Consider the following 72,089-nt stretch of genomic DNA (forward strand, 5'->3'; position numbering starts at 1 on the left):
AAGGGATGAAACGTTCAATGAGGTCCAGGGAACTCGACCAGCCTTAAGTGTCTGTAGGGTCCAGGCAAACTGCATTACAGAACGCAATTGATTTTGACCATGGTATAACGTGGACACTTCATCATGTACAATATCAACAATAGAAGAAACAATATTATCTAATGTGTAAATTCTGGAAGAAAGCATGTTAATACTGTTATCGACCACTGCAAGCACTTTTTCCAAATTTGCTTGATCAATAGCCCTCAGGCGTTTAGCTGCCTCAACTTGTGAAAATTTCCAAATTTCATTGTAAACAGCATAAATAAAGCGTTTAGATCTACCCCTAGCCGGGCCTTTTATAAAATCATTCAGGTCTATATTCTCATTCAAACGTGACAGATGCAGTTTTACTGCAGCCAATGTGGAATGTTGCAACCAGGTCTGACACAATTTGCCTACTGAATAAGTAGTAACTGTGTGATCTGTTTCAAAACGGGGATCCGGCCTGATGTGTTTAAAACCTTCAGACAAACCCAAAAAACGACGTTGGCAAGAATCAGAGCTTCTTTGCCACAAAAGCCACCCATCTGGATCAAAACTGGAAATATTAAAGGAGGAATTGTGCAACAGGTCTCGCATCTCACTTATGGACAATGTAGTGAAATTATTCCAGCCTGAATATTCTTCCAAATCAGGGATGGTTGGTGCATTTAATTTTTTAGATGTAGCCAATCCAAAACATGTTGTCTGGGAAATAGTAGAATTTAAAAACAACATGTGATTCGGGATGAGACATGTACGATGCAAAGCCTCAGTGCCTTGTACCTGCCAATCTTTGGTACCCCAAACCGATTTAAGGTCAATAGCTTCCTTCCATAACTCATAGCCATCTACAGCTAACCTGTCTAGAAAGGACTTTGAATACAGCAATTTTGTATCGGTAAGTCTGACTTTGGACATGAACTTCTGTTTTACTTTAAAATAAAACGACTCAGGATTTGATTGATTAAAATCTGTAAAATATGAGTATTTTCCCAGAAATGTACTCGAGCTCCCTTGCAAAGGCGCAGGACAATGTTCCCACTGTGTGTAGTTCACCGGAACCCTCCCGGAACTTGTTTTGTGTAAGAAATGATTCCCATAATGTTGATAACAAAACAAATCACCATAATTAACAGAATCCAAGTACAAATCCTCAGCATCAAAGGCCGCATAATATTTCAAATCAGAGAATAAAGCTTCTACTGCCTGAAGATCCCAATCATCAGAACGAATATTTTGCTGAATTACATCTCCCATGTTTACTCTAAGCACATTAGGAACATTAATAACTTCTGTGGGGCCATGTATCTGAAACCTAACCGCATCCCACACAATCCCATCAAGGACAGGCCAAGCAGTAATCTCTACTGAATGTAAGTCTCTCTTTAGTCTGTGTGCTGAATGTGAGGAGGAAAGAGGGGCCAATGTTCCATTAAGGTACCGAATTCCTGTTCTTTCTTTCACATAATGGCCATCGATCAGGCGGAAAAAATAAAACACAAAACCAATTGACATAAAAAGATAAAATGAAAATAGTATCAGCCAAATGTATGTCCAAGGTGGAATTAAAAAATGTTTTTTAAACAACGTGGCATATTTTGCAATAGTCGATGGTTTCTTTGAGAGTTCCGAATCAGAGTCAAAAGAGAATCTGGATTGGTTAGCCAAACGAGCTTGTAAATCGGACATAGATAAATCAGCAGGATCTGCATAGGTCACCTCATCAATGTTAGTAACAGGAATAGTATTTAATAAAGGACTGGATATGGCAGGCATCTCGAGGGACACCTCCTGATCTGCACCAGATGTAATAGCCAGCACAGAGTGCCTCACCATGGAAGGACAGGATACAGCCGGTGTCATGCTATGAAGAATCGGCCACCCTGTGTGTCTTGACATTGTCAATAGAAATAAATCTGTTTTCTTTACGACCTGGAAGTGGTGGTAAAATGACTGTTCTTGTGCCCTTCACTCCAAGGACTCGAACCGGCGCTCGATATGAGGGACCAAACTCTTTCTTGTTATCGATCTTCTCTCGAACCAGTTCTCCAACTTGGGGTAGCCAGCCAACTACCGGGATCTGCAACGCATCATACGACGTGGAGGGCAAGTGTTCCTTTGCAAGACTGTCTCTGGTCTTTTGTAGATCCTGTAAAACATTGCAATGTTCATCTACGTCAAAGGCCGCGGCCTGGGCCTGGCAGTCTGCACCATCAAGGTCAGGGACGTACATCTTGATACCAAAGAGCATTTCGTATGGGGTCCGCCCACCCAGAGACCTTCTAGGGAGATTATTAAGCGCACGCTGCACGCCATAGAGGTGGGTCAGCCAGTTTCTACCAGTGCCTATAACACGGGCTGTCAAAGATTGCTTTAAGTCGCGGTTCATTCGTTCTACTACAGAATTGCCCTCAGGCCTGTAGGGACTTGAAAACTTCACCTGTACTCCCAACGAAACCATAGCATCCTTATACGCCTTAGAGGCGAAAGCCGGACCCTGGTCCGAATGGAAAGCACCACAAGCAAAGATTCCCACAAAGACACGCAAATCCTTAATGACAGTTCGCGAATCAGCGCTTCGATGCGGCCATACCCATACAAAGCGTGTGCATGAGTCAACTGCTACTAAGATGTATTTATACGCAGTATCAGAAGAAAAAGGACCGCAGTGATCCAAATAAACACAACCAAGTGGTTTATTAGAGATGTACAACTGTGTCTGAGGCGGACGCGCAGCAGTAGAAGGCTTGATCTGCTGACAAATGTCACACATAAGGACATAATCGTGCGTCTGTTTGTACAGTCCCCGCCACCAGAACCTCTGTTGTAGCTGAGATACAGTGGCTGAGACGCCCGCATGCGCAGACGCCACACCTTCATGAGCCGCTGTAATCAGAGAAGCTCTGCGATCCGAGTTGGGAACTAGACGCTCTCCAACTTCAGGAATTTTCACATAAGGAACCTTATCGGGACTTAAGTGGTATGTGTACTTCGAAGGGAACCCCGCAGGATATTTACCTCCCTTCTCCGTGGCAGCAACAGCCGCCAAGATGTCATCATCTATTTTGCTTTTGGACCTCGTGACTGCTGCAACTAAGTATTTTGATACCGCTGACTTCGCTGCTTCATCAGCAAGCGAGTTGCCAACAGCGTGGACCCCCACGCGCTGGTGGCCAAGAGTATGAATCACAAACACGAGCGGCAGTTTCTCTTTAAGTTCCGCCACTCGGACCCAGATCATTTTATGTTTTATTGTGCTACCCTTGGAATCACGAAAATCATTCTGAATCCAAAAGAACAAGTTCTCATTGTAAGACTGGACACAGTAGTAAGAATCACTTACGATTAAAGTCGTCACACAAGGATCAGCGTACTCCAATGCGAGCATAAGAGCACGAAGCTCAGCTAATTGTGCGGTGCAGTCCCCTAGTGTTTGCGTGTGCACAACACTGGACTTGAACTCATCGTTCACCATGGCACCGACTACAATGGCGCAAGCGGAAACCTAGGCATGTTTAGAGCCATGCGCAACCTGCGCCGAACCATCCGTGTAAATGATACAATGGAAATCCTCCAACGGCCGCATTGCTAAAGGAGCAGGATGAACAAATTCATACTGTAAATACTCCTGCGACCGTAAAGCGGCGTCAAAAATAAACGTGACATCCTGAGATGTCAAGGATGTAGCCCACTGAATCCACCGAGGGTGCAAAGCTTTAGAATTCGGTACACTGGCTTTCGAGACCGCCTCCAAGGCAGGACACGGGGTAACCACCAACATGCGCTTTCCCTGCGACAGGGCACGTTCCTTAAGAATTGCCATCTGCACAGCCGTTAAAACTTTCTCCACAGTGGAAAAACGCAGTTCAGCCGAAGTGTACAAGTGTGACTTGTAAGCAATAGGTACAGTATCCCCTTCATTAAAAGTCAGGTACGTGAAACCCACCGTCCCAGGGATAATTCTTATCACCAGGTTGGTCTGGTTATCACGAGTCTGTAAGTAGTCAGAAGCGAGCATATCAGCAGAAGCGAGCATATCAGCCTGCAAGGACTGCAGAATGGCTGAATGCTCAGGCAGCCAGCATGATTTGGAAAAAGATGGTTGTACCAAGGCATATAAAGGCTTGATACGCTGGGCATATTCCGGAATGTATGTCCTCCCGAAATTTAAAAAACCCAGTAAAGACTGTAATTTTTTCAGCGTTGTCGGAGAGCGCAACTGCGCGCATTTCTCCAGGAATTGAGGAGCCAACCCCTTTCCTTCGTGGTTAAGTTCATAACCCAGAAACAACACTGTGTACTCCGCAATGTGTGATTTTGCAAAGTTAAACTTGTAACCCATGTCTGCAAAGTTACAAATTATGCTGTTTACTCGACACAGATGCACCCAAAGTTCGTCGTCTGTGAGATAAATGTCATCCACATACGAACATGCAACTGGATCGAAACTCTCCAAAAGAGAGACTATGCGGGCGGAAAACACTCCAGGACTATTTTTATATCCCATTGGGAGTCGTTTAAACATTTTTTGTACGCCGCCGCACGTAAAACTGGTCCATTGGGAACTTAGACCATCTAATCTATGTGCATATAAACCATTGGAAATGTCAAGCGTGGTTTTGAACCGTTTACGCTCAAGACTATTTACTAGGGCAGAGCCGTGAGTATTCTGTACTGCACAGTTACAGCAATGCGAGTTCAAATGCCGGTAATCCAAAACCAGACGATATGAGCCGTCCGGCTTGTTAACAGTAAAAAGGGGATTATTCATTGGTGACACACACGTTTCAATTACACCTTGATATTCCAATTGTTCAAGGATAGCCGCGACCGAAGCTTTAGCTTCACGCCGTATGGGATACTGGGGTTGTGGCTGCGGCTGTGACCGTAAAGGAATCTCATGGCTAGGGGACAATTTATCCCAGCCACACTGATTTCGGTACACAGCCGGCGCAAGCGCCAGAGCCCACTCTTCTGCAAAATGCAGCGCTTCCACTCTCGATACAGTGTGCGCGAAACTGGGGAGGATCACCTCCTCCCCTCGCGGAGCTGCGAGAACAAAAGGTGGGGGCCAGTCAGCCTCCGAAAGCAAAATGTCATACGTATCCAAAAGATTTTCCCAAAATACCCCTTTTACAGTTCGCTGCATGTCACCTTCAATTAACAGGACAATTTCAAAAAGTCTTTCAGGGGGAGCAACATGTGTATCAGCTGTTTCAATCACAATAAAAGTCTCAGTCGCTGTCACCTTCAACAGTGGACGGAGGGCCTCTCTCACTATGGTAATCTCCGCCGCGCTGTCCAGCAAGGTCAGAGCCCACGTCAGATTCCGAAGCCGCGTTCTCACTATCTGGGGCATATCGATGCGCCGTTAAGGCTGCGACTTTCTTCTTGGCAAACTGCGGTCTCTTTGGCGTAGAGTCGTACCGCTGATCCCCTTCACTTCGCGTGCGGGGCTGGCCACGTCCTTGCTGGCCACCCCTGCCCCTGCCGCCCCCTCCACCACCGGTTGACGGAGCCGATGAGTCCTGAAAGGAACGAGGAGAGCGTTGGTCAGAAGCCTGAAATCTCTCAGGCGATTTAATCGTCGCGCGATCGCGCAAATCATAAACTCGATCTGACTGCGCAGGCTGCGAAGGCGTAGGACTAGAAACCTGTGTCTGCTGTTGTTGTTGCTTACCCTGCTTCTGCTTTTTAGGCCAATTTTGTTTTTTGGACTTGGGTTGTCCACCCGTTTCCGAAGACTGTCCCTGGGGCTGCTTCTTCTCTTTTTCAGAAAAAGCTTTTAAACCCTTAGAAGTGCGGCCAACCATTTTATAAGCCGCCACAATAATTCTTGCCAGCTGACGGGGTTTCTCGGCATCGGGAATTAACGCCAGAGCATTGGCCACCTGAAAGTTCACTGCATCCCCCTTGACATTTGCAAGGATAAGACCGCAAACCGTCTCAAACGAGCCGCTCAGGCGCATACCCAATTCAACCGCCGACTCTGGTCCGTGATCATCCTGAACACGTTTAAGGACCGCAGAAAGGTTTGACACAGACGGGGTGCCATAGCACCTCGAGTAAACCGCTGCAAAAGTCTTACCCCATGTTTCACAGTCAGCAAGTTCAGGGGCTAAATCTTTCGGTAAACTAAGCGTAAGAATCCGGTGTTTTTCACCCGGAGTCGTATTAGGAAACACAGCCTCCAGCTGGTCGAATTTCTCGGCAAGCCAGTAAGGAAAATCATCCTTATTCTCTGGCTTTCTGCCCATAACGGAATTCACCAAGACAGGACTGATTTTCAAACCAGCCTGTTCTGCCCGAAGCTGCGCCCCTGCGGGGACTGCGCCATGAATATTACGACCAATGTAATGAACAAGCGCTCTAATCACTCCAACCGCGACATCATGAAGACGCCGCAGGTCACCCACATTACAAGTGGCGCGATTAGGATGAGGAGTAAATCCACCCAAAGCGGGCCAATTTGTGCCTGGAATGGACAAAGGACCTAACCTCGGAGCCGTTAAAGAATGGGGTAGGGCGCCACCAAACCAAACTCCGTGCTGCCAAGCGTCGATAGGTACTTCCAGTGCCCTGTACGGAGCATAAGCCGCCGGTACATCCGAGGCAGTGTATGAATGGAAGACACCCGAATTAGCGTCCACTGCCGGAAATGTCACCCAGGAATAAAACAATTCGTACGGGTACGCATGTTCCGCACTCACCACTAGAACCACAGCCAAGCCTTCCGCAGGTACATTAAATGCCCGCAAGTGGTCGCGAACCGCGACGCGGCTATGCTGCGCTATGTCCACGGCCATGTTAGCACAGGAAGTGAAAAGAGACAAAGAGCAGTTTGTAGCACAACTGGGTAGTAATTCAAAGAAACCGTTTTTAGAAGAATTCAAGCTTGAAAAGACCTATTTAAAAAATAGGTAGGTTTTTCCGACACCACCGTTTACCGGAAACGGGAATGAAGGTGTCAAGGTATGAATGATATACTACTCGAGTGTCATGTTTTAAGGCCAACCAAAACGTTGGGCGCCATGTAGCAGGGTTTCCGTTCTCCCACAGAACTGTGCATAGAGATCTAGAACCTCAGTGAGTTAGGATGATCCAAAACTCATCTCAGTGTCAGAAATCCCCTTACCTAGCTAGCTACAGTGTCTCATGGATCATTATGGAATGATTCATGTCTTAGACAAACCAGAACATGATCTTTAGAATACCTCAGGAATCGTGGAACACATGAACACTCTTTCGTTATATAATCATTTCAAACCAAAACTGAGAGTCAAAGAACACAAGTGCAAGTTTGAAATATTTATTATTCAATGCAAAGTTCTCAAACGCAGTATCTTGTATAATACCAAAATGCAGATTATAAAAATCAGAGTCAGCAGCATAGTCACTAATCCATAGTAAGCAAAAGGTGCTAGCATGTTATAATGCAAAATCTATAGAAATCTATATCACCTATATTTCGCGCACCCTATCTAGCATATTATTTTATATCTAAGAAGGTCTCATTCGGGCTTTAGCAGGGCGGCCCCATACCTCTCAATGTCAGTAGGAGCAGATCACATCAACAGCTACCAGCTCTCTTCATGCGCAGCACCAAGTGTCTACGTTCATTCCGTGTAACTCTATCTTAAACCCGCGTAGAGCCCAAAATGTTGGCATCAACATTATTTGTGTTATGTCTAATGTGGTGCGAGGATCAGGCCTCCCAGCAACCTTGTGTTAGGTTAATCTTAGAGTGTGCAGCTCTCAGTGTGCAGACAGTTATACCAAGCAAAGCTGATAGCATAGAAATAACATATTATTCTCAAATAAACCACCTCACCGCTTCTAGGGTGAAAGCGACAACAACAAGTATGTGTTGTGTGCAAAACTGAAGCCGAAGGAAAAAAGGCTGTTTAAACATGTAATGCACTCATGCTAACTTAACGCAATATATGTAACGAAGTATCCATATGACACCGGGACCATGTACCATTGCGTAAGAGTTTTGAAATGCACCTCCCTCAGGAGTATGGAATGATTAAATTGCGTCATGTCCTTCCAAAGCGCCGACCATTCTCCGTCAGTGATATCTCTCCCCACCATCTCCTCCCATTGCTCCATGTAGCGCGGTCTGGGGGAAAGGGCCGAGCGGAGCAGCAGCTGGTAAAGAAAAGAGATGGCCCCCTTCATGGCAGAGGTCTTCAGGAGAAAGGCTTCAAAGTCGGACAGAGGTCTCGTTGCCGCCTCTCGCACCCCCGGCGATGTGGCCCAGTGAAGCAACTGCAGATGCCGGTACCGCTCCCCTGGCTGCACATGGTAGTCCCGCATGCAGTTCTCAAACGTCAGGGGATCGGGGCCATGGAACAAGTGAAGTAACGCCCGGCATCCCCCCTCCCTCCAGCCGTCAAAGGGGCCCTCGGCGAGCGCCGGTGGGAACTCCGGATTAAAATGCAATGGAGTGAATGGGGATGGAAAGGTCGTCCACCTCTCATCACCCGCCAGTGTGTCCCAGACCTTCAGCGTAGTCCCCGTGGGGGTACTAATATACGCGTTTACTGGGCGGTCCCGCTTCGGCTTCCATGCCAGGTCCCAGATGGACCGGCCTGCCACACTCCGGTCCATATGCAGCCAGTGTTTGTCAGAAAACTGCTGCGACCACTCCACCATGACTCTAAGTTGGGCTGCCTTGTAATAGAGGTTGAAGTCCGGAAGGCCCACCCCTCCTTCATTCCGCAAGCGCCGCAGGAGTGTAAATGAAAGCCGCGCTCGACCACCTTGCCAGACAAATTTCAACATCATTGATTTAAGGTGGCTAAAAAAAGTGGAGGGCAGTGGGATCGGTAGGGCCTGGAACAGGTAAAGATACTTGGGGAGAAGGACCATCTTGATAGCATGTACTCGTCCTAACCAGGATAGGAATTTTGGTTTCCATTTCTCCAGTTCCGCCCGCGACTTGGCCAAGAGGGGAGGAAAGTTGGCCGCGAAAAGGCCGCCCACTGTGGGGGTGAGGTGAACCCCTAGGTATAGAATGGAGCCCGAGGCCCAGGCCAGAGGTGTCGTCGCCTTCACCCGAGCCACCTCGGCCTGAGATAGGGTCAGGTTCAGGACATGCGACTTGCCATAGTTAACCTTGAAGCCGGCCACCGCCTCAAACTCCAGCAATATATCCCGTACACATGGGAGAGAGTTAGCGGGGTCGGCCACCGACAATAAGACATCATCTGCAAACAGGGTGATCTTGTGCTGTTCCCCTGTCAAAGGGATGCCCTTCACCCCCTCATGCTCCCTGACGGCCAGCGCTAGAGTTTCAATGCTGAGTGCAAACAGCAAGGGCGAGAGGGGACACCCCTGCCTAGTGCCTCGTGTGTGCCGGAAGAAGGTCGACAGGTGGCCATTCACCGCCACCCTCGAACGCGGGCTGCAAAAGTTGGCTCTCACCATCGCGATGAATCGATCGGAGAAACCAAACGCCTGTAACGTGTGGAATAGGAAACCCCAGTCCACTCGGTCGAAGGCCTTCTCCGCGTCCAGCCCCACCAAGACCGCCGGGATGCGGAACCTGTCCGCCTTCTCAATGAGGTGGATTACCCTCCTTGTGTTATCATACGTCTGGCGGCCTTTGATGAAGCCAGATTGGTCCGCGTGGACAATCGACGGCAGCAGGTCCTGAAGGCGACTCGCTAGAATAGCCGAGTAGAGTTTTGCGTCGATATTGAGCAAGGCTATGGGGCGGTACGAGGCACACTGCTCCGGGTCCTTCCCCGGCTTCGGCAGGACCGTGATCACTGCTTCCGCAAGGGTCCCAGAGTTCACCCCAGGTCCAACCATGTCGTTAAAGAGGGCGACCAGGAAGTCACACACCTCAGTCGCATATGTCTGATAAAAGACTGCGGTGAACCCATCGGGTCCGGGGGCTTTGTGCAATTTCAGGGATTTGATGGCAGAGAGGACCTCCTCCCTCGTGATCGGAGCATCAAGTAAATCGTTCCAAGCCCCTGATACCTGCGGAAGCGATAAGCGCTGCAGGAATTCACGCTGTTTAGTAGTGTCCAGCTCTTCCCCCTTGTACAACGCGGCGTAGAAGCGGCAAAAGACATCCGCCTTCGCCCCGTCACTGTGATGGAGCACTCCCGCAGCATCTCTAATCCCACCTACGTATTCACGCCCCCTCTTATCTTTCAATTGCCGGGCCAGGTGTTTGCCGATCTTGTTACCCCCGGAGTAGGAATGCCGACCCAGCCTCAATAGGGTGAGTTCAGCCCTATTTGTATAGTGCACCTTCAACTTGCCCCTCACCGCCGTCAGAGGACGTAGGGTCACCCTCGAGGGATTAGCTTTGTGCTCCCTCTCAAGCGTGAGCACCTCCGCCTCCAGCGCCTCCCTCTCCTTCCTACGTAAAGCGTTCAATTGCGAGTTGAGGCCCAGGCACGTCCCCCTGATCGTTGCCTTGAAGGCGTCCCACGTGGTCATCAGGGACGTGTCCGAAGGGGGATTGCTTTCAAAAAAGTCCCGAATAGCCAGACGTAAGGCCTGATGGGACACCTCGTCCCTGACCACCGAGGCCGGGAAGTACCACTTCCGGTTCGCGGTGTCAGGAGGCGACCACCGAAGCGTGAGCACCATGAGACTGTGGTCTGACACAGATATCGGGAGAATGGCGGCATCTAAAATGTTCCCTCTAAGTGATTGACTAAGGAAGACGTAATCCAGACGGGAGTAGGAGTGGTGCACATGGGAAAAGAACGTATAGTCCTTTACATCAGGGTGAAAAAACCTCCAGCCATCAACCAAACCCATCTCCTCCACCCCCCGCTGCGTAGCCCCCGAGAAGACCCCTGTGTCCGCCCGCCGCCCCCCCGAGCTATCCACCGTTCCGTCCCAAACCAAGTTATAATCACCCATCATGAACACAAGACCGGCGGCCACAAGAAAACCGGACCAGCGAAGCCCCGTGTGGCTTGGTGCACTCACCTCTCTCCCGAGCAGGACCCTGTCAGCTGTCTCCCCCCGCCGCCGCAGCCCCTGCCATCGCGCTGCGGCAGCCGTGCGGGGGAGACCACTATCCCCAGCCTGCTTTGCGGTAGGAAGCCGCGGGATTCCACTTCCGCGCCAGGAGGCGCTACAAAGACCCTCATCAGTCCCTGGGGAGCGGGCGGCCACAAGAAAACCGGACCAGCGAAGCCCCGTGTGGCTTGGTGCACTCACCTCTCTCCCGAGCAGGACCCTGTCAGCTGTCTCCCCCCAATAATATAAGGGAAGTACACGTATGAATTACTCTATGGTCTATACCATAGAGTAATTCATACGTGTACTTCCCTTATATTATTGTTTGTATGAATGACTCCAGGATACACTGCTAATGTATAACTAATATCAGTGACCTGTAAGCTCACTTTGTTTGCCTGATAACTTTTCCCTTCTCTTATCTTTATTCTCTCGCTTTCTCTTCTCTGTTTGGCACAGGATTGTGTCCCAATTTAACCCTTACTTTCGGGTTAATTGTTGTACTCTGGAGATCTTAAACTCATTAAACTATTAAACATTCCCTGGCCGGCTGGTCTAGGAATACTGAACCTTATAGAACTCCATTGTGATCTATAAATACCAATTGTTTTCTCTCATTCTTGAATGCTCAGGACCGCTTGTTGTTTTGTTATATACTAATCGGCATGGCAGACACCAAACAGAGAACTCGCTATCAGTAAAACAAATGGCGCCCAGCCTGCATTCCTCCCCTCCCCCCAGCCACGTGCTCCCAGCTGTTTCCAGAATAGTCGTTGGATCAGCCCCTCTACAGCATGGCCCGCATTCCACCACTCACACACTGCATTCATCCCCAAAGGCCTACCGTCACGGGTCCCCCCCCCCAACCCCACAATCCCCCAACCAAACCCCCCCCGATCCAACACAGAACATTGTACAAAAATGGAAAAAAAAGTGCAATAACTATACTCATCGAGATCAGTAGGCCGAAGTCCGTAGGAAGCCCCCAATCAAGTGACAGGCCAGAGGAATGAAACCACTATTCCCCTTGGCTGCAATCGAGGTCGTCTCCCACCAGAGTACTTGCAAAACCCTCGATCAGAAGGCCCGAGCCTCCCCGGCGCCGATCCGCCATTCTTCGGGGGTTACGACGCCCCAGAGCCAAGCTGTGAGTCGGCCAACGTGGCCGAGGCAACCGAAGCGACCGCTGCTCCTCGTTCCTGCAGGCTGGTAGAAAGGTCCGGGCGCTGTCTAGCAGGGGAACCGGCGGGGGAGCGCCCCACCCTGTGCCATGAGGTCGAACGGTGGCGCCGTCGAGACGGAGAGGCCGCCGTGGCCTGCGAGGACGGCACATCCTCCAAACCCAAGAGCTCTTTTGCCGCCTGAAGCGTGCGCACTTGGGCCAGGCGGTTCTGCCATCTGAAGATAATCCTGAAAGGGTGCCCCCAGGAGTAGGCAATCCCCCTCTCTCTCAGAAACGATGTGACAGGTCGGAAGTCCCTCCGCTTTTGCAGGGTGGATGCAGCCAAGTCCTGGTATAGTTGTGGCCGATGGCCCCGGAATTGCAGTGAGTCGATGGTCTGGGCCTTCCGTAGTATCCTCTCCTTAAGTTGAAAATCGTGGACGCACACCAGTATGTCAGGGGGAGGGCCCCCCCCGCGCCGTGGCAATCCCACCCGGTGCACTCTGTCCATCCGTACCTCCGTCGTGTCCGCCTCATCTAGGACCTGGAGAAACAGCTCCTGAACGTACCCCCGGAGATCTCCCGCCTCACCGTCCCATGGCACTGCCCGTATACGGATGTTATTTCGACGGGAGCGGTTTTCAAGGTCTTCCGTATGCAGTTGAAGGTCCAAATTTTGCTCGGTGAGGCGGATGATGTCTTGCTGGAGCATATGGACATCGGTGGCCACACTCAGGTACCTGTCTTCCAGGGTCGCCACCCTCTCCCCTATGCCGTCCACGTCCCTTCGCACTTCCCGTAGGTCGGAGGCGAGTTGCGCCCTGAGTTCCGATATATCCTCCTTAATGGAGGCGAACAGCTCCGACATGAAGGCTTTCGTCGCTGGGGCGTCTTCATCAGAGTGCTTCGACGACCCACTCGCCCCAGGGGAGGCCGGTTGTTGGGAGGCTTTGTCCTTCCCCTGGTTTCGTTTGCGCTGCACAGTAGACATGGCGGCTCACCGCGCCCTGCGCCGGCTCCACGTGGCTAAGGAAAGTAGCGGGGCCTGCAAGCGGACCAAGTGTTCGGCGCCCGCCGTCGCCTCCAAGCGTTTCCTGGCCCCCCGCACTCAGGCACTCGACCCGTGGGCGTCTCCTGTATCCTAGGCGGGAACCCCAGGGAGCCGGTGTCCTTCTGCCTCGGCCCTCCGTGCCTCCGCTCCGCACGTGTCACACCTCCAAGTAGCTGTAGAGTCACTCCTCAGCTCCACCTCCGTCCGGCTTCGCGCAGCACCCAAGCCCGGGGCCTCGAAAGTTCAAGCAGGCCGCCGGCGCCAACCGCGAGGGAAGGGCTGGTCGACGGAGACAGTAAAGTGCTACTGGTCGTCCGAGTGCCACTGCCTAGCCAGGGGACGGTGCTCCACCTCTCCCAGGTGTGGTGGGGTACGAGCTGAGTCTCGTCGCCAGGACCTCCCTCGCCCAAGCTCAGGTCCGAACAGCCTTCCGTCTACTCCAGAGTCTGCTGGCGGATCTGGGGCCCCGCCCTTCGACCACTCCGGGCCGCGATGTCAGGAAAGCCCGGGGTCTCACAGGCCTCGGGTTGCGTTCACTCACGCAGGTGCTTCCAAGGTCACACCGCCTCGGCGACCCCACCAACATCCGCCGCTCTGCTAGGCGATCGTCTCCGCCACTGTAGGGGCTCGGGGGCACCCCCAAAACCGTGCTGTTAGATGCTTTGTTGGATCAGCGCCGGAGCGGCACGAAAAGGCGTCCTACTCCGCTGCCATCTTGGCCACGCCTCGGGAATAGTAATTTTAACCCCTCCGCTATCCAACGCTTTCCCTACTGTTGCACCCACTGGAGTGGGAATAGTAATTGTAACCCCTGCGCTATCCAACGCTTTCCCTACTGTTGCACTCTTGGAGTGGGAATAGTAATTTTAACCCCTACGCTATCCAACGCTTTCCCTAATGTTGCACCCACTGGAGTGGGAATAGTAATTTTAACCCCTACGCTATCCAACACTTTCCCTACTGTTGCACTCTTTGGAGTGGGAATAGTAATTTTAACCCCTACGCTATCCAATGCTTTCCCTACTGTTGCACCCACTGGAGTGGGAATAGTAATTTTAACCCCTACACTATCCAACGCTTTCCCTACTTTTGCACCCACTGGAGTGGGAATAGTAATTTTAACCCCTACGCTATCCAACGCTTTCCCTACTGTTGCACCCACTGGAGTGGGAATAGTAATTGTAACCCCTACGCTATCCAACGCTTTCCCTAATGTTGCACTCTTTGGAGTGGGAATAGTAATTTTAACCCCTACGCTATCCAACGCTTTCCCTACTGTTGCACCCACTGGAGTGGGAATAGTAATTGTAACCCCTACGCTATCCAACGCTTTCCCTACTGTTACACTCTTTGGAGTGGGAATAGTAATTTTAACCCCTACGCTATCCAACGCTTTCCCTACTGTTGCACCCACTGGAGTGGGAATAGTAAATTTTACCCCTACGCTATCCAACGCTTTAGCTATTGTAGAATTCACTACAGTTGTTATAATAATTTTTAACTATTTTGTTATGCTACAGTAAAAATATTATATATGTTTATTTAATATAAAAAAATTATATAAATATATATGTATTATTTTTTTTTATTTTTTTTTATTTTAAAATAAATAATTATTAATATAACATTATTTTAATAATTTAAAATAAGTTTAGACTAAACATATTTATTATTACATTAGTATTAACTTCATTTAAAGACATTTAAAAAAAACGATATTTTTTACAGTCTATATTTTAGTAACTCGATATTTTGGAGTCGATATTTTTGTACTTACCTGTTTAAAGATAGCCAGTCGATATTTTGTCCATCGATATTTTGTCAACGATATTTTGTCACCTCGATATTTGTGAGGTCGATATTATTTCAGTGATCATATATATATATATATATATATATATATATATATATATATATATATATATATATATATATATATATAAATATATATAAATATATATATATATATATGTATATATGTATATATGTATATATATATATATATATATATATATATATATATATATATATATATATATATATATATATATATATATATATATATATATATATATATATATATATATATATATATATATATATATAACCTACTGGCGGTCGCCAGTAGGTATATATAGTTAGGATTTTTTCCCTATGGGATTTCTGAAAATTCTATGTCTAATAACTTTGGTGTTTGTGGACGGAATTGGCTGAAATTTTCAGGAAAATGGCACATTGTGTTTCTGAACAGACCCTGAAAGTTTGGGGGGTGTTCGGCAAGGGGGGGCGAGAAAAAAGGGGGGTCCCAAAACGCGTTTTTCCCATGTTAATTTCCATAGGGCGGTTTGCCTCACTTTTAGCCCGAACGGCTGAATGGATTTGCACGAAACTTGGCAAAATTGTAGGGACTGTTAGCCCGATGTGCCTTTGCTAGGTCTCAATATATGTGCTCCAGTGGATTTTGAGAAATTAACGTTCAAAATAAGATATATATCTGTAACAGCGCTCCGGGTAGCGCTCCGGTTCACGTACTTTTCGCGTAACGGAACTTTGCGCGCAGAAAGCTGATTGGCTCTTCGGTGTCTGTCAACATTCTAAACAGTCCGGAGCGGCCGCTATCTTGTCTCTCGGTAGGATCGAGAGACAAGAGGAGGCCAAAACAAAGGGGGAAATTACCATAAGGGGGCATAGTAGATCCTCGTTGACCCCCTAGGTTTTATGTGGAGGTTTTAAAAGGTCACAGCAGGGCAAAAAAAAATTATTTTTTTTTTTTGCGTGGTGAGCGCCTAGTACGCGAACCGGAAAGCGTTCTGGGCAGCGTACTATAAGGATAAAAGAATGATAGACTTTTCTAATACTGTATGTTAATTGTTTGTTGTTTTTGTTGATTTTTTTTGTTTTCTTTATTTTTAAAGTATTTTTTTTAATTTTGATTGTGTTTCATAATTCATTAAACTTTCTAACATTTCATTGTCAGAAATTTCAAAATTGTCATTGAATATATTTTGTATTCTATGAGGGTGTAACATGTCCTCATTTTTAAGCAGGTTATCCACTGCTTCAACACATTGTAGTAGTTCCTGGTCTCTACTTTGATCCATAAATTCATCAATGTTTCCTTGGCTGCTCTCTTCCAGTACAATTTTAAATTGAACTTGCTGCTCGCCTTCCATTTTGCCTGAAATTTGGATTAAAAAAATATATATTAGTAGAGATAGGGCACTGTTGGGATTAATTTTAGATAGGCAGTTTTTATCAGTGAATTTATCTTTTGGCAGTGTATAGTATCAGAGTGGAAATAGGACTATAAAAAAGTGTATGTGATTTAACCAAGACAAGCCTAACTCCATTCATAACTATAACAGAGAAGTCTATCTAAATCCATAACTACTACAGAGGGATAGTATATATCTATCAGAAAAAGTCTACCATATTAAGTTATAGTGCACAATATACTTCAGTTTTAAAAATAACAACTTACCTTCACAAACAAGTTGAAGTGTTTGGTAACTATTCAAATGTAATGTACAACAAGAAGTAGCAGTCAAAATGGCTGTGTTTTCTTCTCTTCCTTTATATATATTCAGGTATATAACCAATCAAATGTCAGGTAATAAAAGTAGAAAATGAAAGTAACATTTTCATTGGTTGTCAATTCCAACACTTCAGATGTGTTTTGTGAAGTAATTTACCTCACGGTATTTAGAGAGGTCTACAGGCTTAATGGCTAAATGGAATTTCAATAAAATTTGTGTAAATGAAAGGGATTGTTATGTAGTATGAGCTAATCTATATTTGGTGAGAGTGTCTCCAGTCGTTTTTCTGTGAATTACTTTCCCACCTTTTTTTTTGGACCGCTTCCCGGGAAGCGGTCCGGTCCGCGAACCAGGAGCGTTACGGGAGTCCACCATTTTGTGTTTCGGTCGAATTAAGATACAAGATGGAGGGCAAATAATGTTCAGAATGGGTAGAAGGGGGCACGGTACAAGTATTTTGACCCCCTAGGTTTTCTGAGGGTGGCTGAGGAGGACCATATGTGCGGGGAAAAAACATTTTTTTTTTAATTTTGCGCGGTTAGCTTCCAGTTCGCGTACCGGGTAGCGCTCTTTGAGCGTAGTTTTTAGAAAATTACAGAAAAAAGTTAGAGAAAAATAATAATTGTGAGTGATCAGATGTAGGGTAGCTCTGAGAAGAGCTTTTGGGTTTATGGTACATTTTGGTACTTACAAGTAGGTACCAATGCACAGTCTTAAATTCAAAATGAAAATTCTGTTGCCCTCATCTGAGAAGTGAACTCCATCTCCTCTGTAGATATCTTGCATGTAGTAACACAAGTTATTGTTGTACAAGGAGCCCATTCCATGGTCTCTCATGTAAGCTGAAACAGATTTGTTTACATGCTTCCTCGCTTTCTCAATTTGTGGACAAAATTGGTTGGACCACCTCCATTTCTGTCTTTGGCATATATTGGAATATACCAAGGCAGTTTGAGGAAAAAGTGCCATTAATTGCTCAAATGTGTCCTTTAAAAGCATTTCCAGACCTACCCCAGTCAAAGTGCCCAAATCATTACCTCCACAGTGCACTATTAACAGGTCAGGTTTTGGCAAATGCATAAAGGTTTTCACCAATGGTATCAATTGGTGACATTTTAATCCTCTTTGGCCCAACCACTTAATTTCCACATCTTGTAAACTGAGGTTAGGTAAATTTCTGTTCTCAGCATACCTTTGAGCCCAGTAGATGTAACTATGTCCAACAATCCAGACATTAAACATGGTGAGAGAAGGTTGGGCTGCAGTCAGATGAAGTGTGGTAATGAAAGGGCAGTTGAAACAGTAGGAGTTTGTAAAGAAAAAAAACTGTGGATTTCCAGTCCTAATGATTCATTAGCAGTGATTGGTGTATTTTCATTTCTGAAAACAGAAAGTTAGGGTGCATGGATGTGTTCTTTGAAAGATGTAATTTGAATGGTCAAGGAAGAAACATTTAATGAAAGATTGCACTGGATATGCAGGTGCACTGAGAGTTCAGAATTCAATTGAAACATTGTTGTGTGAATTTGCAAACATGAGAGGTCTTTCAGGAGGTGGTTGCTAAGCAAAAAAGGCAGAGAGGGCAGAGGGGGGAAGGGTTTTGATTTGAAAAATGAGAGGGAAGAGTTATGATTGGCTAATATGAGAGATATGTGTAAAGAATATCAGCATTTCTTTGCTTTCTATAGCTGCAGCCTCTGGAGTGCATCCTCTTTGTTCTGCTGAAGACAATTTGGAGTATTTCTGAGACTGTTTTGAAACTGAAAAAGTATTTGCTAAGGTGAGAAAAGATTTATTTAATTTACATAGAGAATAGTATGATTTAAGGAGAAAATGATGAAGAAAGCTGTGTTTTTAAAATGTGGCTTTGTCTCAAGTGATATACAAATAGATTTTGTTTTTTTGAGAAAATATAATTGCATATTCGGTGTAGCATTCTGGCATGCAGTAACACAAGTTATTGTTGTACATGGAGCCCATTCCATGGTCTCTCATGTAAGCTGAAACAGATATGTTGTGTTTAAAAACGATTTTTGGAAACAATTACATTTCTGGATATGTACTGCTAGAGCTTCATAGGTTGTTTGGGTCATATTTATAAGGCATTTGAGTGTCTATGATGTTAATATTCCCTTTTTAAATGGAAAGAATTCTTCATGGGGCAAGTTTCTTGTAAATACGCTTCCACCTGTGCTTGGAAAATTTAGATTTTGATTATGGGAGTTACATAGCCATGTTAATAATGTCCCAAAAATGGTGCAAGGGCATTCAAAAAAACGCTTTCATGTGTCTCAAGGACATTTTCAGTCATTTCCTCTTGAATGTAGGTATACAATTGATTTGTATGCTGTGTTTAAAAACGATTTTTTGAAATCAATTACATTTCTGGATATGTACTGCTAGAGCTTCATAGGTTGTTTTGGGTCATATTTATAAGGCATTTGAGTGTCTATGATGTTATTTTTCACTTTTTAAATGGAAAGCGTTCCTCATGGGTCAAGTTTCTTGTAAATACGCTCCCACCTGTGCTTGGCAAATTTAGATTTTGATTATGGGAGTTAAATAGCCATGTTAATAATGTCCCAAAAATGGTGCAAGGGCATTCAAAAAAACGCTTTCATGTGTTTCAAGGACATTTTTAGTCATTTCATCTTGAATGTAGGTATACAATTGATTTATATGCTGTGTTTAAAAATGATTTTTTGAAATCAATTACATTTCTGGATATGTACTGCTAGAGCTTCATAGGTTGTTTGGGTCATATTTATAAAGCATTTGAGTGTCTATGATGTTATTTTTCCCTTTTTAAATGGAAAGCGTTCTTCATGGGGCAAGTTTCTTGTAAATACGCTCCCACCTGTGCTTGGCAAATTTAGATTTTGATTATGGGAGTTATATAGTCATGTTAAAAATGTCCCAAAAATGGTGCAAGGGCATTCAAAAAAACGCTTTCATGTGTCTCATGGACATTTACAGTCATTTCCAACTGAATGTAGGTATACAATTGATTTATATGTTGTGTTTAAAAACGATTTTTTGAAATCAATTACATTTCTGGATATGTACTGCTAGAGCTTCATAGGTTGTTTGGGCCATATTTATAAGGCATTAGAGTGTCTATGATGTTATTTTTCCCTTTTTAAATGGAAAGCGTTCTTCATGGGGCAAGTTTCTTGTAAATACGCTCCCACCTTTGCTTGGCAAATTTAGATTTTGATTATGGGAGTAACATAGCCATGTTTAAAATGACCCAAAAATGGTGCAAGGGCAATCTAAAAAACGCTTTCATGTGCATTAAGGACATTTTAAGTCAATGAGGAAACACAGGTGATGTAATTCTGAAATGAGGAAAAGAAACTTCACATTTTTCAATTACATCACTAGTGTTTCCTAAGTTTATGAATGACATTGTGCAGATGAAGTTTAGGTGTGACCACAGATTCAAAAGAGGTCTGCCCTTTGTTCAAGAGTGAAGAGGACATGACTTACTTCATTGCTAGGCCTTCACATGTATTATCTCCTTTGTTTTCTTCAACAAGTGAAAATCTCATCTGCAACCATGTGTTGGCCTCACCTCAAACAAACAAAACAGGTGATGGACCGAATGTGGATCAATGACACACATTCACCCCAGTCCAAAGATCTGGGCCCAAACAAACCTCTAGATAGGCCACACCTTATCGTCAACCTGAATCAATCATTTAAAATGTTAGGGAGAGATTTATGATAGGTGTATGCCTGTTTTGTACCACTGTGTGTCATTTTTGTGACGCAGTGGTGGTGCAAAAGATTTGCTATGTTAAATAATAAGTAGGGTGTTAAGTTTTTGATGACTGTTATTCATTTACTGTTTGGTAATAGTGGTTAATAAAAAATTTTATTATATTTTTCCACAGATTCAACTGCAGATCATTACAAAATTTGAAAAATGCCAACTAAGAATCGAATTAGAAAGGCTAGAAAACGTCAAAGACAGCAAGATCATCTATTATTGCAGCAGTCCTCTCCCCAAAATACTTGTGAAATCACCAAGAAAGCTCCGGGTAAGAGCACGAAATCATTCTTAAGAAATATTTGTAGTAAAAAAAGTATTTCTCCAAAAAATGTTTCAGTCCAGAAAAAGAAAAGCAATTTAAATGGAAAGGAAAGACCAATCAAAAATGTTACTGGTAGAGCAAGAGATAACTCTGTGCATGATAGTAGAAGGAAACAACAGTTTAGGGACATTCGAAAACGAATGTTCCGCAACAGGATAATAGTTAATTTATTAAAATATATTAAGAAAGGCCAACAGAAAGTGGCATTTTATAAGAAGAAGAAAAATGTAGAGAAAATTATTGATCATGCTTTTGAAACTAAGCGAAAGTTGTTTATTTTGGTAATCAATAGAATTAGGAAACTAAACAAGGTAATTTCTGATTTCAAATCAAATAGTAGATGGAAGAGAGTAGTAAATCGTAGTAACTTTTGTGAAGTTTTTTCCGGAGAATGGATGCATAGTTCAAGTTGTGAGGCATTTTTTAATGAGGAGAGTTATTTTCAGGATAATGATTTGGTGTTTGCAGTTGACACCAGTGGTCGAGCTTATGAAGTGAAGGATGGTTGTCCAGTTGAAAAAGAAAAACTTGTGACAACAGAGACAGACGAGGTGTTAGGAAATGAGGTTTTAGGAAGACGTCCTAAGGGTCCTGTGTACATTTGGAAGTGTAGTTCTATTTGCAGTGTGCGACAGGATTCCATCAATTTGCTTTGTGATTTTATACGGACATTTAATAAGAAAAGTTTGAAGCAGAAAATGAAGTTGTTGCAAGAATTAGATCCTTGCAGAGTGAGACAAATGACAGGTTTGCGTGGTCATTCACTGGCTTGTCTTTCCAGGAGAGTATGCCAGAGTGTTTTTCATCATTTCAGGATGCTAGCAGTGCATCATAATAAAGTCAGAAAATTAGTGAGAATGTTGTATTATGCTAAGAGTCCAGCAATTATGCTTAAACAATTATGTGCTGCTCTTTTGCATGGTTCTGAAATAGATGTCAAGAATATTTGTGAAGAAATTGAGTTTTGTTACTTTGGAAGTAAAGATGAGAATGTTCAAATTGACCCAGAAGTAGAGGGTAATGTTGAAGATAATGTACAGGTTTCTAGTACAGATAAATTTCAGAAGGAAATTGCCACGTTTCAGATGAAATCAAGTAAGAGGCCTAATTTCACTTGTGTGTGTTGTCGACGCACTTATTATAAGAATCAGACTAAGTTAGTGGATTTATATGCAAAAAGTGAAAGGGAAAATAATAGTGAATGGAAGGATTTTGCCACATACTTGATGGTAGAAAATTATTTTGATTTGGGATCGGATCAACGTGTATGTACTTATTGTTGTAACAAATTAAACCAAAACCAGATGCCTGCTAGGGCGGTTCATAATAATCTGGAATTGGTTGAGGTTCCTTCTGAATTGAAGGATTTAAATACTTATGAATCTATTTTGATTCAAAGTATCCATCCCTTTCAGGCTATTGTAAGAATGGAGCCAAAGACAGGGAAGTTGCCTCCATCAGATTTACAGAGAGGATTAAAGGGAAGAGTTGTTTATTTGCCTCTAGATTTGAACAAAAACATTAACACAATTGGAGTAGAAAAAGTGGAAGAGGAACCTCTGCTTATCTTGGTTAATGGGGTTCCGACAAAGAATAAGAAAATATGGCAAGATTTAGTGGATGTTAGGAAAGTCAAAAAGGCTACATTGTATTTGAAGAAAAATAATAAGTACTATATGAATGTATATGTTGCAGAAGAGGAAGTAAATGATGAAGAGGATAGCGATTTGTGTGCTGGCCAAATTGAGAAAGTAGAGGCCTCTAAAAGTGAAGAAATATATGAACATTATAGTGTTCATCCTTTGCATTCCAAAGAAGTCATGGGGAATGCAATTGAGTTGTTTCAAATGAAACAAGCCAAAGGGAGTCCCATTAGTGTTTGGGAGGAAAGTTTGGAAGCTCGGTGTTTCCCACAGCTATTTCCAACAGGTCAAGGAGGAAGATATGATGAGCGACCTCATCAAATTCCTGTGTCTGAATACCGGACTTCACGATTGTATGCAGAAGATCATAGGTTTCGTCAATGCATTCCCTATTTGTTTCATCTCCTGTTTGAAAGCGATCTGTCTGGACTGTCATATGCAGTGAACCACATCTTAAAAAGTGGTATACAGATGCGAAACATCTCGGCAAGTGACTTTATGCATAAAGTCAATGTCCAAGACAGTATTTTGGATTCTCACCTAATTAATCTCATGGTGTGTCAGCGTGGTACTAATGAGTACTGGTACCGTTGTCATGGTGATTTAAAATGTATGCTGAGGAACTTAGGAACTCCAACATGGTTCCTTACTCTGAGCTGTGCTGAGTATGGCTGGGAAGACTTACTTGAATTTCTACGAGAGGCAAATGGAAATATTGAAAACATTGAATTCAAGACACCTGGAGAACTGTGTTCTTTGGATCCAGTGAATGTATGCAGGTACTTCAATCATAGATTTGAAGCTATGATGTCTTTCATCACAAATAAGAAGAATCCACCTCTTGGAGAGGTGTTGGATTTCTTCTGGAGAAAGGAGTACCAAGCAAGAGGTGCTCCTCATATACATATGTTGTTGTGGATCAAGGATGCACCTAAATTTGGAACAGATCCGGATGACTTAGTGATGAATTTCATAGAACAGTATTCTACGTGTGCTGTTCCAAACGCAACGGAGAAGAAAAGCCTAAGAGAACAAGTTCTACGTTTCCAAAGCCATCGTTGTGGAAAGTACTGTCGTCGTAAATTCAGAAACAAGGACAAGTTCTACACCAAATGTCGTTTCAACTTTCCACGACCGGTGATTTCTAAAGGAAGAGTGAACAGTTTGATGTCTTCGCTGCGACATAATGTGACGAGGAAATCACCCAAAAATACATACAATTTGAAAAGGAACGAAGAGTCCAAGTACATCAACGACTACAACCGAGTGATTTTGTCCATGTGGAATGCTAACATGGATATACAGTTTGTGGCTGACAACTGTATGGCTGTGGCTCGGTATGTGACATCTTACATCACCAAAAAAGAAAAGACAGAATTGAAGGAAATGTGGGAGGACATTTCCCATGAAAAGAGCCTCAGCAAGAAGTTGTACAGTTTCACTCTGAAGATGTTGTCGCATCGAGAAATCGGAGCTTACGAATGTTCTGACCGGTTGTCTTCAGCAAGTCTCTATGCCAAATCCAGGAGTATCGTTTGGGCGAGTCTTGGTCTTGCTGCAACGCGAAATAGAGTTCTAAAACCTGTCCGGGAAATTGAGTATTTGGCAGAAAAGGAACCAAACAGTACCGACATTTTGAAGACCAACATGTTGGATACATATTATCCAAATTGAAGCAGTCACCTTGAGAATGTTTGTCTATATGAGGTTCTACAAAATTATATATTCAAGAGGAACATCAAAGAAGATATTGAGAAAGGAGTGTATGCTGTAATTGGAAGTGAGGGATGTCTGGTCAAGCAAAGAAAATGCCAATTAGTAAACCATCGAAAATTGAGTGGCGAATCTCCAGAAAAAAAGGAGTTTTTCTATTTAGCACTTTTGTAACTTTTCAAGCCTTGGCGTGCAGAAGAGGAACTGCTTGGAGATTTCCTCTGTTACGAAGACTCTTTCACTGCTGCTAAGGAGACCATTGAATGTCCTGCTTTTCCCAAATATCAAGAAATGTTGACTTTGGAAATTGAGCAGGAAGCAACAATTGCAGCCGAGATTGCCAGAGACAGTTCTCAGGACAGTCAGAGTTCTGTTTCATTGAGTCAGGGTCCACTAGGAGGACCTATTATCGAAAATGAAGCTGCCACTGCTATGAATGAAGTGGAAAGAGCCATGGCACATGCTCAGGAGGATGCAGTTAACTTAGAAGACTTGGAAAAACAACTCAACGTTGAGCAGAGGAAAATATATGATGAAGTTACCAAGCAAATTGAGCATGGATTAAGTCATGAGAAGAAAGAGTGCTCATGTACATCGTTGAAGCCTGTCCGACTGTACGTGAGTGGAGAAGCGGGAACTGGAAAAAGTTTCCTTATTAAAGCAATTTCTTGTTATTTGCAGGAAAGGACTGAGACATCGTTTTCTTGTGTTGTTACCGCTCCTACTGGACTGGCAGCACATAACATTAAAGGTATTACTTTACATCGTCTACTGATGCTGCCAGTGGAGCATGACAACAAATTACAATACCACAAGTTATCTGGGGATGCTTGTTGTGAAGTTTCAAGAGTCTTGAGGAAAATGAAACTTCTTATCATTGACGAAGTAAGCATGTTTTCCAATGTCATGCTTGCCTTTGTGTATTTGAGAATGCAAGAAGTTCTTAAAACTGAGTATAATGTGTTATTTGGTGGCAAACACATCATTGTTTTCGGAGATCTTCTGCAGCTGACACCAGTAAAAGGACAACCTGTGTTCAAAATACTCACGCATGAAGATACCAGGAAGTGCCTAGGGCGCATTGGCAACGTCAATATATGGTTAAATTTCAATTATGCTGAACTGCATGAAAATATGCGTCAGGCCAAGGATGAAGATTACAAGAATATTCTACAAGATATTAGAATTGGAAAAGTGACCGAGCATGGGAAAGAAGCTTTAAATGCACGATTACTGTCAAATTTATATCCCGAACAAGACATTGTGCCTGAGAATACTTTTCAGAAAATTACTGAGAAGAAATCCGGAATATGTTTGATGCCAACTCTTGCAGAATGTGCCATCTTCAACAACAAAATGTTGAATTTAGAAAAGCAAGAGATTGTGAAACTTGAAGCTATTGACAGAATAGAGCATATGGGATCAACAATTATTTTGTCTGAGAATTTGAAATCAAAATTGTATTCATTAGAGAAGACTATATCTAAAACAGCGGGTTTTGAAAAGACTTTGAATGTGTGTTTAAATTGCCGAATCATTTTGAGAAGGAATTTACATGTTGAAAGAGGTGTGGTAAATGGATCTATGGGTAATGTTGTTGATTTTGAGAAATACAGAAATAGAGATGGAATTGAATTTTTAAAAATTAAATTTGATGGCATTGAGGAAGTACAGCTAATTGGTCGTTGTTCTGCTAGGTTTTTGCTTGTTAAAGACTTATATGTTCGCCGTAAACAGTTTCCTGTTTGCTTGGCATATGCGGTGACAATCCATAAATCGCAAGGTTTAAGTGTAGATAGTGCATTGGTGAATATTGGCAGTTCTGTGTTCAAGGAGGGTATGGCATATGTGGCATTGTCACGAGTTAGAACTTTATCGGGATTGTATTTGATTGATTGTGATGTCACAAACATTTGTGCGGATCTAGATTGTGTTAAGGAATACAATAGGTTAAGAAGAGAGTATGCGCCACATTTGCCTCAATATCCTTTGTTTGAGAAACGTGTGGTAGGCCGGAAACGAAGAAATATCAGTAATAGTAGGGAGGTTGTAGCAAAAAGCCCAAAAGTCGATGAACCGAAAATTGTAAGCAGAAAGAAAGTGGATTCTGTTGAAGATGTTGTCGGTTTTCAATTTGAAAACAGTTCTGGTGTCAACTGCTATGCAAATGTAGTGGTTAATGTTCTCTTTTCACTAGAGACTTTAAAAGAACAGATTGTGTTCAATTCGGAACAAAGTTTATGCTGTTTGTTGAATTCTGTGTTAGAGAAATGTAGCACTGATCGAACAAAAGTAGAAAGTGTGTCTGAAGTTCGTTATCTGTTAGATGAATGTTCAGGTCAAACAGACTTCTCTGAAAATAATCTGCAGGATTGTCAGGAGTTTTTAATGTATATGCTTGATGTATTGCAAGATGAGGGTGTAGATGTAGATCACCTGTTTGGGCTTTCTTATCAATGGCAGCATGACTGCGAGAACTGTATGGTATCAAGTACTACTAGTGTAGACTCAGAAAGATTTATATATTTAACTTTGCCAGACAGTAAATCAGTCTCCTTTAATAAGCTAGTAAATGCAGCTGATCACAACATGGAGTGTAGCCAATGTAAATCTGAAATGATGTCAACATTATTTATACGAAGATATGGCCAGTATGTCATTTTAATGATCCAACGATGTAGGCCTGATGGATCAAAATTGTCAACTTTAATAAAAAATGTTGTTGCTTCTCAGCTGTCAATATCAGGAAGGACTTTTGTAACTGTAGCAATTATCTATCACGATGGTCCTTCAACAACATCAGGACATTACACAGCTTATTTAAAGTCTAGAAACGGCTGGTCATTCTGCAACGATTCTGTTGTAACTTTCAAAAACAAATTGCCGTTTGACCTTAAAAATTCTTACCTGGTGTTTTTAAAACCAAAATTTTAAGGAAAGAATCTCGGGATTTCCTCTGAGGAATTGCAAAAGGTTCATGAAGTAGAGGGAATGTAAGTCTGCAATGCTGTCTAGATTTTTGGTCCAAAACTTTTAATTATAATGTCAATTTAAAAATCCAACTATATAAACCTGATGCAAGTAAGTCTGCTTCATAGTAAGCAGTATCAGTGTCATAGGAAAAGGAGAACATGAGTGAGAAAGAAGGGTAAGATATTAGTAGTCCAGGATTGTGAAAGTAATCTTAAATGTTTTCTTTTTGAAAGTTGCGAAAATAGAAAATGACGGGATTTCATTATAAGAATTACAAGAGTTGAAAAACGCTGCAACATGATTTGGCCAAATGGAAACATGTGGTAGAATGTGAGAAGTCTTTTATTGTATGTAACATATTTTTCAAAACGATGGAGGTTTTCTTTCAGAAAGTGGCGGGCTGAAAATATTTATAGCACAACAGAGTGTACGCTGTTCATAGGACATCCTTCGACGTTATGGAAAGTAAGTTAATTTTAAGGAGTTTTGAATTCAGATTTCTTAGGTTGTATGGGTTTTTTAAACACAATCATTTTGATTGTGTTTTTTTCCCTGCTGTTACATGATGAATACCTTCAAGTCACTGATTTAAGTGAAATTTGATACATTCTGAGAACAGCAAAAATAAACCATTTAACATGTATAATTAATGTTCTACTTTTTGTACTTATGATATACATGTAGAAATGTGAGGTAGATATGGAGAAACTGAGGCTTCTGTAAGTGTCAAAGTTAATGCTTACAGTGCTGCACTTCTGGGTACTGTTTTTTTTTTAAACTGAATAGGCCTCACCTTAAAGAAACCTCTTGAAAGGACACATCTTATTTGCATCCTGAAACAATCATTTAAAATGTTAGACACAATTTTATGATGGCTTTACATCTTTTTTGCGCTGCCATTGCATCACTATTGTGAGACATCAGCAGAGCAAAAGATGCACCATGTTCCAAAATAGGCCTCAGTTTTTCAGCATCAAGATACTGTTTGTTTAAAATATATATCTTTAGGATTGTGTAGGGGACGTAGAGCAGCAGAGGCTTCTGTAAATGTCAAAGTTGTTAAAACACTGTTTGTTCTTGAACCTTTTCCCTTGTCTTTTCTAATTTTTAAATACATGTTTTAATATTTTTGAAATGTTTGTTCTCTCTTTTACAGATTGAAAGTATGAAAAAATATTTGAAAAAGTTAACAAGAATTATAAGGTAAATGTTTTCTACTCTTTTCACCCGCAATCCACTGCTGATGATGTCACTGACTATGTCATGAATGATGTAATAAGTGGACATGACTTACTTCATTGGTAGGCCTTCACATGTATTAATGCATACACTGCTGCACTTCTGCATACTGTTTCATATGCTGGACTACATCTGCACTATGAGATACCTAAGCAAAGGCAACACAGGTGATGTGATTGTGAAATGAGCAAAAGAAACTCCACATTTTTCAATTACATTACTTGTGTTTTCTAAGTTTACGAATGACATTGTGCAGATGAAGTTTAGGTCTGTCTATGGACACAGAAGAGGTCTGGCCGTTGTTCAAGAGTGAAGTGGACATGTTTTACTTCAATGGTAGGCCTTCACATGTATTATCTCCTCTGTATTCTTCAACAAGCATAAATTTGATATGCAACCCTGAGTAGGCCTCACCTTAAACAAACTTTTGGAGAGGCCACACCTTATCGTCATCCTGAATCAATCATTTAATCTATCACATTTAACATCCATTAGTTCCACTGCTTCATTTCTTTAATCCTTATTTTCCTGCGTTTGCTACTTCCCTCATTCCTTTCTCTATTACTTAATTATTCTACTCCTTCTAGTATTTTTCTCAGTCCCTCTCTTCTCATACTTCTTCATTCTTATTTACTCATTCTGTCTCTATTAATGTTACTGTTTCTGAATGATCTCAAAACATTTTTTAAAACAAGTACAGTAAGTATAAGGGCAGGAAACAGACAGTTATGTTACAAGAAAGACAGCTACAGTAAGTAAACAAAAGATACTGTTACTCGCAATCCACTGCTGATGATGTCACTGACCATGTCAAGAATGATGTAATATGTGACATGATCAGCAGTGGATTGCGGGTAACAGTATCTTTTGTTTACTCCCTATAGCTGTCTTTCTTGTAACATAACTGTCTGTTTCCTTCCCTTATACTTACAGTTCTTTTTTAAAAACATTTTTTTTGGTTCGCTCCCGGTTCGCGTACCGGAGTGCGAACCAGGAGCGAACTAAAAAAAATAGAGGTTGGCAGAGTTTCAAAAATTCTAACAATTTTTTTTATAATGGGGAGGTAGTTCTGAAAATAACTTTTTTTTTGTTTTTGTTGTTTTAAATTTTTTTTATTATTTTTCTGAACATTTTTTTATTTTTTTTGTATTTTATGAACATTTTGATATTTTTTTGTTTTTTGGGGGGGAGGGGGGAAACAAAAATGATTCATTGAAAAGGGCTCAACAGGAGCAACGAAAAAAAGAAGAATTTATTTTTTGGGGCGTTTCGGGCAAACATGATTATTGATAGCTTTCACTATTAGAGTAATGCTACTTTCTCTGTAGCAAATTATTTGGTTACACCGCACGCACACTTGCTTTACTTCCCCAAAGTTCATTTGAATGTTCGGGACCACCTCCCTCACCTCTGGTCCCGATACTTCTTGGACAACAGATCTTCTCGCCATTGCAGGGGGATTTTGCTGTTCATCACGAAGCTGGGCAGCACTATAATTGTTTGGGTGCCACCTACTCATATGCCTGTGCATCGTGTAATTTCCGAAGCTGTATTTCTTGTCAGTCCCCCTTGAAAGTCGATTGTCGCAAATACGGCAAAACACATATCTGGCATTGACTTTTTTTTGCCCTTCAGGAAATTTAAAAAATTGCCAGATGTAGTTTTCTTTTCTATTGTACCTCCTGGCCTCCTCTGGCAAAAACTCAGGCTCTTCCTGCTCTTCCTCCTCTTCTTGATCTTCCTCTTCTTCTATGATTACTTGAGCAGGTGGTCCTTTCTTCCCATGAGGAGGTGGAGGTGGTGGTGGGGGTACACTAGCTGAAGCAACTACTGAAGCCATTGCTCAACAATGAAAAAGGGTTTTTCTCTCACCAAGATGAAAGTCAGAGTGAGGAAAGAAGGAGGGGTTTTCATCATTTGGGAAAAGCAAAAGTTCTAAACCAATGAAAAGTGTTAATTTTAGATCACATGACCTAGTATTACATCATTAGGAAACCAAAAGTGAAATGAACCAATGAAAAGTGTTATTACCGAGTAACATGACCTGCTGTGTTTACGTTTCGCGCTTTGCTCCGCTTTCCGGTCCGCTTCCGGGTCCGCTAACTTGGCGCGTCCAATGACGTATTACGCGACAACGCAAAACGTCATGCTAACGTAACAGTTACGCTAAAGGAACGTTTACCGGTTCGCGGACCGAGCCGCGGCTTTAAATTGAGCTAACGGGAAGCTGACCGGTTCGCGGACTGGGAGCGAAACATAAATTTTTTTTAAAAAAAATTGTATAAAAAACATGTAAAATATATTTTAAGATTTAAAGAAGAATACATTTTACAGCTACAGATATTAGCTTTTAAAAAACCATTGAAATTCAATGAAAAAACCATAGGTTATAGACCATATATAGTTAGGAATTAGCATTTACAAAACCTTGAAAATTCACTGAAAAAAACATAGGTTATAGACCATATATAGTTAGGAATTCGCATTTAAAAAACCTTATTTTACTCACACAAAACCATTGAAATTCCATATATAGTTAGTTGCACTAACTATATATCGCGCACCAGCAATCCACTGCTGATGATGTCACATATTACATCATTCATGACATGGTCAGTGACATCACTGATGACATCACTGATGACATCTCAAATGACATCACTGATGACATCACTGATGACAACATCCAGTGACTGTATGTTTCTGTAAAGTTAAAATATGTCTTACATATTGAAGAATGAGTGGATGTATAAGTGTCTGGATGAAGGATTTAGTAGGTGCATGACTGACTGTATGAGTGAGTGACTAAATGTGTCTCACTGAGTGCATGGGTTAGTGACTAAACTGTCTTAATTTGTGCATCATTATGTCTGTTGTTCTGTAAACTGTTGCATGTGTTGATCAGTAGCTATATGAGTAACTATATGGGTTATTGATTGGTTGCCCAAGTATTTGTATGGGAGACTGAGTGTGTGTGGGTGGCTGGGAGGTGTATGACTCTGTGCATTGATGTGTGAGCAGTTGATTCACTAGATGTATGGGTTCAAAAGTGCATGTGGAAACAGCTGTATGAGCGGTTGACTGTGTGCATGAGTGTATTGGTGAGTGAATGGATATCTCAGTGCTACATGTCAAAGTAAGTACATATGTAAAACACAGCACATGTGAGAGTTGACAAATATAAAAATCTGTGCATAAGAGCCAGTGAATGTGTGAGTGGCTGTATGGATCATTGTGAACTTGTATCAGGGATTGTATAAGAGAGTAAATATGTGTTAGTATATGTTTGAATAAGTAAGGTGTATATAACTGTATAGTTGAGGAAATGGAGGTGTGATTGATTCTTTGCATGACTGACTAGGTGTGTGAGTAACTCCATGGATGAGTGACAGTCTGTGAGTGTCTGTTTACACTGATTGTATCTAAGGTTATATTAGATTCTGAAGAGGTTCATCGTATTATCACATGAATGATATCATCAGTGATGTGATCAGTAATGTCACATGAGATGTCATCAGTGATGTCATCAGTGATGTCATTTGAGATGTCATCAGTGATGTCATCAGTGATGTCACTGACCATGTCATGAATGATGTAATATGTGACATCATCAGCAGTGGATTGCGGGTGCGCAATATATAGTTAGTGCAACTAACTATATATGGAATTTCAATGGTTTTGTGTGAGTAAAATAAGGTTTTTTAAATGCGAATTCCTAACTATATATGGTCTATAACCTATGGTTTTTTCAGTGAATTTTCAAGGTTTTGTAAATGCTAATTCCTAACTATATATGGTCTATAACCTATGGTTCTTTCATTGTATATATATATATATATATATATATATATATACATACATACATACATACATACATACATACATACATACATACATACATATATATATATATATATAAATATATATATATATATATATATATATATATATATATATATATATATATATATATATATATATATATATATATATATATATATATGTATATATATATTACCTACTGGCGGTCGCCAGTAGGTATATATAGTTAGGATTTTTTCTCTATGGGACTTTTGAAAATTCTATGTCTAATAACTTTGCCATTTGTGGACGGAATCGGCTGAAATTTTCAGGAAAATGGCACATTGTGTTTCCGAGCAGCCCCTGAAAATTTGGAGGGGTTTCGTCGAGGGGGGGCTGAGAAAAAAGGGGGGTCCCAAAACACGTTTTTCCCATTCATTTTTCCATAGGGCGTTTGGCCTCACTTTTAGCTCGAACGGCTGAATGGATTTGCACGAAACTTGGCAAAATTGTAGGGACTGTTAGCCCGATGTGCCTTTGCTAGGTCTCAAGATATGTGCTCCAGTGGATTTTGAGAAATTAACGTTTTAAAAAACAGATATATCTGTGACAGCGTCCCGGGTAGCGCTCCGCTTCGCGAACTTTTTGCGTAACGGAACTTTGCGAAGCAAAGCTGATTGGCTCTCCGGCGTCTGTCAACATTCTAAACAGTCCGGAACGGCCGCCATCTTGTCTCTTGGTAGGATCGAGAGACAAGAGGAGGAGAAAAACGAAGGGGGAATTTAATGAAAGGGGGCAAGGTAGACCCTTCTTGACCCCCAAGGAATGATGTTGGGGTTATTAAAGGGTCCGTGGGGCAAATAAAAAAATTTGATTTTTTGCGGTAGAAGCGCTTTCCGGTTCGCGAAGCGGGTAGCGAACCGGGTCGCGAAACGGGAATTTGCCATTTTGTGTTTCATTTTAATTAAATTACAAGATGGAGGAAAAACAATGTGAGAAATGGGTATAAGGGGGTACGGGAGACGTATCCTGATCCCCTATGTTTTCTGAGGGTGGCTGAGGATGCTCATATATGTTGATACTTGTCTTCCAGCGGCTGAGTGTGAGCGTTTTTTTTTTTTTTTGCTGCGTGACGTCTGTTAACGTTCGATTCAAAGGAAATCAGGAAGTGTTGACCGCCATTTTGACACTGCGAGTAAATATATTGTTAAAAATAATTGTTATAAATTAATCCGTATTGATAAACATTGTCTGCGCCATCTTGCTTTTTTTCCAATGCCACACTTTTGTCGTGCACGGCAGCCATTTTAGATGCCTTAACCAGACCCACTCTCTGCACGCCGCCGATCCTCAGCATGGCTCCCCACCATCGCAAGCATCTCCCCCATGCACTGGTCACCCCCGCTCTCTCTCTCTCATGCATGGGCCATAAACCTCCCTCCATCTGCGTTGCTCTTCCCTGAGAATCACACCCCGTGCCCGCCCGACACCTCCCTTTCACCCTATTCACTACTGCACCCTCTGACACTCCTCTTTCTCTGTGTCTGATTGTCCAGGCCGGTCCCAGGCTATCACCTAGCCCTGCGGATGTAGTTTATGGCCCCAACTGTAAAGAATCACCCCTCTTCAAATGAGTTACAGTAGATCAAGGCCCCCACCCCATGAGATCCTTCACACCACACGCGTTCCTACTATCTGATAACGATCCTGTATTGTGATTGGGGAGGGGATTCTCACTGTGAGGGTGTGTGGGACCGAGCCTGAAGCGGAAGATTCCAGGGATGCCTTTTTGTACATCAAAGTCTTCACAATTATGTGTCACATTAAAAATATATAGCACTCCAACAAAGTAGTAGGATTGGAACACTTTATTAACTTATAAATATATACAACGCTCCAGCAAAGTAAACACGTTAAAAAATTTTTTTTAAAACAAAGCAACAATGCGCTGCTGTGAGGTGGCGTCAGTAGCGGTCTGTTGTGCGAATAGTCCGAAGGCAGCACAACGCGCTGAGATCTGTACGGCACCCAGGTGATGTCCTTTACTTGCCGCACTGGTCTTGGCATCCTACAATGCTGCGCCGAAAAACGGCGTGGCTACGTCGTGGCCATTCCGCGAGCAATCATGGCAGTCGCTCCCCACCGGAAGTCTACGGGAGTCGGGGGTCCCGGTGACTGTTGTAGAATCTTCAAGGCTGAGGGGACTCTTTTGGGAATGGGGCCCATGCCCTAGCAGTCAAGCGTCCAAATTCCACGGTTGCCGAGAGCCATCTTTGCAGACCAGGCCCAAGTCTGTGGAGCCGACCGCCATTTCGTGAGCTCCGTAGCAGCCGCCTGTCACTGTACCGCAAGATTGGGTGCAATTCCGTTGGATGGCGGGTGAGTCGTTGTAATAGCAAGAGCTGGCGCAATTCAGCTGGCCGAGTGAGGCACTGTGTCACAAGAGCGGGCGCAAGTCAGCTGGTCGAGTGAAGCGCTGGGGTGTAGCTGAGAAACCTTCACCTGGGGAGGTGGGGGAGGCTCGTTCGCACCGCCTCTCCCTTCTACTGCACCCCACGCCGTCTCCTGGCGCAGGTATATGTGATGGTCGGACCAGGGCACCGCAGGACGTGTCTTCAGGTCAAACGAATTGTGGGACAAGGTGTGGAGCAGGCGCAATTATCTCGGGGGCCTCCGTCAAGCGGTTCAGGGAGGCACCGCATCAAATTGTTTTCCAATGCAGTCAGGTCCACAAACAGCCCCCACTTACTTTGAGAATAGTGAAGCTGCAGCAGGTGCAAATAAGCTTCAGACAGTGTTACAAGCGCTGCTCGGAACACTCAACTATGGCACCCAACATCCAGGACTTATGCCATTTGTGCAAGGCAGTGACATCGAAGCATCTCAGGGACCAAGCAACATACCATTTCCAGAGTCCTTCCCACAACCTCTGCCTTCCTTCTTACCTAGTTATTGTTCTTTCACTCCCACTCCAGGCTTTTAGTCTGTGGATGGAAAACCATGAACCTACACTCACCTATGAAAATCTTACTATTGATGGTTTATTTTTAGCCCAAAATACAAAGGCTTGTTTGGATCGATGTTGCAGCAGGCTGCCATGTAAATAGTTATTTAATAAAACATTTTACCCTGTTACTTTGCTGGTGTGTTATATACATTTATAATATTTGCATAGTGTTTGTCGTTATTTTGGGTGGGGTGGGCGGCGGAGCCAAGCTGTCTTGCAGCCATCATGGTGTCGAGCTCAGTTCCTCTCACTAGTTTCGTATTTGTCATGAGGGGTTGTTCATAATGTTTCTATTTTAGCGAGGTCAAAAAGAGATCCCATTAGTGGCCTACTGATTTTGCTTAATTCCTTTTGTTTTTTTAACGATTTTTCACTATCTGCAAAGACTAAACAGAGTATTGCAACTCTGTGCTTGTTTGTAAATAGAGAATGAACCAAAGAGAACCAATTCCAAAACAATAAATGCTAGGATAACAATCAATCAAATGGAGAGGGATGCAGGCACGACGGATTACAACGGGGGCAAAGGCCTGTGTTACCTACCCTTCACTATCTGCAAAGAGAGGATACTCCTAAAAGAAAAGAGGAGGAAGGGGGGGCAGCGTTCAAAGCACATCAGCGTGCATAAATATGAAAATGTTTTTACCTACCACGTACTTGACATTTTACAGCTTTTGATATTTGCTATTAAAAAACCATTGAAATTCACTGAAAAAACCATAGGTTATAGACCATATATAGTTAGGAATTAGCATTTACAAAACCTTGAAAATTCACTGAAAAAACCATAGGTTATAGACCATATATAGTTAGGGATTAGCATTTAAAAAACCTTAATTTACTCGCACAAAACCATTGAAATTCGCATATATAGTTAGTTGCACTAGCTATATATCGCGCACACGCAATCCACTGCTGATGATGTCACATATTACATCATTCATGACATGGTCAGTGACATCACTGATGACATCACTGATGACATCTCAAATGACATCACTGATGACAACACCCAGTGACTGTATGTTTTTGTAAAGTTAAAATATGTCCTACATATTGAAGAATGAGTGGATGTATAAGTGTCTGGATGAAGGATTTAGTAGGTGCATGACTGACTGTATGAGTGAGTGATTTAATGTGTCTCACTGAGTGCATGGGTTAGTGACTAAACTGTCTTAATTTGTGCATCATTATGTCTGTTGTTCTGTAAACTGCTGCATGTGTTGATCAGTAGCTATATGAGTAACTATATGGGTTATTGATTGGTTGCCCAAGTATTTGTATGGGAGACTGAGTGTGTGTGTGGGTGGCTGGGAGGTGTGTGACTCTGCATAGATGTGTGAGTAGTTGATTCACTATATGTATGGGTTCAAAAGTGCATGTGGAAACAGCTGTATGGGCGGTTGACTGTCTGCATGAGTGTATTGGTGAGTGAATGGATTTCTCAGTGCTACATGTCAAAGTAAGTACATATGTAAAACACAGTACATGTGAGAGTAGACATATATAAATAACTGTGCATAAGAGCCAGTGAATGTGTGAGTGGCTGTATGGATCATTGTGAACATGTATCAGGGATTGTATAAGAGAGTAAATATGTGTTAGAATATGTTTGAATAAGTAAGGTGTGTATAATTGTATAATTGAGAAAATGGAGGTGTGATTGATTCTTTGCATGACTGACTAGGTGTGTGAGTAACTCCATGGATAAGTGACAGTCTGTGAGTGTCTGTTTACACTGATTGTATCTAAGGTTATATTAGAGTCTGAAGATGTTCATTGTATTATCACATAAATGATATCATCAGTGATGTGATCAGTAATGTCATTTGAGATGTCATCAGTGATGTCATTTGAGATGTCATCAGTGATGTCATCAGTGATGTCACTGACCATGTCATGAATGATGTAATATGTGACATCATCAGCAGTGGATTGCGGGTGCGCGATATATAGTTAGTGCAACTAACTATATATGCGAATTTCAATGGTTTTGTGCGAGCAAATTAAGGTTTTATAAATGCTAATCCCTAACTATATATGGTCTATAACCTATGGTTTTTTCAGTATATATATATATTAACTACTGGCGGTTGCCAGTAGGTAGTTAGAGTTAGGATTGTTTTTAGGTTGTAATTTTCCTTAAATTTGCCTCGCTGCGCTCCGCTCCTTTCCTGAAAGTTTGGGGGGATTCGTCAAGCGGGGGCCGAGATAAAAGGGGGGTCCCAAAACGTGTTTTCCCCATGTTAATTTCCATAGGGCGGTTGGACTCACTTTTAGCCCGAGCGGCTGAATGGATTTCCACAAAACTTGGCAAAATAATAGTGACTGGTAGCCCGATGTGCAATTGCTATGTCTCAAGATATGTACTCCAGTGGATTTTGAGTAATTTAGGTTAAAAAAAATATATATATCTATAAGCGTGCCCCGGTACGCGCACGGGGGCGCGCTCCAGCGCGCTACGCGAGTTCAAGAGCAGAAAGCAGATTGGCTCTCGGGTGTCTGTCAACATTCCAGACAGTCCGGAGCGACCGCCATCTTGTGTCTTGGTAGGATTGAGACACAAGAGGTGGCAAAAACAATTTTTTCAATTTGCGCGGGGGAGCGCCCGGTACGCGCACCGGGGAGCAGACTGGGGACCGTACCATGGGGAAAAAAGAATGACAGAGTTTTAAAAAAATGTAGCCTTTTTTTATAAATTGGAGGTAGTTCTAAAAAGAACTGCTTTTTTCTTCTTTTTGTTGTTTTATATTTTTTTTAGTTTTCTGGAACATTTTATACTTTTTTCGGCTTTTATGAACAGTTTTATATTTTTTTGTATTTTTTATGGGGACAAACAAAAAACAGGGAATTGTAAACAGCTCAACTGGAGCAAAAAAAAACAGGAAAAAATTAAGGCTTTTTTGGCACCGGTGGTTGTCTCCAGCACGGTTTATAAGTTTGATGCTCTTCTCCCCATAAGAAATGGTAGTCCCACAAAATATACGAGTAATCTTGTATTCTCCAAACTGGCATTGGATGCATGGGACCATCTCTCTAGTTCAGGACCCGTTGGAGTGGGTTGTTTAGAGGTGCTCGGAGAAGATTGGGGAGGATTTCTGGTCAGTTCTCTGACCTCTGCTGCAGAATAGTTATTGGTGTGCTTTCGTTGCATGTGGCGTAGCATTGTGTGATTCCCAAATGAATATTTTTTTGTAGGGTTCCCCCTGGAAAGTTCAGTGCCACAGATGAGACAGGTCACCTTTGCAGCATTAACTTTTTTGAAACCCCTTGGGATTTAAAAAAACTCCCATATAAAATGCTCCTTAGGTTTATATGGGGGATTATCTTCATGCAGGAACTGCCTTCTCTCCTCCTCCTCCTCCTCCTCCTCCTCTTCTTCTTGACCACCAATGTGATGTTGTGGTAGTCCTTGTGGTGGTGGTGGTGCAGATGCTGCAGCTGCTGCTGCTACTGTAGCCATTTCTCTATCAATAGAAGCAGGTCTTCCTCACTCAAAGAATAAAGTGAGAATGAGGAAAAAAGGTGGGGGCTTTCATCATTTGGAAAACAAAACTGTTCTGAACCAATGAAAAGTGTTATTTTCAGGTCACATGAGCCGGGCTTTTGTCATTTGAAAACCAAAACTGTTCTGAACCAATGAAAAGTGTTATTTTCAGGTCACATGACCCGACGCGCTTACGCTACGCACCGGCGGCGCTTACGTAGCGCATTCGTATGCGCGTGGATGCTTCCGGGTGCACGTACGCCGTGTGTATCACGCGGACGCGGCTACGCGATACGTCACGATGATGTTTTCGTTCGCGGCAATAGCGCTAACGGGACGCTCACCGTTACGCGCCCTGGGGCACGCCCCAAGACTGCGCTTACCGGTGCGCTCACCGGGACGCACACCGGGAGCGATCCAGGGCAAAAAAAAAAAATGAAGAATATACATATAAAAAATAGTATTACATAAATATACAATATAAGATTCAATAAAAAATATTATATTTCATAGCTATAGAAATTTGCTATTACAAAACCTATGAATTTCACTAAAAAAAACATAGGTTTCACACCAGTTATAGTTAGGAATTAGCATTTAAAAAACCTTTGAAATTCACTGAAAAAACCACAGGTTTCACACCAGTTATAGTTAGGAATTTAGCATTTAAAAAAACCTATAAAACTCACTGAAAAAACCATAGGTTTCACACCAGTTATAGTTAGCTGGAAATTTTACTGACATAAAACCATTGAAATTCCGACGTTATAGTTAGTTGGACTCACTATAACTTGCGCGCCTGCAATGCACTGCTGATGACGTCACATATTACATCACTCATGACATGGTCAGTGACATCACTCATGACATCACTGATGACATCATCCAGTGAATGTGTGTGTTTCTGAAAAATAAATATGTTTTATACACTGAGCACAGTCCATGATTCTCCCTTTAAATTACTATGAGTATGGAAATGTGCAAATCACTTGGCAGCTTTGTCCATTTGGCCCCGCCCACTTTAGTAGCAAAGGTCTTTTTGCCTTTTGCCAGGATGATGGACAGCTTAACAAATGCCCCCTCCCCAGTCTGTTTCCCGCTGATTTTGACAAGGACTTCTAGATGCTGAGCGATATGAGGACATCTCCACCGGACAAAGAAGCACTTACTTCATATAGTTAAGAGGAAAGACCCTTGTTTGGTAGAGATTTCTTTGTAGTCTTGCTGTCTTCTCTATAGGAGGACTCATGTTATCACATATTTCCGGATAAAGATGCACCAGGAACAATCACACTGCCAAAAAACACACAAGGTCACTGGTGATGTTTCCTCATGCTCCATTACTCAGCTGTAGTGCAGAATATGAACTGGACATTTACCCAAGGAAGTAGCACTTAGTAATTAGCCAGTAGAAAATATTCAACTTGGGTAGATATTTTGTGCAAAACTGTGGAATCTTGTTAGATAAAAGGGCAGGTGTATTTCCTTTGTGGCTGAGTCACTTACACAGCTACTGACATACACACAAACACTCAGTCACTCATGCACCCACTCACAGACCCATACAGCCAGTCAATTAGCCACTCACAGACCCACTCAGAGACTCACACACCCACTCAGAAACCCACTGTAAGACTAATGCACCCACTCACAGACCCACTCAGACACTCATGCACTTACTCGCAGACTGACTTACACACTCATGGAGGTACTCACAAACCTATTCAAACACTCACACCCACTCACAGACTCACTGAGACACTCACTAAGGCACTCATGCACCTACTCAAACACCCACATAGATACTCATTCACCCACTCACAGACCCACTCAGGCACTCATGTACCCACTCACACACATACACACATACCCAGAGCGACACTTATGGAGCCACTCCCAGACCCACACAGACACTCATACACCCACTCACACACCCATTTAGACACTAACACACTCACTCACGTATCTACTGAGACACTTATGCGCCCAATCACAAAGCTTACAGGTTACCTTTAGGAAATACAAATTCACTAAAAAAACAAAGGTTACAAGGTTACAGGAATGTTGTAGTTAGGAAACAACATTAAAAAAACTAAGAAATTCACTTATAAAATCAATGGACACAGGGACATTATAGTTAGGAAACAGAATTTATAAAAAGGTTATAGGGACTTTACAGTTAGGCTCAAATTTCACTCATACATAACCATTGACATTCAGCAGTTATAGTTACCTGAGCTAACTATTAGCTATGCCCACAATGCACTGCGTATGACCTCACATATAACACCACTAATGACACAATCAGTGACATCACTGACGAAATCACTGATGACATCATCCACGGAACCACTCATAACCCCATACAACATACTCCCATACACACATCCACACAACTACTCACTTACCCATTTATATACCCATACAACTACTCACATATCCACTCACTCATGCAGTCAAGTCAAGATAACTTTATTAAGTTCAAATGGACCATAAAAGTATAACATACAAACAAAGAAGCTTAAATATTTACATGTAAAATTAAAAATTCTAAAATACACCAATTTAATTTACATTTTACTGTTTTCCTATTAAAAGTCCAATTCTAATAAAGTTTAATACTGCAGTACAAATTACTTCAGTGGCCAAGGAGCGTAAGATATTAAAGCCCTCCTGATGGTAACAGGGATGGGTTTCTCTTAAGATTGGAATAAGAAACCTTGTCGTTGCTTCTTTGTATGGTGTATAGAATAAAATAAAGTACAAAGGGCTTTGTTGTGCTGAAATATTGCAGGGAGGGGGGTAAGGTTATTGCACCATCCAGCCTGTTCGGGAAAGGCACTCATGTAGTCACTCGCCCATACAGGCACTCACACCCCCACACACTCACTAACCCATATACTCAAATAACAGTAATGCGATTTTTTTAAAGTTTCATGTTATCTATATACACATTTCCAAGAGTCAGCAATCCCCAGTGCCAGAATATTAATTATTAAATAAGTCAATCTTGCCTTCTGGGTTGCAATCATGCTGTCAAACACACAAAAGTCCAATTTTACTGTTTTTTTCATCATTCTCTTGCTTTGCTTGATGTCTTGTTTTTCTTTGTTTCAAATGCTATCACTATAAAGTGCTTTTCCGTAGTGCACTCCTGTTGTTTCTAGACACTTTAATTAAAGAAAGTATTACTATTACCCAATTGAATGGTGCTAATCTTACCCAATTTACTCAGACACATGGAATACAGACATGACCTTGCCCAGATTTGACCTCTTGATCCTGCGATCACCACATCTTTCAGATGTGATCGTTGAACTCTCTGAGCCCCCTTACGGATCTATTGGTATTATGTTTTTTTAGGCACTTTGCCGTCAAATGACAGGGCACACAGGCCAGCCCATGCTGACACTGTGGGTATTATTGTGCACTTTCTTGTCCCTCGAAGACAGCATCAACAAGCTGTGCGACTGATGACAAAGCGTAGCACAGTACAATAATGACAATGGTCCACTCAGACTTATTAAAATATAATGGGAGGCAGCAAAAGTGAGTTTTTCAAAGCAGAGCATTGTCAGGGATGGTATTGAAGCATGTCTAGATGTTTTTTATGGATAGGTGTATTTATCACTTGAGGCCATGCCCCCCTGCCCAGCCTATAAATAACGCTGAAAACTAGCGTCTTCCATAATTTCCATACCCAGTCCTGAGGCGGAAGCCGGGAGCTGGCGGTACGAAATCATTTTACATTTATTTTGGTTTTTAACATTGTTTGGTGTCACTTACTGCTGTGTTCTTAAAGCGACTCTTAAAGCGACTCTGAAACTTAAAGCTTCTTTCTGCGCACAGCCGATCTGAATGCTGTTGCGCTTTCCATGCATGCAGGCGGCCGCCATCAGCTCAGGCGTGCTCGCTGACCACGCCCACTTGAGGCCACGCCCCCCTCAGCTACATATGTGCATGCACAGGAAGTGCAGCGGACGAGCGCAGTGGGAGCGCCGTTTGCGCACCGAAGGTGCGCCTAAGGCAAGCCCGTCTGCGCCCGCCCGCGCCAAGTCCGCGACAGGCGCAGGAAACTCTGCCCTAACCCCCCCTTAATAAGATACCATCCCAACGACCTGCACCGCCTACGTGGTACGAACAACTGCACCTGCAAGCTCGATATGATGAACCTCAACGGCTCGTTCAGCTGTAAACTCTGCCGTTGGTCTTCTGTCAGAACCCCAGCCCAATCGCCCACCCCCATATCCTACCCCATGGTTAACTAGCTGCACTTTAAAGAAGGACTGATTAACGCCCGCTCCATGTGTAGGCACAGCCAAGACATAAGAGACCTTATCCTCAATTTAGACCTCGATTGCCTCCTGATAACTGAAACCTGGCTAACGGACGATAGCAATCCGGATTTAGCCATTGCCCTCCCCCAGGGTTTCTCCATTTTCAGACAAGACAGACTGAAAGGAAGAGGCGGAGGAGTTGCCGTAATACTTAGAAACAGTTTCACCTGCCATACTTTTAACTTAGACCCCCTAAAAGACATCGAAGGTCTTGGTTTCTCGATCAAACTTAACGAATCCTCGTCCTTCTCAGGAGGATTGATTTATCGCCCACCCGGTAATGCCACCAGGTTCCTAGACACGCTGAGCGACTCTTTGGGTCATTTTTTACTTAGATCCCCACACTTCACTCTTGTCGGGGATTTTAACTTACATCTTGAGTCCAAATCCGACTTACATACCAACAACTTTCTGGAGACCCTAGAAATTTTCAACCTTCAGCAAAGTGTTACCCAGCCCACTCACTTACTAGGGCATACACTTGATGGGGTTTGCACTAACTTTCCCCCTCGAACTACCCTACCCCCGGTCCCACAAATATGGACGGATCATAGTTTGATCCCGTTCCACATTAAAACCTCACGCCCGCAAACCACCAGTAAACCCAGCTCACACTTGGATAACCTCGTCAACTGGAAAAAGATACAAGAAATTCTCGTGCTAAATCCTATCACCCAATCTCAGGCCCCTAATCTCACACGGTGACGCTGAACATGACGCTAATCTTTTCCACAGCTGGATTTCTCAGGAAATCAGAGCACGTGAACCTCCTAATCGCCCCCGAAGAACAGACAAAAAACCTAAGACCAATGCCCCCTGGTTCACTTCCGATCTAGCTACATCCCATCTATCTTGTAGAAAAGCCGAACAAAAGTGGCGTAGAACGTATGACAATGCTGACCGACTTTCATATATTCAGCTGAGGAAAATATACCATTCCAACATTAAAACAGCTAAAAAAATCTTTTATATGAACGCTATTAAGGAGTCCAAACAGAAACAAAAAACACTGTTTTCAATAGTGAAGACGTTCACTCAGCCCAGAGCGTTACAACCTGAAATTCCCCCATCTCAAGAGTTTTGCAACAAAATCGCCGACTTCTTTGAGGAGAAAATCGACGCCATCCCAAAAAATGGTCCTCCTCCGCAAGCAACTCAGGTTTCAAGCAATTCTGCTCAGAAAGTAATTCCAGTTGGAAGTCTTAAAAATTTCACACCGGTTATCTAGATCAAACTAGAGAAGTTATCTTGGCATGCAAATCTGGATCTCCCTCTGACCCCTGTCCCCCCAGAATTCTCCACCAACTCATTGACGTGGTGAACCCAATCATTAACAATATTGTTAATTCCTCTCTTAGCACGGGATCTGTGCCTCATTTGTGGAAACAGGGAATAGTTAAACCCCTGATGAAAAAATCCAACAAATTCCCTTCCGAGCTCACTAATCTCCGTCCTATATCGCTCCTCCCTGCTCTTGGAAAAATCACTGAACAAATGGTTTACAGAGAACTCAAAAGGTATCTCGAAGTTCACAACGTACTCCACCCCCAACAATCTGGCTTTCGCCCCCATCACTCCACAGAAACGGCACTGATTGAATTAACAGACTCTATAAAGCTGCTGCAGGATCAGAAGAAGAATGCCGTCCTCATTCTTCTAGACCTCACTGCAGCGTTTGATACCATCTCGCATTCCATTCTGATTAGCAGATTGAAAGATATAGGTATTTCTGAGGTGGCCCTAGCATGGGTAAAGTCCTTTTTAACCGACAGATCTCAAACGATCGCTCTAGGTCCTGTCCTCTCTACAGAGAAGAGGGTTTCTTCAGGAGTTCCTCAGGGCTCCATCCTGAGCCCCCTCCTCTTCAACATTTACCTAATTCCACTCATATCTCTGATTGAGTCATTCGGCATACTTGTAACATCGTATGCCGATGATACGCAACTCATCGTGCCCTTAGAGGAAAACTCGACTAAGGCAGAACAAAACCTCAAAAACTGTCTGAAGGCTGTCTTCCACTGGATGGATATAAACCATCTAAAATGCAACTCCAGCAAGACAGAGATCCTCCCGATGGGAAAAAACACCATCTTCTGCCCAGGCCTATGGTGGCCGGAAGATTCAGCTGCCCCCCCCCCAGACCGTAACAACTGCAAGGAATCTCAGTGTCTTGTTTGACACCGATTTGTCCTTCGACCAACACGTCAGGACTGTGGCTGGCCGATGTTTTGGAATTATAAAGTCTCTAAAAAATTTTTTTGACTTTTTACCGTTAGACTCTAGAAAAACCGTAACAGTGGCCCTAGTACTCGCACGCTTGGACTACTGCAACTGTCTCCTTGCCGGAGCTAAGAAGGCTACACTTAAAAAACTTCAAAGTGTACTTCACACCACAGCCAGACTAGTTCTAAAACTTCCCAGAAAATCATCAATATCCGCAGCTTTAAAATCCTTACACTGGCTCCCACTTCATAAAAGAATATTTTTCAAGATTCTTATTGTTGCCTTCCGGGCATTCAATAACTCCGGCCCAAAATACCTCACCAGGCGTTTCCCCCACTACAATCCGAGCAGATCTCTGCGCTCCACCCATGACAATCTTATCCTTCCAGCTAGGTTTAACCTGAAGACAAAAGGTGGCAAAACCTTAAATTACCTGGCCACTAAAGCTTGGAACCTCATGCCCAAAAACCTGAGATTCCAAACCCAAGAAAAACACTTCAGAAAATTGCTAAAAACCTGGATCTTTAACCTTCCCGATGATTACACCATGGCAGCCATCTAATTCCTCAGCCACTATGAAGTAGTTTGATCTCCTACCTGGAAATCAGCGCCATGATGCTCCTTCCGGAGCGACCGCTGCGCTCTATAAATACCCCCACAAATTACAAATTACAAATCTCTCACTGTCTCACTCTGTATTTCTCCGTCCTCGCTGTGCTTCTTCCTCTCCCTGCCATCCCTTCACCTTGATTTACACATGCATGTCCTCACAAGCAAACACTCACACTGCAATGTGGCTTTGTACTGCTGTGTATAGATGTACGTCACAGCACTAAGACTCTGTGACCGTCTGTGATATCTTGAAGCCCGTCCATCTATCAGATGACATGTACTTATTACACACCCACACACAGACACAGATGCATATTACAAACGTCATAGGCGATGCAGACTAAGAGACATCAATGAGAGATGTGTCCAGCCCTGTTCTGTGGAGCAGTTACCTCTGCTCCATAGGAGATATGCCAGCATGATGTACTCCACCATTTCACAAAGAGAAAGATCAATGCGGTGGCAGCAGTTGAGCAGAGATCATACAAAGGCAACGAGCGGTGCTCCCAGTGTTTCCAGCAAGGATCACACAATAACTGAACTAGCATGCTTCTTGCCACACACAAACGCAGCCATTATCCAGAACTTGGGCACTGGAACCCTTGCTGATGGTTCACCCATGTTGCCAACAGACTCTGCCCTCCAATAACACCCCTTACCTGGCTGTGCTCCCTGCTCTGGCCCTTCAGAAATGTACAAATTATATTTTGGTATCACTGCTTTCATGCATACCCACAGTATATCTAATGACGCGTTTATATGTTTAGTGCTTCATCCTGCATGCTTTCCATTTTTAAGCTCTGTTAATATTGTGCATTCCAATACCAACTTTTTAAGTGTGCATATTAGGTTACATGTGTAATGCAATCTGGTGAACATATAAAGCTCTTCAATGCCACTAGGTCAAGTTTGCGCTATACAATTTGTTACAAAAAAATAATTGTCCCACAGTGACACTGTAACCCCTGATTTTCCACATCCATGATTAATGAGGTCCTAATCTATTTTCTGTTTCCCTGAACGGTCGTTAAGTGCACTGTCTGGCTCGCATCTATCACTCCAGTGGGCAGGCTCCTCTTGGTGGCCAGTCCCTGCTGCAGGATTTCTCTTCTATATATAATATACACATATAGTTAACAATGCCATCTGGACCTGGACCACCTGGGGGCTAAATTGAAAACCATGGAGGGAGCACTTGTTTTTTTGTACATTGTTGCAGGAGTTGTGGATCCACCATGATTTTCAGTGAAAAAACTAAAATAAAGTGTTTTTGCTCTGACAGGGTCCCTCTGGGACCCCGGGTCCAGAGTTAAGGGATCAGGGTATTATTATCCTCCGCCCTTATCTTTTTTAAAAAAAAACATTTTTTCAAGGACTTGGCTGAATCCGAGTACCAAGATGGCTGCCAACACTTCCTGCTTGAAGGAATTTCATCGAGATTTCAGCATGGGAAATGTCGGATCCTCAGATCCTATGGAAATAAACATGGGAAAGTTTGTGAAGAATTGGCAAACGGCTCTAAAGACATAGGCAAGTTAAGAGATACTTTTCCTGGAAATATGGTCCTAACTATAACGACCTAGTATACCTAATATATGTATATTTTACCTACTGGAGGTCGCCAGTCGGTAGTTATAGTTAGGACCTAGTTTCCATAGGAAAAGCAGTGTTTGACTTGTATATAACTTTGGCGTTGTTTGACCAATCTTCATGAAATTTTCAGAAAAAAAAGAGTCAAAGTAAGTTTTGTGTGTCATAGAAAGATTGGAGGTGATCCGTGCAGTCGGGCCCGAGAAATAAGGGCATGAATTAAGAGTACGTTTGTAATGTTAATTCCTATTGGAACGTGTTATCAAACCTACAGCCCGTACCACTGAACAGATTTATATCAAATTTTGCAGTAAGTTGGATGTTGTAAAGCAGATTGTGAATTTTGTTATTTGATGCAAATATTATCCGTAGTTTTTGTGAAATTAAATCTGAACAATATAGTGATAGCTCTGGCTGTGGATATTATGTGGTGATCGTGGTTAAATCACGATATGTTCGAGTTAAATCACGAAAGTGCCCACCAGCGGGAATGCTCTGATCGGCTGGACGCAACCTGAATAGAAAGTTGCGACAATTTCACTGTGATCACTGTTAAAATGTGACGTGTTCGAGGTTAAAATTGACATCTCATCCTAGGTCAGCTGGAAAGGGGCATTGGTATATCGCCCTCCTGGGCCATGTGCCAATTTCTCCATCTCGTTAGTGGAGGGGCTGGCCCCGTATGTCAATGCAGACAGTGATTTCCTGCTTCTTGGGGATTTCAATGTTCACAGTGAACTAAAGGAGTGTAAAGAGGTACAGTCCTTAATGACTGATCCGTCCTTACTGGGCCTAAGACAGGCGAATAGTGGTCCAACACATCAGGCAGGACGTACCTTGGACCTAATCTTGTCCAACTCCCCCATGATTAACTGCCTACCTCTGACTCAGGTTAACTGGAATGATCATTCTATTGTGGAATTCTATATCCCTAATATTTGCATATCTCCCTCATGTCCAGTGGCTCTGCCCATTAAAAGGAGACAATGGCATAAAATGACTCATGAAACCTTCAATGAGAGGTTTGTTGAACCTACCATTACACCTACGGAGGGCATTGAGGTGGCTCTCACTAAATTTGAAGGAGCAATCACTATTGTGATGGATATTATTGCCCCCTTAAAATTGTTCAAACCATGTCCGGCACACAAGCAGGAAGTATGGTTCTCAGAACATTTAAGGTCCTTGAAACAAGTCGCCAGAAAATTTGAAAAGTCATGGAGATCTTCCCATTTGGATGACGACAAAAACCGCTATTGGAAGGCCCTCACTATATATCAATAAGCAATTCGAGTGACGCGTAAGAATTATATTGCGTCCAAACTCGCAGCTGCTGGTAATGCTCCAAGGCTCCTATATCATATCTTACAGTCCTTTGTCAAGCCTGTGGCCTGCGAGAGCTCTGAGTTAGTATCACAGCAATTGTGTGATGAAATCTCTCAGTTCTTTACTGTTAAAGTAGACTGGATATATGAAAAAATCATCAGCTCTGATTTGTCTTTTAGTAGAGATGCAACACGACCACAAGTCGTGGAAGAACCCTGTTCTGCTACTCATACTCTTGCCGCATTTCCCTCTATTTCAGTAAAAGAGGTAGAATCTTCTATAAATCAGATCAAGAGTGGCTGTCCATCTGATACCATCCCTGGTAGATTAATGCCTGTGGTTGGCAGTGCGCTGGGTCCTGGGATACAGCGACTTGTGAATCTTTCATTGGCTGAAGGCGAGGTCCCTAGGGGGTGGAAAAAGGCTCTGGTAAGACCTATTCGGAAAAACTCTGCAATCCCATGGACGGACCTGTCCAATCTTAGACCGATATCTCTGCTTCCTTTTCTGGGTAAACTCACAGAAAATAATGTGAACCAACATCTATCAAATTTTATCGAACAAGGAGATGGTCTGGACTTTTCTCAATCCGGTTTCAGGGCAAAGCACAGTACAGAATCAGCACTACTGTCAGTCACGGACGATCTGCATATGTATCAGGACAAGGGTTACTCCGTTATCCTGATACTGTTAGACCTATCGCCAGTGTTCAATACTGTGTCCCATAACATCTTGATTGGACGACTCGCAAACATCGGTATTGAGAACAAGGCTCTGGCCTGGTTTAGGAGCTTTTTAGCCAACCGCACCCAATGTGTCACCATGGGTGTGTTCTGCTCGCGGAGGTAGAGATCACTGAGGGGGTGCCACAGGGATCTTGTTTGAGCCCGACTCTTTTTAACATATATGTGGCCCCCCTAGCAAGAATCATGAGAGCTTTCGGTATCATCCCAATGTCATACGTGGATGACACCCAGCTCCTCTTTCCTTTTAAGTCTCTAACCGCCGAGGTTAAAACCTCTTTCTCCCTGGACATGAAGGCTGTGGCCCAGTGGATGTCATCAAATTGCCTACAGTGTAATGTAGGGAAGACAAAAGTCATGCTCTTTGGGAGGTGTAACGACCGGGTTCTAGACCAGATGGGATCAGCTCCTGAGAGCCCCTCCAACCCAGCCGGAACGTAACCACCTCCCTCCTCAGGACCCATCTATCCAGGCACCTGGGTACCTACCTGAGGATGGGGAACTCGCAATATACAAGCTCATATCATCAGAAACACCACCAAATCTATAGGGATACTAAGAATACTCACTGATTACTAAGGACATCCATGCCCTACACCACACTCATACCTCATAGTCTCGCGACCACATGGGTCCAGACTAATCTACCCTGGGGCAGTTCTGATTATCTACCATTACACACTGATCACCATCAGTGCTCACTCGACACGCAATCCGGCGTGCCTACACACGGGCCTGCAGTCCCAGTGCTCTCTCTCTCTTATCCGGTCCACAATCCGGCGGACCTACACACCGTGTCCCCCCGGTGCTCTCATTCACTTACAACATGATCCACAATCCGGCGGATCTACACACTGACTACCCTCAGTGCTCACTCAAGCTGCAATCTTGCGGGTATACACACTGACCACAATCAGTGCTCTCACTAACGCCACTTACCAATGATGACCACTTTCCTATGAATACCTTCAGCTCTCTCTATGTTGGGAAGTCTCTCTCACTATTCACTAAGGGTTCGCTACTACAATAATATTATGGGATGGCCGAATTACTTAGTATATACTTTATCCCTCAGTTCCAGGTCTCCTCTCTCTCCCTAATTATTCAGTTATCACTTACCTGATCAGGGGTAACATCTGTTCAAACAATAATACCTGACTGTGTGGGGACAAAAGATATACACACTGTATGCAGGAATAACAACACATGCACACTAGTTCACTAAGAACTGGGGTATCTTTATTACAATAACAATAGACAAATCTGCGCGGTCTCTACAACTAACAGGAACTTTAACACACCGCTGAAAGAAAAGGATTAGACATACAGTATGAGGACAATGTTATCTGCGGGGTCTCTGTGACTAACAGGAACTTTAACACACCGCTGGAAGAAAAGGATTAGACATACAGTATAAGGACAAGGTTAATATTTATAAAGTAAGGAACGAGGTCACCTTGGGAGTATGAAGTCTTGCTCTAGCTGTCATCTGGGCTCCTCTCTCGTCTGTGCCTTAGCTCGTCTTAGATTCTCTCCTGCACTCTTGGACATACATCTGCGCTGATCACTTTGCACTGGATTTCTCTCCCCCACGGACTCTCTCCACCTTCCAACTTCAATCTAATGGTTCCTGCCGCTCTGATAACCGTTTGTTCCACTAGCTTTATCACTCTGTTTAAATGTCTCTGTGCCAATGTCCAATTAACTCCAGCTGCATCCACAGGTTAATCCACAATATAACTTCAGTCTCTTCTAAAAGGCATTACTTCAGACTCCAGCTATTCACAACTCCTCCTGATAAGTAACTGCTTCTGACTGCTTCCTTCAGTTCCAGCTCACTGACTGTCTGTTTGTCTTCTCTCTGTTCCAAGCATCTTCTGTCTCTTCTCTTCCTGCAACTCCACTCCTCCTCTGTGCCAATTCAACATAAACTCTTTCTGATTCTCCACTCCTTCTGCAACTCCAGCTCAACTGCCTTCAGCTCAAACTCTTTCCGCTCCTCCAACTCAACCAACACTCTCCGCTTCTCCAATTCAACTCAACTAACTGACTCCGCCTCTGCACTTCACTAATATAGAATGCTCTTCCCTCATGGAAATTTCCAACAGAGGACTGCCTCCCTCCGAATTCCTGTGCCAGCTCCAGGGCCCCTTGCGCAGCTGCAGTGACCATCTGCATGTTACGTCTGGGCCCAAGAGATAAACACATTCCTCGGATAAGAACCAGTCCTGGCTGGTTTTCCCCTATCAGTCAACAGCCTTAACTATAAACATTACCTTTCCCCTTGAAGCATCTCATCTCTGCAGGGATACAAAGCAAAATGGAGTCTATCTAGTTCTGGGCCTTGTAGGCCTGAGAAGGATGAAATAACCCTTAGCTCTGTCAGAGTACCTACATAAACCATACCAATGTATAATATAAAGTCAGGACCACAGGATCCACCCTCTACTATAGGCAAAATAATGAAAGGCAAAGCCAATAGGCAATAGATGGATTAGAGTAAGGGATCTATCATTATATAAAGCAGCTATCCTCTTCTAGGTCTGCAAGAAAGGGCTTAAAAGAGCCAAAACAATCTAGGAATACATGTCCTAGATGTGAGCAAGTTTAAAGTCTTTATCACTCCGAAATAGAGCCAAAAAGCCTGTCAAGACAGGAGGCTAAAATTCTGTGGACTCCGGGCTGGTGGCCACAAGATCTTGGGCCAGTCCTCGACCCTAAACAGGTCGTGAAGAACTTGGGAGTACGTCTAGACCAGGAGCTCTCACTGAAGCAGCATGGTAACCACACTGTGGGCTTATGTTTTCACGTGATAGGTCTCTTATGCAAAGTGTTTCCCTTGCTTCCTGGTCCCACCAGGAAAGCATTGGTACAGGCTCTCGTCCTTAGTCATATTGACTACTGCAATGGGCTACTGTTATCGGCAAATGAGGGAGTATTAGCTAAACTCCAAGTGGTGCTTAACACCGCTGCCTAGCTGGTTTTGAACGCTGCCCCTAGATCCGCATCCAAACCTCTTTTGGACAAACTGCATTGGCTATCGGTTTGCCAAAGGATTAAGTTTAAGACATGTTGTCTGATTCACAAAAGTCTACATAGACTAGGTCCCTCTTATTTGATAGGCAAATTTGTACCTTATACTCCTGCTCGCTCCCTCAGGTCCAGTGATCAGCTTCTATTGTGTGTGCCCCGTGCAAAGAAGGCCAGACACGGAAGCAAAGCTCTATCGGTGGTCGGGCCCACATTATGGAATAAACTCCCCTTTGCTCTCAGGCAATGCTCGGAGCACCTGTTGTTCAGGAAGCAGCTTATAACCTTCTTGTTTCAAAACGAATTCTTTGTAAACGTACCCCCTGAATGTGCTGTGGTGTTCTGTTGGGCGCATAGATACTCCTCCAGGAGTCGATTCGAGCGCGATATAAACCCACAAATAAACAAAATAAATAAAGCGCACCAATGGGAATGCTGTAATTGGCTGGACGCAACCTGAAGAGAAAGATGCAGCAGTCAATTTATGTAACAGGAACGGTTCCCTGGGTCAAAGCTAAGATAAGGGGTCAAAATGGAGATACTCTGATCCATGTTTGAAAAATGTGGGTATTAATGACACAAGTTATGTGTCCAAAATTACTTTATTTAATATTGTGCGATATTTGCAGTGACGACGCAGCCCCCGTGTACCTTTGCAGGGATGTCACGACTATGGCAACATCATTGTGAATATTGGTGGAAATATAAAACAAAAAATACATATATCTATATATACTCCCTCGTTGGTCATAGTCACAGACTCATGTACACACTCACAAATTTACTCAGACACCTATATACCCATTCACATACCCACTCACTTACTTATACATTCAGTTAAATACCCACACAGATATTCATGCACCCACTCATACACTTATTTAGCTACTCATGCACCCACTTACAGACTCACTCGGACAGTGACACACCCATGTACAGTCCCAATCAGAGACTCACGCACCTACTTAGAGACCCACTCATAGACTCATGCATACAGTCTCATACCCACTTAAAAATTCTCACATCCACTCACAGACCTACCTAGGCACTCATGCACCCACTCACAGAACCACTCAGATACTAATACACACACTTATAGACTCACTCAGAAATTCACACACCCACGTATAGACCCAGTCAGATATTTATATACCCATTTACAGACCAACTCACACATTTATGTATGTACTCACAGACCCACAGAGACACTCACACATCCTCTTTGGACCTAATGAGACAATCATACATCCACTCACAGAACCACTCAGATACTTATATACCCACTCTTACACCCATGCAGTCACTCACACACTCAGTCACAGATCCTATCAGATGGTTATTCACTCAGTCACTCACTTATATATTCAGATACTCACACATCTACTCACTGACTCACTCAGATGTACATGCACCCACTTATTCACCCACTTAAAGACTCACACATCCACTCACAGACGCACCTTACATGCAACCTCCCAGTCACAGACCCACTCAGGCACTTATGCATGCACCCATTCACTCATCCACTCAGAGACTTATGCTCTCATTCACAGACACATTGAGACACTAATACACCCACTCAGAGATCCACTCAGTCACTCACACATCCACTCAAAGACCCACTCAGAGATATGTACCCAGTCACTCATGAACTCATAGACTCGCGTACCACCCACAGTTGCAATTGGATACCCACACACCCACGAACAGAACCACTCAGACACTCACACTTCCAGTCATAGACCCACTGAGAGACTCGGGCACTCAGTCACAGACCCACTCAGACACTCATGCACCCACTCACTCACTCACTAAGACATGCACTTAGACACTTATGTATTCACTCACATTTCCAATCAGACAGTTATTTACTTACTTACAAATGCACAAAGGCTCATGCACCTACTCCCGGATTGACTGAGAGAGTCATGCAACAAGTCACAGACCCATTGAGATACTGATGCACCCACTCATTGATGCACTGAGACAGTCATGCAGTTTATTACAAAACTATTGAAAGACTGATGCATCATCTCACAGTACCTCCGAAATACTTATACAGTGAATGAGAGACTTACTGATACAGTGATGCATGCAGTTACAGATTTCACTGAAAGAGATATACACTCTGTTATAGAGATATTAAGGGAGTTATACATTCTAATATAGATCCGTCTAGAGAGTAGTATGTTTAGTGTGTATGTCATGATCTATTTTGAAGTTATAAGCTTTGTATGTGGTGGTGGATATTGACTGTCTGCTATTTTTTTGTAATTTTGCGATGTATTCGTGGTGATCATGGCTGCCGATATCATTGCGGCACCCGGCATCATCGCGAAAACAGAAATTCAGTTTTAAAGAGGGTTTCTTTACAAACCCCCTAGAAAATTATGATTTTAAATAGTGCTTGAATACACCATTAGGGTCTAAAATACTGTAAAATGTGTGCATATATATGTTTTACCCCTCTCAAAAAAGGCGCTGTCCCCACAGTCATCGCAATTCTTGAAGTACTCGCGAACATCGAAAATCTATTTAAATGATTGTTTTTATACAAACTGCATGTAAAAATATGACTTTAAACAGTGCAGTAATTAACCCCTAGTGTATAAAATACTATAAAATGTGTGCATACATTTTTTACACTTCTTAAATAAAGCTCGATCATCGTGGTTACCGAAGGCATTGTTGTGACTCTTGGCTTCATTGCGAAGAATTAGAGTGAAAACACAGTTTTTTTTAATTACTCGAAATATAAGTTAAATCAATGATCTAATCTTAGAATCAATCTCTAATTATAGAAAATGAAATACAGGGGCATTATAGTTTTAACCACTTCCATGCTGACGACGGGCGGGAGCCGTCATGGCACACAGTGCTCGTGTGCTGATGACGGCTCCCAGCCGTCATGACCACGCCCGCGATCGGAATGTGCCGCACAGGAGCGGAATTCCAGGCAAGGGGTTAAAATAGAATTTTTAAAAACCATAAAAAATTACTAAAAAAACAAAGGTTACAGGGACATTATAGTTAGGAAATACATTTTGAAAAACCATGGAAATTCACTGAAAAAAAACAAAGGTTACAGGGACATTATAGTTAGTTTGACATTTCACTCATACAAAACCAGAGAAATTCAGCGGTTATAGTTAGTTGAGCTAACTATAACTCACACCCCCGCAATGCACTGCTTATGACCTCACATATTACATCACTCTTGAAATGGTCAGTGACATCACTGATAACATCACATCTGACATCTGAAATGATATCACTGAAGACATCTGAAATGACATCATTGATGACATCATCTAGTGATTGTTATTGTTTTCTAAAAGTTACTGAGTGTTAAACAAAAATACTAAGGTAAATCACTGTGGAAGTGCCTGCATGGGTAAGTGAGCGGGTGTGTAAGTGGTGTATAGAAGAGTGACTGGGTATATAAGAGACTGTAATCATGAGATAGTGAGTATGTGAGATTTTGTATAGGTGAACAGGTGGATGTGTCAGCGCGTGTGTGAGTAAGTGAGTGGCTGTGTGAGTATCCGTATAGTTGACTGAGTTGATGCATCAGTGGTTGTATATGGTGAATCAGAGGGTGCATCAGTGGCTGAATGAGTGTTTGAGCAGATATATAAGTGTCTGTAAGGGCAAGTGACAGGGTGGGTGAGTGGCTGTTTCAGTGCATCAATGGGTGTTTAAGTGGGTGTATGGGTGAGTGAGTGGCTGCATGTGTGAGCACATGGGTGTTTGAGTGGTTAAATAGGTAAGTAAGTGACTATGCAACAGGGTGCATGGTAAAGTAAGTGGTTCTCTCAGTCACAGTATTGGTGAGTGATTTTATGTATGAGTATTTGTATAAGTAACTGAGTGGCTGTGTGAGTAATTGTATGGGTTAGTTAGTGGCTGAGTAAGTGAGTTAATGGCGGAATGAGTAGGTGTATGGTTAACTCATTTACTGTGTTAGTAGCTGTTTTGGGATATGAGTGGGTGTATAAGTGTGTCTATGTCTCTATGACTGAATCTGTGTCTGGCCGTATCAGTAAGTGAGTAGGTGCATGAGTGGCTGTATATGTAAGTTACTGGTCCTGTTAGTGGCTCTATGGGTGAGTTGATATGTTACTGGCTGTATGGCTAAGTGATGAGATGTCTGAGTGTATGTATGGGTTCTGTGAATAAGTTTGTTAGTGATTGTGTGGGAATGGGTGTACGGCATGTTTTATGGGCGTGTAAGTGGGTGTGTCAATGTTTCTCTGGATGATGTCATCAGTGATGTAATTTCAGATGTCACCAGTAATGTAATTTGAGATATCTTCAGTGATGTCACTGACCTTGTCATGAGTGATGGATGTAATATGTGAGGTCATAAGCAGTGCATTGCGGGCCGTGACTTACATTTAACTCAGCTAACTACATCTGCTAAATTTCACTGGTTTTGTATGAGTGAAATGTTGGCCTCTCTATAACATCCCTGTAACATTTATTTTTTTTCAGTGAATATCCCTTTCCACTCAAAAACCTAAACTCACCTTAAACCCTGAAATGATGCTTGCCACCCAAAAACCCATACCCACCCTAAACCCTAAAAATACCCTGGCACCCCAAACACCCATACCCACCCTAAACCCTAAAAATACCCTTGTTTCCCAAATACCCATACCTACCCTAATCCCTAAATTACCCTTGCCACCCAAAAACCCATACCTACCCTAAAACCTTAAAATACCCTTGATGGCCAAATCCCATACCCACCTAAACCCTAAAAATACCCTTGCCACTCAAAAACCCACAGCTACCCTAAACCATAAAAATACCTTGGTCACCCAAATACCCATGCCCACCCTAAACCCTAAAATACCCTTGCCACCGAAATACCCACACCCACCCTAAACAATACAAATATATTTGCCACCCAAAACCCATACCCACCCTAAACCTTAAAATTACTCTTGCCACCCAAAAAACCATACCATCCCTGAACCCTAAAAATACCCGTGCCACCCTCTCTTTCTCTTTAAAATATTTATTCAGTTGACAAAAACAACCTTGAAAGAGTACAATAAATATGGCATAAAAACAACCCTTTAAAACACATTGGCAAACAGGATTATAGAACAGTTAAAAAACAGCTTTGCAAATATAAGCAAAACAAGAACAGTACATAAATAACATTCCCAAAATTAATGAATTGGGAGCACTCGGCTCATGCAAGAGAAAAAGAGAGATATCAGGGTCAAGCGAAAAATGGAAAAATCTGCTTATGCTGATGCAAGGTCGGATGCAGAGCTGAAAAGGTGGAGAACAGATATGATGGAAGGAGCAAAATTATACCAATTATTGTAAAACGGAGAAGTGGAAAGAGGGACTGAAAACAGAAAGAAGGCTAAGACAAGAGAATCTGGATAGAAAGATAAAACGAGTGATTATGATACTAATGACAATCTTTTCGATGTATTATTGGCTGTGCGACTACCTCCGTGTAATGAGATTCAAATGGAGGGAGGTGGTAGCGAGGCTGTAGGTAGAAATTCCGGTTTACCTACTGCACCAGTAAGTACAAGCCCTGGTATAAAAATGATTTCTCCTGTACAGAAGTTCCCGAGCATGATGGGTACTATTACAGTGAATCAAAATATGATAGGAGGAAATTTAGCGACTTGCATTCCTGGGACCTCCACTGTTTGTACAGTCCCAGATGCACTTACAGTTCCTGTTACCATTGAACCAGTGATTTCAATATATATACCTGGTTCTGGGGTAATGGGATTCAAACCTTAGATGTCCCGCTCAATAAAAGGCATCTGAAATTACCCCCATGAGTTGGAAGGCAGGATAATTTGTTCCTTTGGGTGGATTAATGCAAGTTCTCTTTGATGACCCATCTGTACATGAGACTGGATTTTGACCTTTAAGGTTCTTCCCAGGTTTGCCAGATCTAGGTTCACTTACTTGGAACTGCTTTTGAATATGCAGAGTAGCACCCCTAAAGTAAATGTAGTATCTAAAGCCCCTGGCCTTCTGGTCTTAATGTTCAGGAATAGGAAGTTTTTTGAAAATTCTTAATGCTACATCAAATGAGAGTGGAATTAGGGAAGTGAGTCAGGAAACTCTTCAGTATACTTTGAAAATACGTGGGGAAATTAAAGTTGGATTTGGATGAAATGATTATTACTTTCCTCGCATTAGATTGAATAGGAACGTATCAGCAGAGTGAACTTTTGGTCATGAGTAAGGATGTTTCTTGGAGAGCAAGACAGGGCCATAACAAATTATCTGGATTAGCTCAGAAATATGAGGTTGATCCAGAGTGGACAAAAGCATTACTGAAAAACCACTGACTCACTTTTAGTGATCAAGACATCGAACAAAGGAGAACACCAAGGATGAAGATGTAAATTTGCAAATTAATCCACAGCCTCTGTATTGGATGTGAATTAGAGAAGTGGGAAGTTAAAAGGTCAAAAAGAATGACTCCCAAGAGCACAACAGGAGAGAAGCTACCTCCCGGATGGGCAGACACCCTAGCTACAAGCTTCTCTTTAAAGGAAGTACCTGGTGGAGGTTACATATATGCACTTTGGATTAAAATAGAAGTCTGTTTAGTGGTATAAACAAGTTGAGCATTTTTTGAAAATGTTAAGGTTTTATAGACTGATTTTAATACCTTGTTTGATATTGTGGTGCCACGAGATTTGTGGACAGTGTGTAAAATAGCCGTAGAGTGGTCCGAGCGAGAGCCGACAAGGGATCCTGCCACTGATGGTCATTCAGCTATAGTGATGAGAAAGTATGATCAGGTAATGGTGTGGTTGCAGTCTAAGGTGCCACCCCAAGATATTGACTGGGTCAAGATTGATTGGACAACCCAGGGAAGAGAAAGAGACAATGTATGCTTGCTATGAGAGATTTTTAAAGGTATTCAAACAGCATAGCGAAATGGAAACATTGGAGCCTAACAATATGGGACATTTTGTGGCCAGGTTTGTAACAGGATTGAGTCATGAGATTAGTATGATGATTCAGCAGCATTTCATTTGTTGGCAGAATAAGTTGGTGGACCAGATTCTACAATATTTTAAATATTGCAATGATGAATTAAAATGAGGCAGAAATAAAATAAAGGAAAAATGTATGGTGGTTCGGCGATGCAGAGTGGAGGTAGACTTCAGTCCCTGGGTAGATGTAGCGGTGTCCCTATTTATCCAAGTACTGGAATTGATATAGCTCATTGAAGAAGTCTAATCCATGCCACTACTGAAATAGGCTGGGGTACTGGGAGTGAGAAAGTAGTCTTAAAATGTCAAATCAAGGTCAGAATTCAGGGTTTGTACTACCTCAGAAAGGTAATTCCATGTAGCAACAGAATGTACCCAGACCCAGTTCTTAGAATATTTAATGTGGCACAATCACCAGTGATGCATGTTTCGCAACTTCTGATGTCACAACAAGCTGCTAAAGCTCACAGATATTCTTCAAACCAGTTCTTCAATTTAAAATAACAGTGCTTCCCAGAATAAAATTAATTACCAACAAATGACCATGTTCGAGGGAAGTGGAAATGTCTGCATTGATCAGTATTTCTGATGGTGCCTCAGGGGGGATGTAGATTGCATGCTTGACACAGTCTTGGAGGTAGACCTGGGTGGCCCATTTATAGATGCTGAGAAAATTGGCTATGATGTATAATTTTTGCTTGTTACTGGTGCTTTCTGTTCGACTGAGAGATCAGTGGAAGTCCCAAACCTACACCTCTCAGGAAGAGCTCTCCAAGTTTTTGGAGTTGCTAATCAGCAAATGGAGAGCCCCAATACTGGGGATGTTGCTGTAAAGATAGTAACTTTCGATGAAAATCATCAATTTGTGGTTTGTGATTCTCATCCTGTGAGTTTGTTAGGATGTGATTTGTTGTGCAAACTGAACTGCACCATATACTGTACCCCAAAAGGAATAAAATAACAAATTCATAATGAGGACATTGCCCTTAAGTTCACAAATCAGAATCTAGTTATTGGAATGTATCCTATGATGACAATAGAAGACTTGCCTTTGGATCTCTGAGATGTAGAGACAGCAGAAGATTGGTATTTTTCAGGAAAGGACATTGGACTCATTAAAGGAGTTGAGCCTCTCCATATACATATATAGCCAAATGTGGAATATCTCTGAACACTGAAGTATAATTTGACCCCTGAAACGATTACTGGAATAACGCCAGTGCTCAAGACAATGATTCAAAAAGGTATACTGAAGGAAATCATGGACATAATTGCTGACGCCTCTCAGTCTATCGCTCAGATTCCACCTACTAATATCTCTGGCATCTAATTATCTTAAGTACAGGAATTAGCTCTCCTAGCGCTGTGATATCCCTTGGGATGACTGTTGCACTCTATAAATACAATAAATAAATAAATAATAGGAGTCCATGTATCTCACCCATTATGGGCCTGCAGAAACCTACTGGTAAGTACCACATAGTGCAGGACCATCGCAAAATCAATAATAATGTGAATCTCTGTTATCCGGTAGCGCAGAATCCTGCTGTAATATTGTTTCAAATTCCATATGAGGTTGTGTGGTGTACTGTTATTGATTTGTGCCAGGGGTTTTTCTCCATACCCTTTCATAAGGACAGTCAGTTCCTCTTTGCATTCAGGCTTGGGAACCACGCTTTGTCATGGTACCAAGTCCCACAAGGGCATATGGAGAGCCCTTCTATGTTTCATCAAGATCCGTAAGAAGAATTCGGAGACTCTCGGCATGCTCTTTAATTCTGTCATAGTTCAACATATTGATGTCCTGCTGGTTCTGTCAAATACTTGTGAAGCATGCAAAACTGACACTATTGCATTGCTAAACCACTTGGCTGAGAACAAACATAAGGTGCCCCCAAATAAGTTGAAGTACTGTTTGAGAGAAGTACAATATCTTGGTTATCATATTGAGAAAGGTGCAAGAAGGGTGTCACAACAAAGAATGACCCTGCCAACAACACAGAAAGAAATCAGGATGTTTTTGGGAATAGTGGATATCCAACTTTTACCTAGTGGCCAATCCTTTACAAAGGCTGACACACATGGATGTGTTGGATCCGGTGACTTGCGACAATGATTGCTTGCTTGCCTTCCTAGAGTTGGAAGAAAGTCTCTGCCATGCCCCGACACTAGGAATGCCCGATTACAACAAAGCGTTTTCACTTTTCTGCAGTGAAAGAGAGGGCTATGCTCTTCCAGTGTTAACACAGAATCATGGAGGTGCCCGAAGACCAAGTGATTACTTCCCAGCCACATTAGATCCAGTGGCTGCAGCGCTGCCTGGCTGCCTTAAAGCGGTGGCAGTGACTGGTGCCAGCATCGAAAGGTGTCATCCTTTATCTGTATGTGTTCCTCATTCTGTCAAAATTTTGAAAACTATTATGAGGAAACAGCAACTCACGAACAGCCGCCTGATCTGGTATGAGCAAATCATACTGGCGGCTGAAAACATATCCCGAAAAAGGAGTTCTGTTTTGAATCCTGACACTTTGCTACCCCTTCCTGATAATGACATTGATGATGGTGGTGTGGAGCATGACTGTCTCGATGTCACTGAAATATGCACCAAGGTGAGACCAGATATACAAGAAGAACCACTACCTGAATTGGATTACATATGGTTTGTGGATGGCACGTGTTTACAAGATCAAAAAGAAGATTTAAGAGCTGCTTGTGCAGTTTGCACCATTTCAGGAGAGCTGAAAGCTGCTTGGCTTCAAGGAGTAGTCTCTGCACAAGTGGTTGAATTGATCGCTCTTAACCAAGCATGCTACGTTTCAGATCAATTACATGTGCTAGATTCACAGACAGTTCACAGATTTTCAATACCGCTTTAGGGGGTTGCACAACTTTGGACAGTTATGGTCCCTGAGGAGAGTTATGACATCATCAGGATCCTCTAGCTGTAATGTTGAACAGGTGAGGTAGCTGTGAGAGGCTTTGAAATTGTCTGTGCAAATTTCCATCGTGAAATGTTCACACATTGCAAGGGAGATGAAAAGGTGACCGTCAGCAACAGATATGCTGACGAAGTCTCAAGATACTGTGCTTACAATGCTTGTCCATTTAATGAAAAGTTTGCACATGAAGGAACATGCCAGAACAATAATAACCTTTTGCTCACAGCAGCTGATACTTGGGAGGAAGTTAAAAGGTTATAGGAAGAGGTTGCAGAAGCAGAAGAGCATTATTTGGTAAATGCAAGTTGTGATAAAAGAGATGAGGATGAAATGTGGGCTTCAGGAGATGGCAGGCCTATGTTGCAAAATAGTTTATTGCCACCATTACTGTAGTTCGACTCATGTGGGAGAGATGCCATGATCAGACTGTTTTGCCAAACATGGTTTAATCCAAGTTCAGGTTGAAGGCGGAAACATTATGCCCAGATGTGTTGTGTGCCCACAGAACAATGTAAGGAAAAGAACCGCAGTGACTTTGAGCCACATAGCGAGGTCAGGTGGTCCCTTTAACAGGACGCAAATGGTCTTTATTGAGATGCCTGAGTGCAATGGGTTGAGATATGTGTTGGTTGTTGTGTGCATCTTTTCATGATGGGTTGAGGCATATCCAACAAGAAGGAATGATAGTATCACAGTAGTAAAGTTGCTGTTGAGGGAGTTGATGCCAAGGTTCAGCTTCCCGACTTTGGAATCACACCGAGGCACGCACTTCAATAACAAAATGCTGAGGATGCTGTGTGCTGCCTTCAAGGTTGAGACTGTGTTGTAGTTACCGACCTGAGGCTTCATGTCTTGTGAAGCAAGTCAGAGGGCTCAGAAGTCAGGACTTGCTAAATTGTGTGCTTCTGCATATTTTAGATGGCCAAATGCTTTGCCTTTGGTGTGGATGAGTCTACACAGCTCACCTGATCATAGAACAAGTCTGTCTACCCATGAGATCATCATGGGAAGGGCAATAAAATTGTCAGCTGTACAGGCAAATGCTCTTGTAAACATTACTGATTATCTGATACTAGATTACTGAAAAGAATTGGCTGACGTGGTACGTTCTGTGTCTCATCCGAATGAGGTTGCTATAACCTTGCCACACTAGGAGCAATGCCACAACCTAAGTCCTAGTGAATGGGTGGTGGTGAAGAAGCTCACATGAAACTTGAGCTTGGAGCCTCATTGTGGTTGGCCATACCAAGTCCTACTCATGACTACAACTGCTGTGAAGTGCATATGTCTCCCTAATTGGATCCATGCTGCCCATACTCATCGAGTTCTATTTTGCATTGATGAAATAACAACTCCTCTCCTAGAAAAGCAATGGTGGTTGAGAGATCACAGGAGCATGTTAGATAAAATGTAGGGGTACAGTCAAAAACTAAAATAGCACTTGATCTGCCTAAGGAGGGGTCTGGAGAGTTGGATGATGAAACTGGTGACAGAGGGTAATCCAGTGGTCAGGAAGAGATAGACTCAGACCCTGATGAAGGGCCTAGAGCTAGAGGTGCTAGAGAGCCATGAGGGGCAGCAGAAGAGCATTGGCCGAGAAGGGAAGAGAGATGGAGACTGGTTCCGGAAGGATAAAGTGATCTCCCAGATATCCCAGATGATATAGAGGATTCAGACCTGAGTGAAGGAGGAGAAGAGACAACACTCAGGAGTTTGAAGTGAGTGAGACTGCCCTGCTAGAGGTACTCATTCCCTTAATGGACATACTTTATTACAAATGACAGAGAGAATGAGTTCTGGGATTCCAAACTTTGGGAACTTGCTCGCTTGTTTAATGTTACCTTTGAACTTCTTTTGTTGATATGACTAAGTGCTTTGAGACATATTATCTTAGATGTGGCTAAATTTCCCTTTTTGGATGCAAACAAGATTCCTGTGCTAGTTGATGAACTGAAGCATTTCATATTGGGACTAATAGTGATTGAATTAGAACAGTTTGTTATTAAATACCTTTCATAGACTTTGTAGGGAAGAAAGAAGAGCACTGAGGCTCAAGGGAATCAAAGGAGCTCAAGGTTGTCTTTAGGAAGAACAGGGTGTAGGGCTAAGGAAAGTTCATGAAGATTTCTGTATATATTTTGTTGCGTATCATTTGGCAATTGATTTTACTGTTTGCATAGATGGAAATTTACAGCGAAGTCTCTGCAGCTGCTATGTTTCTCCCAAGGTTTAGATTTCAATGAAGTGATGGATGCAAATCTTAATACTAGTAGGCATAGGTACATGATAGTCGGCTCATTATGGCTTTAGCTGTCTTATTAGTTATATTGCTTATAGGGTTATATTCAGCTACAGATAGCGCAGTGGAATATAAGTCGAATGTTGCCCCTACCATGCCACATCCTTCTGATAGTAACATGTAGTTGTGGGGGGTTTAAGAAATTACACACATATGTATTGAGAGGGGATTAGATCTTGAATGTTTATTTTAGTTTGCTTTATGAGTACATAGACACAATGAATGCTGGAATTTGCTATGTTTGTGCTCAGTTACCTGCTTCTGGTTTAGAAGAAGTTACCTATCATCATTTCCCTCTGAAATATGGTATTTCTTGAAGTCTTTTATTAAGTATCTTTTATGAACAAGGTAGTTTTCAATATGATTTTTCAAATGATGATATAGTTCTCCCCCAGGCTCCCCTTATCACGCATTTAAATAAGAATCTTTACTTTAGAGGTGCAAAGATTGCAGGCCAATATGTTGTATCCTCTAAGTCATTAGATACGGGTATGCATACAGACATCATTTGACTTGTCTACTGTCAGATGTGGAAACTACATTTCTGGATTTTGTAGAGGATAGATGGAGAGACCCAAAGTCTCAAACTGAAACTGCTAAGGATTTCAAAAATCACGTGAAGAAATTGAACATTGGGAAAAAGGAAATTGACCTTCCTACTTTTTTTTATTGAGTTTTTTGTCCCTTTCCTCAGTCTTAGATTGGCAAAACAAGAGAAAGTTGTGTATGCATGTTGATCAGAGTTATATAAATCGGTTCTTTCTAGGGGACAGGGAACATGTACATACTTTTGAAGAGGGAGGGCAAAATTCTTGTTTCCTGGAGGGACAGGGTCCTGTGAATCCTGAAGTTTATTTTATTGTTAGGCAAAATGCATATTTCAAATTGCCACATCAACAGCATGGTACCTGTTATCTTGGAATAGATTACCCAAATATTTATCATGTGGAACATTTTAATGATCCTGTATGGTAAAAGAAATCCAGAACTAAACAAGGTGTTAGTGCAGCAGAAGTAGTAGGATATATTTTTGGTGCCTTTCAGGTAGATTCATCATTGAAAAATCGTCTCGCAAAGGGCCCGATTCTGAGAATCTGGCCCTTTTCGAGCGCAATTTTTGCATTTGGGATTCATCATCGCAAATGCAAAAATCGGTAATTGCGAATTCGCTAAATTGCGAGGAATTACATTTAAGGAATCTCTATTTGAGATTCCTTAAATGCAATTCATTAACCATTTTTAAATTGCGAAATCGCAATTTCGGGCCGCTATTTACCGCGAGGTCAAACCTCGTGGTAAATAGCGAAAACTTAGAAAAATGCTTTTAAATGTATTTTTCTAAGTTGCATGTTCACACACACATGTCCTTTGGACATGTGTGTGCGCAACACCAATGTAGATTACATTTCAGGGGTGCTACAGGGTGTCCTTTGGACACCCCTAGCACCCTTGAAATCGCATCCTTATTTGCGATTAGCAATTTGCTAATCGCAAATAAGGAATGTGTAGGAATCGCAATTTATTTAGAGATTCCTACATGAATCCCGTTTTGCAAGTCCTTAATAGCGATTCCTTAATGATCGCTATTAAGGACTCGCAAAACGGGACTTTGATGAATCTAGGGGATAATCCCATCTATAGGAGTAAGTCTAAATGATTTGAAAATAAGAAAGCTGGCTACATTAGTACAAACAAAATTGGCTACTAATGCTGCAAATTCCTTATTACTTGTAAATACTTCGATGACTGCGATAAGGTCTATGGTTTTATAGAAAAGACTTGCATTGAACCTATTGCTTGCAAAAGAGGGCGGAGTCTGTCGGATGTTGAAAGTTCCGCAATGCTGTACTTATATTCCAGTCAAAAATAAAGACCTAGAGAAATATATTAAGAATATGTCCTTGTTGAAGATGGATTTGAAAGAGTTGTAAGCGACAGGTGCTTGGGAAGCTATTGGAAATTGGTTTGCTTTGATGGATCGATGGTTTGGAAGCTTGGAAGTGGAATCATGGGTACCATTTTGAAACCTCTTTTGATAAACGCCCACGATGCAATATTCCTATTACTCATCTTTAAGGGTTACCATTATGCACAAGGTAGACAAGGAGTTCAGGGAATGAAGAGGAAGAGAGCAGTTGTGGAGTTAGAAGTAGGTCAGAGCAGATATTACGATGATATAAAGAATCTGGGGAGTCTAGACGAAAGATGCACAAGACCACTAGGTTTTGTGTGGTCCAATCTTATAATGATCTGATTGTGATCTGTGATGACTTGATTCGCATCAGAGGAGGGATCGGAGTAGCATAATTTTGGCTCCATCCTTTTTTGATTGGTGAGGCCATATATATATTTACATTTGGTCTTGTGTACTCATGTGATGTAACAATCCCAATGAGATATGGTGAGCCAAAGGAATAGAAAGTGCATGCATTGTGTGTTCCAACATATTTGTTTGTGTGCTTATTAGCATTGTTCTTTTTTCTGAAATATCTGGATTGCTGATATTCATTTTCTACGGGTTTAGATTGTATGGTGGTGCACTAAAATGCATATATTGCAGTGCATTCGCCATGGATTAGTGAGAATGAATCGTATATGTGTTTAAAGCAGGTGCAGACCAAAGGCATTCATTAGTTAGTGACAATCGCATTATATTTCAGAGATAGTGAGGAAAGGAAATCTGGCATGGTCAAATATTATATAATGAAGAACAAAGGAAGTTTAACTAGTTGGCACTATCAGATGGAGGGAGGAGTCCAAGGACGCTTGGGAAGTGGAGATTGGAATATGGGTGTAGTTTTCAAGGCAGCAAGTTCTTTCTATGGGAACTGGAAAAGTACTATGATGTGTATGAGCTCATATTTCTTAAATGTTCTTTGTCCATTTAAATTAGTGAAACCACCTTGGATTTACTCAGATTTCCTTTAGATTTGGAGAGGTGCAAACCTCTCTTGTAATTTCTGATTGTGTGGCTTCATGCTATACATGAAACTATACCAATAGAACTTCTGCAGAGGTTCTGCTCTGACACCTTTCTTGCTTCCTTGATTCAATAGAGTTTCCCCTGTCCTTAGTTTCGTGTAGGATTTAGTAGATGTTGCAAATCCTTTCCATGTAAGGGCAGAAGGGTCAAATCTTTTTGTTTAGTCATCAAATCAATGTCCTTATTTTTTTGCATCGCTGACATAGAAATTCTATTATGCTCTATCCTGTAGAGGGCCAATACTGTTTGGTCTTCTTTTGATAACTTTTTACTTTTGTAGTTTATTTATTAATCAATCTCCTCTTTCTTTTTTTCTTAATCTCTACTACGTATCTACCTTCTATTTTTCCATCCTTATTCATGGGTTTTTATCCTGATTTTGCCTACTATGTTTCCTATGGATTACTGTTTATAGTATGTCATTGAATATAGTATCGTGGAATGTTAAGGGTATTAATTCTTCCATTAAGCGTCAGAGAATTTTATCACATCTAGCCAAATTGAATGTTGATGTGGCGTTCCTCCAGGAAACCCACCATTCCTACACAGAGTCTGCAAAGCTTAAGAGAGGTTGGGTGGGTGATGTTTTTTATTCACAAGGTGATGGTAAACGTAACGGCGTAGCAATTTTATGTTGTAGATCTCTCCCTCTCATAACCATTTCTCAAGAGTCAGATACTAACGGCAGATGGACACATGTCAGACTATCTCTTAGAGGTGTTCCAATCTCTCTCCTTAATGTCTATGCTCCCACCAATGGTGAACCTCTTTTTTGGGCTGAGTTTTCTCAATGTATTACCCAATTTATGGATGAAAATGTTATCCTCGCTGGTGATTGTAACCAACCCCTAGATCCTTTTGTTGACAGGAATTCCGATGCCACTTATATTCCCAACAAATCACATAGACTTTTTTACTCAAGCCATCTCCCAACATAAGCTTGTCGACTCCTGGTGACTCTGCAATCCGACCTTGTGGGAGTTTACTTTTTACCTTCCTTCTCACCGATCCCAGTCGCGGATCGACTATATTTTTGTTTCTCACAATCTTGCTCAAACACTTACAGTTGCTGAATCGATCCGATTTTACTCTCGGATCATGCCCCTGTTCTAATCAGTGTTGACATGATCCCTAAGATTGATGGGCCCAAAAGGTGGCGCTTTAACAATACCCTCCTCCTGGATCCCAAATTCACCGCTTCCTTCACTGCCTTTTTTGATGAATTTTTCTTGTTCAACGATGCCCCTTCCATCCCGAAACATACCATTTGGGATGCTTTTAAGGCAGCAGCATGCGACTTTAATATTGGCTATGTCGCAAAGAAGCGTAGGAATGCACGTCAATTCACTAAAAATCTTCTTTGTGACGTTAAGAGATTGGAACACGCCTACTTCACTTCGCATTCAAAAGATAGTCTGATGGCTCTTGTCGCTGCCAAGATGAAATTTAATGAGAAATCTACAGAAGATGCCTCCTTGTATTTGCTAAAGTCAAAAAGTGCTAAGTTTTATGGTGGTAGGAACAAAGCTGGGAAAATTATTTGAAGGTCAAGCACAACAAGCTGAACATTGAATGTATTTACGATACCAATTCTACCCTACAGCACAAAGACGCCGACATCCTTACTGAGTTCTCCCGCTTCTACAAAACTCTTTACACCTCTGAAACTCAACCCTCTCTCCAATCCCTCACACACTTCTTCTCTACTATTCAAAAGCCTGAACACTTCCCTCTTGATCTTTCCCTCTTGGAATCTGACATTTCGCAGAAGGAATTGCTCATTGCGCTCCAGCATCTCAAACTCAACAAAGCCCCTGGACCAGACGGTTTTACCATTGAATTTTATCTCCACTTTTCAAAGTTACTGATTCCAAAACTCTATTCTCTCCTAAATACTTTTGCAGCTCTAGGCAACTCCTCAGGGACCTTCCCTGATGCACACATTTGTTTAATACCCAAAGAAGGAAAGGATGCAAAGCATTGCAAAAATTACAGGCCTATTTCCCTTGTAAACATTGACTATAAAATCTTCACTAAGTCATTGGCGATAAGGCTGGACCATTTACTTCCTGACCTCTTAGGCGAAGAACAGTCTGGTTTTGTTAAAGGGCGGTACATCACCGATAACACCAGACTCTTATTGAACATATCATCGAAGTCATCGCATCTCCAACATTCCCTTGCAGCGATCATCCTAGACGCCGAGAAGGCGTTTGATAGGGTTGAATGGCCATATCTTTTCCATACTCTCGGATGGTTTGGCTTTGGCCCCAAATTTATTTCCTTAGTTTCACTGCTGTACTCTCACTCACGCGCTGCGGTCTGTGCGAATGGTCAGATTTCCTCCTACTTTGATCTTGGTAGAGGTGTTCGCCAAGGCTGCCCCCTTTCACCTTTCCTTTTCAACCTGGCTGTAGAGCCCTTTCTGTCCAAGCTTCGCCAAAATCCCGACATACATGGTTTTCAGACCGCGCAGTCTCCCATTAAACTTGCTGCCTATGCAGATGATATTTTACTCTTCATCTCCAACCCCACAGACTCAATTCCCACTTTCCTGGAGGAAGTGCGGAACTATTTCTCAATCTCTGGCTACAAGCTCAAAAAACGACAAATGTGAGATTTTACCCCTGAAGAAGTTCACTTTTAAACCTGATTTTAATGCTTCCAACTTTACCTGGATTCCCTCCCATATTAAGTACTTAGGTATGCACATCACCCCCTCCATCTCAGACACCATCTCCCTCTGTTTGACTAAATGCACTCAAAAAATATCTGACCTAACGGCTAGGTGGCATCCTCTCTATTTGTCCTGGTGGGGTCGTCTCGACACCATTAAGATGATGTTATCCCCCATAATTCTCTACACAATCTCCAATATTCTTGTTTCCATCCCAGCCAAATTTTCAAGAAAATCAATTCGGTCTTATCCTCCTTTCTGTGGCATAACAAAAAACCCAGAATGTCCCTTGCCAGATTAATCCGCCCAACTTTTGAAGGTGGAGTTAATTTTCCGGACTTTCCAGCCTATCAAAAGGCCTTTTTGTTACGCCAAGCTTCCTTTTGGTTGCAAGACCCCACTTCCCCTTGTCCTTTGTGGGCTAGGGTTGAGCGCCTTTTCCTTTCCCCATTCTCCTTTGCTGAATATATTTCATTCTCACGCAAAACCCTCCTTGATTTCCACTCCTATTCATAAATTTACTGCCAAGCTCCTCTTATCCTCCAATCCTCCCCCCCCCTGCGACCACTGCTGACTTTCTCTCATCCGCCATTAGGCATAACAAGCATCTTTTAATTCATGATAAACCCTTTTACTGGAAATCCTGGAGGAACAGAGGATTGATTTGGATTTTGCAGTTATTCTCACGTTCTACTTTTCTGCCTTTTCACACTCTAAGTTACTCCTTTGGTTTGCCCTCATCCTTTCCTCCCAAATACCTTCTACTTAAAGCAGCGGTCATGGAAGTCTACACTCGACTCCTACAAGCACAACCTCCCCCCCACTTCTCCTACCCCTGCTCTTCGACTTCACTCTCTCCTACATACTACTCCTAAAGCTTCTGTTATTTACAAGTACCTTCATGCCAATGCATTTATTAGGCCTAGGTCTAGGGTGGAAGAGCAGTAGGAACATGACCTTGCTACATCATGGCCAGTATCCTTATGGGACAAGATATGGACAAAGGTGCGTAAAACGTCTAGAGCGGCGTCCTTGACGCAATCCTTGTTTTTCATCTACAACAGGCTGCTGCACACTCCTTTTACCCTAAACAAGCGGTTCTCTACTGTTTCAGATGCTTGTTGGTCTTGCTCCTTGCCACACGGTACCTTGTTTCATATGGTATTTCTCTGCAAGCATGTACATGATTTTGGGTTGCAGGTCTGGGCTCAAATTAACGTAATTTTCCATAACTGTATTCCCCTGTCTCACACTCATCTCTTTCTAGGGAGTCTTTCACCTTGTTGGGAGGGGACTGACCTACATGTTCGTATTGTTGACTTGCTGTTGGCTGTTGCGTTCCAACAGATTACCATCAATTGGAAGGCTTCTTTCAACATTGTTTGTAAAGCATGGTGGTACAATGTTTGTCATAATCACAGGCTTGACACTGCTTTTGTTTTTCCTGCCCAAATGGCAGCAAAACGTGCAGACCTATGGCTTCCTGTTACGATGTATTTAGATAATTGTACGCTCGTTCATTTTGCCCACGACCTGCCCAGCAGGAGGTCCCCAAGCCCCCCTGACACCCTTTGCATTTCCTTTCTCTTTCTGCATTATTACCTGAT

Source organism: Lissotriton vulgaris, chromosome 8, assembly GCF_964263255.1.
Source record: "Lissotriton vulgaris chromosome 8, aLisVul1.2, whole genome shotgun sequence".
Lineage (NCBI taxonomy): Eukaryota > Metazoa > Chordata > Amphibia > Caudata > Salamandridae > Lissotriton > Lissotriton vulgaris.